Source organism: Bufo bufo, chromosome 9 (genome assembly GCF_905171765.1).
Source record: "Bufo bufo chromosome 9, aBufBuf1.1, whole genome shotgun sequence".
NCBI lineage: Eukaryota > Metazoa > Chordata > Amphibia > Anura > Bufonidae > Bufo > Bufo bufo.
Window position 1 is genome coordinate 13,760,519 of NC_053397.1, and position 72,089 is coordinate 13,832,607.

Genomic DNA, 72,089 nt, shown 5'->3' on the forward strand with positions numbered 1-72,089 from the left:
CTGAATCCATGGCTGGCAAATTGAGATTACGTAGTGTCCTGGAGCAAAGGTACTTTGGACTATGGACGTTTGTGAATATTTGCCCATCGCTACATTGTAAAGCCGTCAACTCCATACTTTACTGCACTTGCAGGGGTTAATTAGCACTGTGATTTATGCCATTGTTTACACTTATACTGTATAACTGCATTTAATATGTTTATTGTATGTTTTTTGTTATTCCCAACTTTTTGGACGGTCAAACAGGGACACTTATATGTTTTTATTGTATGAAAGATACATTTTTCCAGCATATCTATACACTTCAATAGTTTCCTTTTACACAATAGCACAAAAATGATCAGAATATATACAGGTGAAACTCGAAAAATTTGAATATCGTGCCAAGTTCATTTGTTTCAGTAATACAACTTAAAAGGTGAAACCAATATATGAGACTCATTACAGGCAAAGCGAGATATTTCAAGCCTTTATTTGTTATAATTTGGATGATTATGGCTTACAGCTTATAAAACCCCAAAGTCACAATCTCAGGTCCCCTTTGCTCAGGGGGTATGGATTAATTAGCTGACTAGAGGGTGACACTTTGAGCCGAGAATATTGAACCTTTTCACAACATTCTAATTTTAAGTTGCATTACTGAAATAAATAAACTTTTGCACGATATTATAATTTTTTGAGTTTCACCTGTAATTATCTCAGATCCAAATTGCACCAAATAAAATAAAAAAAAAATATAACATTCAAGGCGAGCTCTAATATACAGATAGGAATCACTTTCTGGATCAATATTGTAACTGTAACAATGCAAATCTATACTTCAGATCAAAAATTGGGACATTTAAGGAGGAAAGAGGGAATTGGATCTGTCCCTTTCAATGAAAGACTTAGGAGGTCTGCACTATAGCTGCACTGCGCTGTGGAAAGGGTTAATGCGCAGCCAACTGAAACTGAGATAAGTTACTATAAGGGGCTATGCAAAGTTTTGGAGTGAAAAAGACACACGGACCTTCTGAAAAAAACTGCTTAGTCATTCCCATAGACATGAAGCTCTATACAAGTCTATGACTAAATGGCAACATTGTTTCTGGTTAGGTTGTGATTCTCCACTCCACCCCCACCACTAGAATTTTCTAGTTCAGCTATAAACTGTATGAAAGAAAGCAGTCAGAGCTCCTGGTTGTCTGCAGATGGGAACCAGTATTTAGGAGAAGAGACTTCCAGACTGCACGACTGACCAGAAGAAGCCGCTGAGATGGGGATACTCTACCCCAGACCCTGGGTCATTAGTCATTTGACCAGAGCTCCAGCCAGACCATTGAGCCACAGACCCTTGGCCACCAGCCATTTGGCCATTGTATCAGCCTCCTGACAGACAGAGGGACAGCTAGCTCAGGCCTTCTTCAGCAAAGACACTTCTTCTACCAGTGAGGAGACTGGAGAAGCCAGCTCAATGCCTTGCATAGTTTTGCCTTTGAGTTCCTCCAGTAAAGAAGCAGCCTGATTACTGCAAACCCAGACTCTCTGGACTTATTTCCATTGGAGTGCATCCACTCTGGAGAGCAGCAACACTTGGTGACACCTTGACAGTGGCCTGGGGACCCAGCGTAGCATTGGGGCCACCCTAAACCCAGCCACTGTGGGTACATATTGCAGGGAGTAAACTTGTCCTTTGCATGTTCGTCCCCTTCTTTCTGCAATGAGAACATCCAGGGGAATGTTGCATCCCATGGCTGCCTAAGATACAGCACGGAAGCTTCCCCTGTTGGACAGTGATGTTAAAGGGGGGTCCATTCTGAGACATTTCTGGCATATCGATAGAATATGCCATAAATATCAGATAGGTGCGGGTCCTATTTCTGGGACTCCAGAATGGCGCCGCAAAAGTGAATGGAAAGTACAGCTCATATGCACTGCATAATCTCCATTCACTGCTTTGGGACTTTCAGAACTCTTATAGCATTTAATGCAAAGCAAGCCGCACAAGTGCAACCACCCCTCCATTTACGTACCACTATGGGACAGCTCTTATCTATTTTCGGAAGTCCCGTAGCTGTGGATAGAGGGTAGCCATGAATGCGTAGCTTGCTCTCCATTCACTCTGGGCCCCATTCTGGAGATAGGAGTGGGTCCTGCAGCTATCAGACATTCATGGCATATCCTAGCAGACACTATATGAAGGAGCACACTACTCCATGTGCAAAAGGCCACATGCAAACACTGGAAACGTGGATAAATCTGAATAGCATTGTTGCTGTAGTTACTGTGTAAAAATTAGAAGCTCTTTGTGCACATTGTGCTTGGTCCGTCTACCAGCAACAAGGTGGCTTCCAGCAGATGGACCTACGTTATCAGACTTGCCTCACCTGGGCCGAAGCTTAAAAAAATTTATCTGCTCTGGGCAGATGGTCCAGGGTCCGGGCAACACGCTACCACAGCAAACACTATATGCAGCAGCACACTGCTACACATGCAAAAACGCATGCAGACACTGGAAATCCTAGCAATATGCAATGAGCATCCCAAATGGGAGTACCCTCTTAATGTTAAAGTTACAGGTTGACGCCTTCTGGATACATCTGAATCATGTTCCCAGAGAACTCTGGTTCCAATATTCCCTCTACAGAAAAGTCTGTTTATCTCTCCCACTTTGCCGCAGCAGCCCTTTAACATAAAGCTTCCATGTGATACAATGTCAGTGCGTCGTCAGCTAAAGTAAAGCATTTTCTCCTATGATTTGAAAGCTGCATATTTGCACATAATCAGCATCGAGCCTTTCTCGGCGATCATTATAGCAGCAAGTCTATTCCCCGTTGCTCATTCACCAGCATTACAGCTAACAGGGCATTTTGCTGCTTATTATTCAACAGTTATTTAAAAACTATGCAAAAGGAAATTCATGTTTTATGTATCCATTATGAGTTGTGATAGGAGCAATTATCGGGAGAATGGGGTGCAGCAGCTGCGGACCCAGATAATAGAGGTTCTGAACTGATACCAAAACAGCAGTCTATTAGGAAACAGTGGGTTTCATTTCCTTGTATTGTGCTGCAAGGAAATCTATGGATTGATATGGAGAACATATTGTTACAATGTATTATTGTACATACTTTCGGGTTGACTGCACCGAGACATTATCTGTGTGGAATCGGCAATGCAAGGATCAAGCGGCACAATACGGCGTCAATAAAAAAATAATTGGTTTGCAAAATGGATGTATAGACGGAAAAGTAAAGAACCTTTCGTACCCCGTGAGGTTGAATTCTGTATCCAGACAATGTCAACCTCAACATTGAAGGGTTTCATTCAAATCCTAAATTCGCCGATTGAAAAGAAAAATTATAGGCTTTGCAAAAGTAAAATTGTTCCTGTACAGCCAATATAAATCCATAGTATAGACTTCTTGCCCCATCCCTACTGGTGCATGCAAACTCCAACCAGTCCCACTAGTAACACTTCTTCCCAAGCTCTTCTAGGTGGTTGCTGTCCCATAAACAATGCTGCCATTAATTACTAGGGTGGCCGTGTTCTTCAGTGGTCATCACTCTCTGAATCACTGGACCTATAGATTCTATAGAAGTTTCTCTAGGACATTCTGGTGTCTTCCAGTGGAATCACCAATTAAAAAGGATTTGGAAAACCATTGAAATGAATAGCTGAGGGGAAGTTACTAGTAGTAAGATCTGATCACTGTGCCTTAATAACCTCAAATGCAAATTACATAATTACAGGGATCTACCACTAGACTCATCATTTTCTGAAAATAGTGATCCGCTCCACTGGAAGCTTTAACATCTACCACTGAACTCATGATTTCTAAGGGAGTAGTAATCCAATCTCAAACAGCTTCAGACAGAGGTCTGCCTCTGTACTCATCATCTCCAAAAGAGTAGTAATCCGCTTCACTGACGGCTTCAGAAAAGGATCTACCACTGGGATGGACTCATCACCTCTGAGAGAGTAGCAATTTGCTCCACTGGCAGCTACAAATAGAGGTCTACTACTAACTGGACTCATCATCTCCATTACAATGGCAGCTACATTCAAGGATCTACCACTGGACTCATCATCTCCCCTACAATGGCCGCTACATTCAAGGATCTACCAATGGACTCATCATCTCCCCTACAATGGCCGCTACATTCAAGGATCTACCACTGGACTCATCACCTCTGAGAGAGTAGTAATTTGCTCCACTGGCAGCTACAAATAGAGGTCTACTACTAACTGGACTCATCATCTCCCCTACAATGGCCGCTACATTCAAGGATCTACCAATGGACTCATCACCTCTGGCAGCTACAAATAGAGGTCTACTACTAACTGGACTCATCATATCCATTACAATGGCCGCTACATTCAAGGATCTACCACTGGACTCATCATCTCCATTACAATGGCCGCTACATTCAAGGATCTACAACTGGAATTTTCACCTCCAAGAGTGTAGTAATCCGGTCCACTGGCAGCTTCAGACATAGGTCTACCACTGGGCTCATCATCTCCAAAAGGTAGTAATCTGCACCATTGTCAGCTTTGCAAAGGTATCTACCACCACACTCATCATCTCCACGGAGTGGTAGTCCACAATACTTGAATCTTCTCTCAGTGATTCATCATTCTCAAAGAGTAATAATACTCTCTATTAACAACTTTAGATAGAAATCCACCACTGGACTCATCTCCAAGACAGTTTTAGTCTGCTTTAGGCTACATGCACACGACCGTATGTGTTTTGCGGTCTGCAAATTGCGGATCCGCAAAAAAAACTGATGACGTTCAGTATGGCATCCGTTTTTTTTGCAGATCCATTGTAATAATGCCTATCCTTCTCCGCAAACTAGAAAAAAATAGGACATGCACTATTTTTTTTGCGGAGCAATGGAACGGACATACTGATGCGGACAGCACATGGTGTGCTGTCCGCGTTTTTTGCGGACCCATTGAAATTAAAGGGACCACATCCTATCCGCAAAAAAAAACGGATCGGACACGGAAACAAAATACGCTCGTGTGCATGAGGCCTTACTGCAAGCTTAACAATATAACAAAATAATAGCAAAGACAGGTGCACTCTGCGGTCTTACTAAACCCTCAAACTGATTTTAAAAGAGAGAGATTAGCCAACATATCCTATGGTGTAGGACATGTCGGAGCCCGAGCACCGTGCCAAGGTTTCTCAAGTAGCTCGGGGACCTAACACTCACCTACCTGAGTCGTATGGGCTATACCAGGAGCCAGTGGGCAAATTACAGGAGCATGAGGCCGACTCACAAACAACTCACCAGTTACCTCCAGCATGTAACCATGCTTGCAATGGGAGGAGGGAGGAGTCTGCGAGTCCCACTCAAGACTGGCTGATATGGCCCAGGCCTCACAGGTGCACCTAAATGTAGACTGTAGATGGAAAGCAGGCACATTTAAATTGGAGTTTATACACCTCCAGGAATCTCTATATATACAAACTGAAAAGAATGGCGTGGTATTAAACAAGCAGGCAGTGCTCAAACCCACATGCAGTTGTTCATATATATCGGGGAGCAGTGGCCCGCACTTGTGGCCCGTTGCTAATGACGATCCCCAGCAAAAATGCATACAGTGGAGGATGACCGCAGCGAACCACAAGTACCACAATAGACATCCTACACCCGATAGCAATTATGTGGATGTGTGAAGCTTCATGCAGGAATCCACCTCTAAATCCTATTATCTATACATACATAGTAATGAGATCTCACTCTATCATCTGCAAGAAGAAAGGAACGTAATCTTATAGTTAAGACAGAAATTAAACATTAAACCCCATCTTCTGCACTGAAAAAAAGGGCCTAAGGACTCCTGGATCCTTCTGTTTTGTCCAACTGCCCGACCACTCAATCTGCCTCTTGACCTGTGAACTCTTGATCGCTGAACCAATATAATAAAGCTGCAATAATAAGCCCAGATCTCAATGTGCATATAACCAAACCTTGAAGCCGTCACATTGTAAGCACGGCAGGTTAGATTTGCTTCTCCTTCATTTTTATATTTTTCAAGAACTGTAACAAACTTCATTGTCTGACACTTCAGAGGATTCACATTCCCCCCATGGAAGTGTCGGGTGATCTGCAAGTAAAGCAATTTATAAGACTAACAAGAATTCCCGGCTGCAAACAACACAAGAACAGAGCTGAGAAAATCCAACAAGTTCTCATACTGTAAATCCCAGGGAAACAAGAAAAAGTTCAAAACATTGTATCATTATGTCTTATAATGTTACAGCTGATATAGGAGCGAAGACTGAGAGAAAGCTATGAGGTTTCTACAACAGAGCAATCTTCTTCTAGACAGGAGCAGTATTATAGTATTTATATTCTTATACATAGGGGCAGTATTATAGTAGTTATATTCTTGTACATAGCAGGCAGTATTATAGTAGTTATATTCTTGTACATAGGAGCAGTATTATAGTAGTTATATTCTTGTACATAGGAGCAGTATTATAGTAGTTATATTCTTGTACATAGGAGCAGTATTATAGTAGATATATTCTTGTACATAGGAGGCAGTATTATAGTAGTTATGTTCTTGTACATAGGAGCAGTATTATAGTAGTTATATTCTTGTACATAGGAGCAGTATTATTGTAGTTATATTCTTGTACATAGGAGCAGTATTATAGTAGTTATATTCTTGTACATAGGAGCAGTATTAAAGTAGTTATATTCTTGTACATAGGGGGCAGTATTATAGTATTTATATTCTTGTACATAGTAGCAGTATTATAGTAGTTATATTCTTGTACATAGGAGCAGTATTATAGTAGTTATATTTTTGTACATAGGAGCAGTATTATAGTAGTTATATTCCTGTACATAGGAGCAGTATTATAGTAGTTATATTCTTATACATAGGGGACAGTAATATAGTAGTTATATTCTTGTACATAGGAGGCAGTATTATAGTAGTTATATTCCTGTACATAGGAGCAGTATTATAGTAGTTATATTCTTATACATAGGGGACAGTAATATAGTAGTTATATTCTTGTAAATAGGAGCAGTATTATTGTAGCTATGTTCTTATACATAAGAGCAGTATTATAGTAGTTATATTCTTGCACATAGGAGCAGTACTATAGTAGTTATATTCCTGTACATAGGAGCAGTATTATAGTAGTTATATTCTTGTACATAGGAGCAGTATTATAGTAGTTATATTCTTGTACATAGGAGGCAGTATTATAGTATTTATATTCTTGTACATAGGAGCAGTATTATAGTATTTATATTCTTGTACATAGGAGCAGTATTATAGTATTTATATTCTTGTACATAGGAGAAGTATTATAGTAGTTATATTTTTGTACAAAGGAGCAGTATTATAGTAGTTATATTTTTGTACATAGGAGCAGTATTATAGTAGTTATATTCTTGTACATAGGAGCAGTATTATAGTAGTTGTATTCTTGTACATAGGAGCAGTATTATAGTAGTTATATTCTTGTACATAGGAGGCAGTATTATAGTAGTTATATTCTTGTACATAGGAGCAGTAATATAGTAGTTATATTCTTGTAAATAGGAGCAGTATTATTGTAGCTATGTTCTTATACATAAGAGCAGTATTATAGTAGTTATATACTTGTACATAGGAGGCAGTATTATAGTAGTTATATTCTTGTACATAGGAGCAGTATTATAGTAGTTATATTTTTGTACATAGAAGGCAGTATTATAGTAGTTATATTCTTGTACATAGGAGCAGTATTATAGTAGTTATATTTTTATACATAGGAGCAGTATTATAGTAGTTATATTCTTGTACATAGGAGCAGTATTATAGTAGTTATATTCTTGTACATAGGAGCAGTATTATAGTAGTTATATTCTTGTACATAGGAGGCAGTATTATAGTAGTTATATTCTTGTACATAGGAGCAGTATTATAGTAGTTATATTCTTGTACATAGGAGCAGTATTATAGTAGTTATAATCTTGTACATAGGAGGCAGTATTATAGTAGTTATATTCTTGTACATAGGAGGCAGTATTATAGTAGTTATATTCTTGCACATATGAGCAGTATTATAGTAGTTATATTCTTGTACATAGGAGCAATATTATAGTAGTTATATTCTTGCACATAGACGGTATTATTATAGTAATTATAACCACTAATCCTAGATACTGTATGTGGCGAAACCAACCTCGCCACTGGGTTTTGGAGAGGACTGGCTGCTGGCCTCTTGCCCTTGGATTATGGGCCATATACTAACTTTTAAACCCCTGAACCTATTCAAGTGAATTTTGGATAGGTTTGTCCCCAAGTTATACTGTTTAAATTGATGTTAGTTATATGTATGGCCAATGTAAACTCACAAAGTTGTAACAATTTATAATAAGTGTAACTTGTCAGCTTGGGAGGAAATGCTGGGTGTGTGTCTATTGTGCCATTGTCCCATTGTGTGTTTAAAGGGTGATGTCTGTCCTATTGTCTGCACATGTGTATTGGTGACTTCTCTTTGTCTTGAGAGATAATTGGATTACGCCTCGGGTGTCTCGAGGGCAGAGAGGAGGAAACCATGATGCATTGTGGGGATGTGTTGTGTCTGTGTGTCCTATGTGCTGTTTATCTGTCCTATGTCACAGTCTTCATTCTGGTCCCCTAGGGGCGTGTACACCAGATGGGCTGTACTTACATTGTATGTGTTGTAAATTACTGATTGGTTGCATTTCAAACCCCTGTGGGCAGTACTATGTTTGTGGTTTATGAATAAAAGAGGCTGTACGTGAAGTACAGTCAGACCACTGTTTGACCCTCAACACGGAGCCTTGTCTCGTTATTGGGGGGATTCGCTGTATGCTGTTAGAAGACCGATTGCCAGGATTGTATGCTTTTCCTGTTCGTCTGCTAGCAGCTATTCGTGAGGTTCCAGTTTGGAGTGCTACTTTGTATCCAGTTCGGTCGTTTGGTGTTCTGCAGTAGCTGTGCCTGTCTCTCAGAAAGGGGCTTATCGCCTAAACGGATTTTAACCCCTTGTCTGCTGAAACGTGCCGTTACATTGGTGGCAAGCAGCGGGATCGTTCCTACAGCCAGAAGGACAGCTACAAAGAAACATCATTCCCTGGAATTACAATTTGAGGGCAACGCATGTCCCAGTACAGCGACCCTGACAGCACCAGAATGGAAACAGCAGTGGAGTACGATGAGGGTGTCATGGATGACCGAGATGCAGTCCGCAAAGGCATCTGGTACCAGGTACTGGGTATTGTGGAGTATATGCAGGACGAGAGACTCCCCACGGAAGACCAGCGGTTGCAGAAGCGAGTAGCCCTGCGGATGCCCTTCCTGGGAGAGCAGCCCCGGGAGGAATGGGTAAAGGAATTGGAACTCCTAGCATGGCGGGAGCTGTGGCTGGAAGATGCCTACCAGGCGCTCTGGTGGTATGGGGCACAGTACCTACCCAGGACAGCTGAGCATGACAAGCCGGAGGGAGAGGAGTTTGATGGTCCTGGCTTGTTATGGGAGACCTTTTCAGAGCTGGAGTTTGGGAGCCCTACACAAGCCCGGTTCCATGATCTCTTGGAATGGAGGGAGAGCAGGTATGACTGGGACGACACTCATGAGATTGAGCAGGACCTGGTCCACCTGGTGACCCGGGAGATGGAGCTGGAACAGGGCTACCAGCAGCTGTTCCACGCCAGTGAGAAGGCTCAGCAGGACAGTAAGGTGACAGACCCAGTCTCCATTCCCCAGCGGCAGTGTGAATTGCAGGGAATTGGGAGCCCAGTCTCCATTCCCCAGCGGCAGTGTGAAGTGCAGGGAGAGGAGAGCAGCGTCCTCCCTCCCCAGTGGCAGGCTGAGTTACAGGGGGCAGAGGTAGTAGTTCCTGCCCCCCAGCAGCAGAGTGATATGCCGGGATGGCAGTGTGAAATGCAGGGAGAGGAGAGCAGCATCCTCCCTCGTCAGCGGCAGGCGGAGTTACAGGGGGCAGAGGTAGTTGTTCCTGCCCCCCAGCAGCAGCATGATTTTTTGGGAATTGGGAGCCCAGTCTCCATTCCCCAGCGGCAGGCGGAGTTACAGGGGGCAGAGACAGTCGGTCCTGTCCCCCAGCGGCAGAGTGTCCAGCAGGGAATAGAGAGCCCAGTCTCCTTTCCCCAGCAGCAGGACACTGTATTGGGAGCGGAGACGGTCGGTCGCCCTCCCCAGCGGCTGGAAGTATGTATGGGAGAGGAGCTCATTACCCCCTCTCCCCAGTGGCAGCTTAACGCACCAGGGGGACAAAGTAAGCCCCACAACAGTGCAGATGGGACCGTGGTCTCTGCACTTACAGCACAGGGGGTAGAGACAGTCGGTCTCCCCCTCCAACAACCAGGCTCCAACCAGGCTTCTTCCGTGGTAGCGCTGGCACCAGGGCAGAGTACCGCTGATACCTGCCCACAAAGCAACCTCCACTCCAAGCCAGGGAGCAACACAGAGACCGAGAGTACCAGCTTCCAACATAACCTTGGTGGACTCACTGGACAGAGACAGGCTACCAAATGCAACAGGTCCAGTATTGGGTTGTGGGTGGGCTGCCAGACTAACTCAGGTACCGACCGGCGTGAGGTCAGGTACCTGGTTAGTCTTCCCTGGGGGGGGGGGGAGATGTGTGGCGAAACCAACCTCGCCACTGGGTTTTGGAGAGGACTGGCTGCTGGCCTCTTGCCCCTGGATTATGGGCCATATACTAACTTTTAAACCCCTGAACCTATTCAAGTGAATTTTGGATAGGTTTGTCCCCAAGTTATACTGTTTAAATTGATGTTAGTTATATGTATGGCCAATGTAAACTCACAAAGTTGTAACAATTTATAATAAGTGTAACTTGTCAGCTTGGGAGGAAATGCTGGGTGTGTGTCTATTGTGCCATTGTCCCATTGTGTGTTTAAAGGGTGATGTCTGTCCTATTGTCTGCACATGTGTATTGGTGACTTCTCTTTGTCTTGAGAGATAATTGGATTACGCCTCGGGTGTCTCGAGGGCAGAGAGGAGGAAACCATGATGCATTGTGGGGATGTGTTGTGTCTGTGTGTCCTAAGTGCTGTTTATCTGTCCTATGTCACAGTCTTCATTCTGGTCCCCTAGGGGCGTGTACACCAGATGGGCTGTACTTACATTGTATGTGTTGTAAATTACTGATTGGTTGCATTTCAAACCCCTGTGGGCAGTACTATGTTTGTGGTTTATGAATAAAAGAGGCTGTACGTGAAGTACAGTCAGACCACTGTTTGACCCTCAACACGAAGCCTTGTCTCGTTATTGGGGGGATTCGCTGTATGCTGTTAGAAGACCGATTGCCAGGATTGTATGCTTTTCCTGTTCGTCTGCTAGCAGCTATTCGTGAGGTTCCAGTTTGGAGTGCTACTTTGTATCCAGTTCGGGAATTTGGTGTCCTGCAGTAGCTGTGCCTGTCTCTCAGAAAGGGGCTTATCGCCTAAACGGATTTTAACCCCTTGTCTGCTGAAACGGTCCGTTACACTGTACCTAAAGATTTGCCTAATATTGCTCTATATAGTAAACAAGGCAAGACTGTATTAAGGTTTCCCAGTTTACAGTTATACCAGACTAGCCTTCAATACAAATTCTGATGACGTTGTTGCTTAGTCTTTCCTAGAATGCAAATATCTTGTGAAAAGTTCATACCACATAATCTCCCCGGACTAATTATACAAAGCCTCAGAAGAAAAAGTGTTCATGGTGCAAATAAACAGTAATGAAAATCTATGTGATGAAAACCTCTCCCCAACTCTCTTCCCGTCTAAATGATAATTAATCATCCTTCCAACTGCACTGACAGGGGTGAGATGAGGTGAGATTGGTGAAGTTCACAATTGCCTCCAGAGTATCCAATAATATTACTATATAGCACCGATGAGAGGTTCAATGGGTCCACTTGGCATCCGCCATAATTATAAAGGCTGCTTTTTTCATGGCCCCAAGATATTGAATACTCCCAGTAGCCTGTAAATTGCTGATTGGATAAGGCCAAGTTATTCTTGAGCATTGAATGGCGCTCCACTCATAGGGATCACATTAGGCAAATAACAAGCTCCATCTGAATGACATATACAATTATTTTCTTAGCGTGAATTTGAATAGCGCCGTCCTCCAGGGCCAAGGTTCATCCCCCATTAACGTGGCTGACAGATGAATATGCTATCTAGGGTTCAGCGATACATCATTATATTTTCCTGATAATTGTCAACGGTTGTAACCATGACGACGTATCGGCGGGAAAAGATTCTGATAAACAGCACTGTATCCCGCGTGGTATGAACAGGTTAATGTCAGCGAGAAATGTTAGCAGGACCGTCTCAAGGTACAGTCAGCCCTGCAACACTAATGAGGGAAATGGATTGCTAAGGCTGTTAATTAAGATCGTTAAGCACTCGGTGGAAATTACTGATGATTGGACTCCTGCTTTTTTATCTCTCTTCTTTATTAATAAACAGTTGTTTGTTAGACAGAAAGAAAACATTGTGGGCGCTGATTGCACTGTACAGATCCAGGGGTTTCTTCTATCATGTATTTGGGGTATGGGGGACATATGCAAATGCAACTGGGCACGTGAGGTGTCATAGCTAGGACTAGCCTCCTCATAGGCTTCCGAGGGCTAACATATGACTGCTTACAGGGGAGTCCAGGTGTCCTTGAGGCACCTAGGCAAATGTTGGAATGGGGCCCCTTCTTACCAGAGCCATGAACAAGGGCTTACTGGGATAATACACACAGTGATGTCACAGTACAGGAATAATAAACACAGTGATGTCACAGTACAGGGATAATAAACACAGTGATGTCACAGTACAGAGATAATAAACACAGTGATGTCACAGTACAGGGATAATAAACACAGTGATGTCACAGTACAGGGATAATAAACACAGTGATGTCACAGTACAGGGATAATAAACACAGTGATGTCACAGTACAGAGATAATACACACAGTGATGTCACAGTGCAGGGATAATAAACACAGTGATGTCACAGTACAGAGATAATAAACACAGTGATGTCACAGTGCAGAGATAATAAACACAGTGATGTCACAGTACAGGAATAATAAACACAGTGATGTCACAGTACAGGGATAATAAACACAGTGATGTCACAGTACAGAGATAATAAACACAGTGATGTCACAGTACAGGGATAATAAACACAGTGATGTCACAGTACAGGGATAATAAACACAGTGATGTCACAGTACAGGGATAATAAACACAGTGATGTCACAGTACAGAGATAATACACACAGTGATGTCACAGTGCAGGGATAATAAACACAGTGATGTCACAGTACAGGGATAATAAACACAGTGATGTCACAGTACAGGGATAATAAACACAGTGATGTCACAGTACAGAGATAATAAACACAGTGATGTCACAGTACAGGGATAATAAACACAGTGATGTCACAGTACAGGGATAATAAACACAGTGATGTCACAGTACAGAGATAATAAACACAGTGATGTCACAGTACAGAGATAATAAACACAGTGATGTCACAGTACAGGGATAATACACACAGTGATGTCACAGTACAGAGATAATAAACACAGTGATGTCACAGTACTGGGATAATAAAAACAGTGATGTCACAGTACTGGGATAATAAACACAGTGATGTCACAGTACTGGGATAATAAACACAGTGATGTCACAGTACAGGGATAATAAACACAGTGATGTCACAGTACAGGGATAATAAACACAGTGATGTCACAGTACAGGGATAATAAACGCAGTGATGTCACAGTACAGGGATAATACACACAGTGATGTCACAGTACAGGGATAATACACACAGTGATGTCACAGTACAGGGATCATGTAAAAGATAATGCCACAGAGAATAAATAATGCATTCAGTTGGGTTCCATCTCTTTTTATAATCATTAATAACTGCACCTACTGTACTGTCTAATTGAGAATGGGTTCTTTTAGCTGTCAGGCCCCATAGTAAGTTAGTGTACAGTATTTCTGCTACCCTGGTAGTTATAACCATGACTGGGAACGAGATTGGAGGGGACATTTTTAGTTAAATACAAAAAATTGTGCACAGCCGTCAGTAAGCACCTCCTATATCTTATACCAGTGATGGCGAACCTTTTACAGACCGAGTGCCCAAACTGTAGCCCAAAACCCACTTATTTCTCACAAAGTGCCAACACAGCAATTTACCCTGAATACTACAGTCCAGTCTAGTATATCTTCCATGTACTTTATCACTTAGCTATAATAGCTGCCTGCATGCAGTGCGCTGCCTGCGCTGTTCATAGTGCGCTTCCTGCGCTGTTCATAGTGCGCTTCCTGCGCTGTTCATAGTGTGCTGCCTGCGCTGTTCATAGTGCGCCCTGCACTAATGAATGGCAGGAGAAGTCTAAGGCATATTGGTACACAGTAGACATTTTCCAGGGTGCGGGTGCCCACAGAGATGGCTCTGAGTGCCGCCTCTGGCACCCGTGACATAGGTTCGCCACCACTGTCTTATACCCATGATTACACCATTGTATTGAGATCTAACCTGTGGCCCTTCAGATGTTGAGAAGCTACAACCCCTATCATGCACTGACAGCCGCAGGCAATTACCTGCGCACCATTTGCTAAATGGTTGTTTGCAGATCTTACTGTTAATAACCTTTTGTTCCGTATAAAAATCTGCAGGTGCTTTAAACTTTGTAAAATGAAATAAAAAGTATACTTACCTTCTCCCCAGACGCAGTCCCAAAAATCACATCAAATTCAGCCAAATTGGTGAAAAATTTCTGCCGTATTTTGCCAGCGGCTATTGGGGCAGCTTTGCTGCAGATTATTCTGCAGCATGTCCAACCTGTGTGAACATAACCTACATATACAGATGCAGGGGCGGACTGGGAAATTATAGTGGCCCTGGAAACAAATACTAAAAGTGGCCCTATTTTGTAGTTGGGTCCAAATTGATGGAAGGCAGGACCAACACAAGTAGTCAGGGCCAGCAAAACCATATTGCGGCACATTATACCACCCCAACAGAGCTAAACACCGCCACACAGCACAAAATACATCCCCAAAAACTTCCACTGGTCGGCCGTGAGGAGAGCTCAGACGGCCCCCTGGGCATTGGCCCACTGGGAAATTTCCCTGAAAGGTCTATGGCCAATCCGCCCCTGTGTAGATATTTGATTCCTTTGTAAGAACTGTAGTGTTTCTCATGGATGCTCATCCGTTTTTTTCTTCGTTTGCAAGTTCTTTATAATTTGACGGTGTTGTAATAAAACTGCAGAGAAGATAAGAAGCAATAATTAGTGCTTTATAATATGGCCTGACAACCGACAGCAGACAGGTCTCTCTGACCAGTCAAGCAGGAACATAAAATGGAGACTCTTCAGCATGATGCACATCCACCATGATATCATTCCTCCTCCTTATCCCCGGCTCACAGGTTACATGTTTCTGTAGGTCATTGTATACAATGCAGATGCAATCATAAATCCAAATTGACTACGATGTGACAAGGACTGACACAATGAATGTCTGGTTATCGTTAAAGGGGATGACACCTAAAATCCTCCTCCACTGGGAGGACATCATATGTGTTGTAAGAAGGTATCTGGAATCATCGTGGATGGAAGGTATGTGTCACCGAGGTTCCTGGCCTCAGTGAAGTAAGAGCCGGTATTTTATGTGTCAGCAGCAGCTGTTGCTAATTGACACCTTGAAAGTTAGCATGGCTGTTATAGCTGATCCGGGACGGCTCTTACTGGGAGTAGTCAAAGTGCTGGGTGGGTGACTACTCCCCATATTCCAGGCCGGGTTTTGCCAGGCATAAAAACCAGCCAGCAACGCCAGGTGTGGAGGATTTAACTCCCTCTGACAGTGGAGCTCAGGAGTCTGTGTGCTGTGAACTGAGGGCTGTGCTGTGCTGGGCTGGAGGTCTCAGGCCCCTCTAAAGGTGAACAGGCCGCCTATGGACTTGATGAGGCTGAACTGCTAACAGGGTGTGAATTAACACCCAGGAGAAAAGGTGACTTTTATTGTTTATGGACTTTCCTTGTGTGTGACCAAACACCAAGCCACCTGCGTTTTGTGAAACACCTTATCTGCACTTTGTTGTACACCAATGTGTGAATAAACACCGCTGTTTGATTCAAGAACTGTCTACTTTGCCTCTATACTGCATCCGCTAGTCCTAACTACCAGATCGAATCCCCACAGTGTCAAGAGCAGTCTTGAAGAGTTTGGCTGCTCTATATAGTGCCTCTACCCAGTGGCATAACTAGAGTGCTATGGGCCCCATGGCAAACGTTGGATCGGGGCCCCTCCCCCACGCCGTGCCCGGTCGCACCTTCTGTGTCCGCACTTGTCACACCCCTGGTCCCTGATCGCCCAGTAATGCCCCCAGTAATGTCTCTCACTAGTGTCCCCCACTGCCCTCAGTAATGTCCCCAGTAGTGCCCCCCACAGCCCCTAGTAGTGTTCACCACTGCCCCCAATAATGTCCCCAGTAGTGCCCCTCACAGCCACTAGTAGTGTCCCCCACAGCCCCCAGTAGTGCACCCCACTAGTGCCCCCCACAGCCCCTAGTAGTGTCCCCCACTTCCTCCAGTAATGGCCCCAGTAGTGCTCCCCACTGTCCCAAGAAGTGCCCCCCACAGCCCCTAGTAGTTTCCTCACTGCCCCAGTAATGTCCCCAGTAGTGTCCCCCACTGCCCCCAGTAATGTCCCCAGTAGTGTCCCCCACTGCTCCCAGTAATGTCCCCAGTAGTGTCCCCCACTGCCCCAGTAGTGTCTCCCACTGCCCCAGTAATGTCCCCAGTAGTGTCTCCCACAGACCCTTGTAGTGTCCCTGACTGCCCACAATCTTCATGTAATGGGACCTAGCATTTTCACTGTACTTAATGCCGGGCCCCGTCAGAGCCTAGAGACTGGAGAAGTGCATATCATGCAGATGAGATGAGCACTCTGACGGGGCCCGGCATTAAGTACATGATGAATTTTAGATGTTTTAAATGAATTGTCCTAAAAAAAAGAGATAAATATACTGGAACCAACAATGCTCCTTGCTCTACAGGCCACCAAGACCAAGCATGGTAAAAATAGAGTGGTCGAGGTCAATAGATGGGTCAACTGACTCTTCAGATCCAGCCTTCCAACGAGATTAGGTAGGAATGGAGCTTCTGTAACCATCTGAAGATACTGGGAGTCTTCTCCTCATCTGATGTTGCTTCCTTCCTTCAGCCCAGGTTGTCTTCTTCACAAGACTTTTTCATCTTATCAACAGAGATCAAGGCTTAAAACGTCAAGTCACGGCGAGGCATATTAACCTGTTAAGTCCCAGGCTTTTTAATAACGTACTTAAGAGATTTTTTGCTGAAAAAAAGCAAAGAAAAGTTAAAAGAGCTGGAAAGCATCCAATAAATCTTTCTTCCCAGTGAAAAGCATAATCTGCAATTAGGATAATTCTGTGATATTTGTGTCTCGGCAGCTTTGTTTCCCTGTTGTATGTATAACTCTTGATTGGAACATTCTCTTTTCTTTTGTGAGAGTCTAAATCCAATCAAGGATGCACCAATTAAGAAATAATGAACATGAATTATTTTGGTTTGTAAACCAGCGAAGTCGCATTCTTCATTCTGATTGGACGGAACAGTGTGAAATCCCCCCAAATCCTTCAGTGTTACAGGTGAGAGCTGGAGAGGCATCTGTGATACATTGTATCATGGACGTGTTACCTCCGGCTGCTTTTATACCGTCCCCACCGCGGCACTCCCCTGATTGTGGCAAATAAATGCAGAGAAGAAACACTTCAGACTATTAGAAGAAAGTGGCAGATAGAAAATAATGTAATGCAAATATATACCTGTGTTTTTATGCTGAAAAAAATAAAAACATTACTGACCTCATCCACTGGCAGAGCATGGTGATGTCATCACGCTGGGAGTACAGTTCCTTCTGCATCAAGCAAAGAACAACTGTCCCTGCGCATGCAAGAGGATGAGGAGGTGAGTAATTTACTTACTTTTTCAGCATAAAAAAAGCTGCACATTATAACTGCTGGGGGCCACTGTGGGGGACATTATTACTGCTGGGGGCAAGTATGGGGGGGTATTATTACTTCTGGGGGGGTGGTATGGGGGACATTATTACTCATGGGGGCCACTGTGGGAGATATTATTACTGCTTGAGGTTAGTATGGGGGACATTATTACTGCTGGGGGCTAGAATGAGGGGCATTATTACTTCTGGGGGGGTAGTATGGGGGACATTATTACTGCTGGGGGCTAGTACGAGGGGCATTATTACTTCTGGGGGGTAGTATGGGGGACATTATTACTGCTGGGGGCCACTCTGGGAGATATTATTACTGCTGGGGGATAGTATGGGGGACATTATTACTGATGGTGTCCAATATAGGAGACGTTATTACTGCTGGAGGCCACTATGGAGGGCATTGTTACTGCTGGGGGCTAGTATGGGAAACATTAGTACTGCTGGGGGCTAGTATAGGGGACATTATTACTTCTGGGGGCCACTATGGAGGACATTATTACTGCTGGGGGCCACTCTGGGAGATATTATTACTGCTGGGGGCTAGTATGGGGGACATTATTACTGATGGTGTCCAATATAGGGGATGTTATTACTGCTGGGGGCCACTATGAAGGGCATTGTTACTGCTGGGGGCTAGTATGGGAAACATTAGTACTGCTGGGGGCCACTTTGGGGGACATTATTACCACTGGGGGACATTCTAGGGGACATTATTACTGCTGGGGGAAGTATGGTGGGTATTATTACTTCTGGGGGGGGGAATATGGGGGTCATTATTACTCCTGGGGGCCACTGTGGGAGATATTATTACTGCTTGAGGTTAATATGGGGGACATTATTACTTCTGGGGGGTAGTATGGGGGACATTATTACTGCTGGGGGACACTCTGGGAGATATTATTACTGCTGGGGGCTAGTATGGGGGACATTATTACTGATGGTGTCCAATATAGGGGACATTATTACTGCTGGGGGCCACTATGGAGGGCATTGTTACTGCTGGGGGCCAGTATGGGGTCATTGATACTGCGGTGGAAGGGGGGTTGGATGGGGGACATTATTACTGCTAGGGGCCACTATGGAGGACATTATTCTTGCTGGGAGCCAGTATGGGGGGCATAATTGGGGGGCATTATTACTGCTGGGGGCCAGTATGGGGGCATTATTACTGCTAGGGGGCACTATGGAGGACATTATTATTGTTAAGGGCCAGTATGGGGGGCATAATTACTGCTGGGGGACAGTATGGGGGGCATTATTACTGCTGGGGGCCACTCTGGGGGACATTATGTAAACTCGATGGGTTGGGATTTAAATTAAAGAATCCAATGAATATCATCAAATTTTAATGGTTGAAAAAGTTTTTCACTGTTGTGTAAATGTAGCCTTAACCTGTGCATTTTGTAGGCTTAACTGCCAGACCCGTCTATGTAAAGTGCTGTCAGCGGCCGCTCCAGTTGTGACACATTGTAAACACGTCTAATATTATACTGTCAGTAATATCCTCCTTGGCTCTGAGCTGATGTGTTGATCAATACAATCACAGAGCCTCAGTTTCCTTCTATTATTTATTGCAATGCAGCCCCTGGGTGCAGCACCGGACTCAAGGATGAAAGTGATTCCTGGATATAAACGTATAATGAGAGATGTGTCAATTATCTGAGTAATGTGCCATCTTCGGTGCTGCAGGCCAGCGTGTATAGCTATAGAACTTCCCCAATGCATTGATCTGCATGAATTAGACACAAGCTCAATCAATGACTGTCGGGAGTAGCACTGTGTGTTTCAGTCACTTTTGGATTAATTACGGTGCATGTATTGATGTTGAGTCTACGGGAACAATAATGGGTTCAACATAACACCAAGATGGGTTTATCATACTACCTTGATAGTTCAGACAGAAGATACAGTAGGTTCCACAAGGTGTAGTAAACCTGAGACATGCCAACACAGTAACAGATGCATCTTTCTTAAGATTCCCTTTTGGTTCAAAATATCCCAATATGAGTAAAATGAGATTGCCAGCTGAGAAAAAAAATACGTGGTAGAGTAATTAAAAAGTTTTTCTTTTCTAAAGCTGGTCATCTTTCCGAAACTCATCTCAGAATACCTTGAGCCAAGAGAAAAGGAAAGAAAATAGTATTTATGGGAACATGTAAAGTTGGAAAAAATGTTGCAATGGTGGACCTTTATAGATCTACCATAAGGGCAAGATGGGTTCAGTGTAACACCAAAAAAGTAAGAACTTGATAGATTCAACATAAGCTCAACACAGGCATAATGCTTAAAACAATAACTTGATGGATCCACCATAAAACCAAGATGGGTTTAAGATAAGGACTCTGCTGATCTACCATAAGGACAATATTGTTTCAATATAGGAGCAAATAGGTTCAACTTAAGACCAAGGTGGGTTTTAAATAAGACCTTACTTAATTCACTATCAAGCCAAGATGGGTTATCCTGAGAACCCTGTAGACTTAACTTCAGATCAAGCTAGGTATGGCATAAGAACTTAAGAAATCCAGGACTGGTTCATTGCAAGACGTTAATTGTTCCAGCATAAGACATGATATGTTCAACATAGTACCGGGATGTGTTTAACATCCAACAAAAGATCAAGATAGGTGACAGGAGTACTTGATGGATCCACCATATGATCAAGAATAGTATAATGTATAGCCAAAATGAGTTCATTTTAAGATCTTAATTAATCCACTATAAAGCTAAGACCTTGATTGTTCTACCATAAGATCAAGATATTTTCAACATAAAATCAATATCTTAATGCATTCATTATACATTCAAGATGGGCTTAATTGAGGTCCAACATAAGATCAAGATAGGTGTAACATAGCAAAGGTATAGATCCACCTTAAATCCAAGATGGTTTTAACATACAACTAAAATGAATTAATTGTAAGCCTTAATCTACTATAAAGCCAAGACCTGGATTGCTTCACCATAAGATCAAGATAGGTCCAAATTAATACGTAGATGGGTTCAAGACCTCAATCAATTCACCAATAAGCTAAGATGGATTCAATATGTGACCGAGATGGGTTCGTTTCAAGACTAAGTGAAAAATGGGTTTAACCCAAGACTTTGACTGTCCCACCATAAGATCAAGATAGGTTTGATATAATAGAGAAAAAGGTTCAACATTTTTATAAAATTCTTTATCAAGTCAAGAAAGATTTATAGATCCAGCATAAGATCAAGGTAGGTTTGACATAAAAACTTGATAGATTCATCATATATCCGAGGCAAAACCAAAATGAGTTCATCATAATTCTAAAAGCCAAGACCTTGATTGATAACCTCAAGATAGGTCCAGACTCCAATAAAATACCAAGATGAGTTACATTTTTTTATTCACTATAAAGCTTATGGGTTTAACATATTAGCAAAATGGGTTGATTCCAAGACATTTATTGATCCACCATTACCCTAAGATCTTGACTGTTCCATTATAAGAGCAAGATACAGTAGGTCCAACATCATAACAAGACATAGGTAAGAATCCAAGCAGTACATTAGTATAATTATATAGATGTAACATACATTGCTGATACACCTGTGGAGAGCAGAATCTAGTTCTTCTAGGGAAAAACATGACCAAAACCCATTTCTCATTTGAGCAGTTAATGACATGGTTGCATGATGAGTGATGTTAGTATTAGTCGTTTCAGGAATGATTAGGTATGGGTAGAATTTTTGGATCACTCATATCAGACAATGCAACCTTCGCAGGCAGCATTGTATTGTCAGGTGTTATTTACAGATCCTTCCTTCCTCAGTTGTCACTTACAGACAATTTGCTCCAAACTAACGTTCCACAATTCCTACAAGCCGAAAAATAAACTCAACAACAAGCTGTAATTTTCAGTTCATTTACCATTTAAGGTCACGGGGCAGAAGACATCTAGACTAGTTTCTGTTTTCCCATTTTTACCTGAAAGCTTAGACTTTACAATATTAGATAATACTTATTTTCCCATCAAGTCAGCCAGTCCCTCAGGGACTCGGCTACGATTCCATAGATCGTTGCCATTTTAATTAGACAAACATACTGTAAACACTAAGTGCGCGCCTTTCTTCTCTTTACACGAAGACCTTGACATCGGTGGTATAAATTATGCAGTGGAGAGGTTGTTAAATTGAAATGATCTCAGAGCTGGCTGATTGCAGACGAAGGAGGAAAACTGATGGTTCGATTGTATTGATCAACATAGAAAGTAGAATGTTACACACTGTTACGATGTGTCAAAAGCTGAGTGATCACATGGATGAAATATTTGAGGCGTCCACCCAGTGCCTCTGAGGGGACTTAAAACACAAACGTGTGGAAAAGCTTTACATAATATGATATTTTGTATCTCTCATAATCCTTGAGTTGAAATTAGTCCCTAGGGGTGGAAGACACTTCCTTAACCCCATAGGGACACAGCCTTATTTCACCTTAAGGACCAGGCCATTTTTTGCAAATCTGACCAGTGTCACTTTAAGTGGTGATAACTTTAAAACGCTTTGACTTATGCAGGCCGTTCTGAGATTGTTTTTTCGTCACATATTGTACTTCATGACACTTGAAAAATGAAGTCAAAATTATAATTTTTTTTGCATAAAAAAATACCAAATTTACCAAAAATTTGGAAATATTTGCAAATTTCAAAGTTTCAGTTTCTCTACTTCTGTAATACATAGTAATACCCCCAAAAATTGTGATGACTTTACATTCCCCTTATGTCTACTTCATGTTTGAATTATTTTGGGAATGATATTTTATTTTTTGGGGATGTTACAAGGCTTAGAAGTTTAGAAGCAAATCTTGAAATTTTTCAGAAATCCAATTTTAGGGACCACTACAGCTCTGAAGTCTCTTTGCAAGGCTTACATAATAGAAACCACCCAAAAATGACCCCATTCTATAAACTACACCCCTCAAGGTATTCAAAACTGATTTTACAAACTTGGTTAACCCTTTAGCTGTTGCACAAGAGTTATTGGCAAATGGGGATGAAATTTGAGAATTTCATTTTTTTGCCTAATTTTCCATTTTAACCCATTTTTTCCACTAACAAAGCAAGGGTTAACAGCCAAACAAGACTGTATCTTTATTTCCCTGACTCTGCCGTTTACAGAAACACCCCATATGTAGCCGTAAACTACTGTACGGCCACACAGCGGGGCGTAGAGTGAAAGGTGCGCCGTTTGGTTTTTGGAAGACAGATTTTGCTGGACTGGTTTTTTTGACACCATGTCTCATTTGAAGCCCCCCTGATGCACCCCTAGAGTAGAAACTCCATAAAAGTGACCCCATCTAAGAAACTACACCCCTCAAGGTATTCAAAACTGATTTTACAAACTTTGTTAACCCTTTAGGTGTTGCACAAGATTTAATGGAAAATAGAGATACAATTTCAAAATTTCACTTTTTTGGCAGATTTTCTATTTTAATATTTTTTTTCCAGTTACAAAGCAAGGGTTAACAGCCAAACAAAACTCATTATTTATGGCCCTGATTCTGTAGTTTACAGAAACACCCCATATGTGGTCGTAAACTGCTGTACGGGCACACGGCAGGGCGCAGAAGGAAAGGAATTCCATACGGTTTTTGGAAGGCAGATTTTGCTGGACTGGTTTTTTTGACACAATGTCCCATTTGAAGCCCCCCTGATGCACCCCTAGAGTAGAAACTCCAAAAAAGTGACCCCATTTTAGAAACTACAGGATAGGGTGGCAGTTTTGTTGGTAGTTTAGGGTACATATGATTTTTGGTCGCTCTATATTACACTTTTTGTGAGGCAATGTAACAAAAAATAGCTTTTTTGGCACGTTTTTTTTTTTTGTTATTTACAACATTCATCTGACAGGTTAGATCATGTTGTAATTTTATAGAGCAGGTTGTCACGGATGCAGCGATACCTAATATGTTTACTTTTTTTTTATTTATGTAAGTTTTACACAATGATTTCATTTTGAAAACAAAGAAAATGTTTTAGTGTCTCTATAGTCTAAGAGCCATAGTTTTTTCAGTTTTTGGGAGATTTTTTTAAGTAGGGTCTCATGTTTTGTGGGAGGAGATGACAGTTTGATTGGCACTATTTTGGGGTGCATATGACTTTTTGATCGCTTGCTATTACACTTTTTGTGACGTAAGATGACAAAAAATGGCTTTTTTTACACCGTTTTTATTTTAAATTTTTTACGGTGGTCATCTGAGGGGTTAGATCATGTGATATTATTATAGAGCCGGTCGATACGGACGCGGAGATACCTAATATGTATACTTTTTTTTAATTTATGTAAGTTTTACACAATGATTTCATTTTTGAAACAAAAAAAATCATGTTTTAGTGTTTCCATTGTCTAAGAGCCATAGTTTTTTCAGTTTTGGGGCGATTATCTTGGGTAGGGTATGATTTTTGTGGGATGAGATGACGGTTTGATTGTTACAATTTTGGCGTACATGCAACTTTTTTGATCACTTTTATTACCTTTTTTTAGGAAGTAAGGTGGGCAAAATTTCAATTTCATCATAGTTTTTTATTTTTTATTTTTATGGCGTTCACCGTTCGGGTAAAGTAACATGACCGTTTTATAGATCAGGTCGTTACGGACGCGGCGATACCAAACATGTGTAGGGAATTATTTTTTTTTTCATTTTTAATCAGTGATAAATGTGTTTTTTGATTTTTACTTTTTTTCACTTTTTTTTTTTTTACCCAGACCCACTTGGTTCTTGAAGATCCAGTGGGTCTGATGTCTGTATAATACAGTACAGTACAATATATATTGTACTGTACTGTATTTTACTTACACTTTGTCAGAACAGATCTCTGCCTTTAGCACAGATCTGTTCAGCACCATGGACAGCAGGATGCCTGAGACGGCGTCCTGTGGCCACAACTGCGCAGACGGGGAAGGGTAAGGACGGGGCTGTCGGGGGGCTGTCTGGGAGCTCTCTCCCTCTCCCATCGGGGGGCTGCAAAGGCACAGCAGCCCCCCGATCGGAGAGGGAGGGAGCTCCCCGAGCTGTTAACCTTTTTCATACAGCGGTCCGTACGGACCGCGGTATGTAAAGGGTTAAACGGCTGACATCGCATCACCGATGTCAGCCGTTTATACCAGGGTGTCAGCAATGTGCTGGCACCCTGGTATACCCACTAACCACCAACGATCATTCAAGGGGAGGCGGGCGGGGGATCGCGATCCCGCCTGCCGCACCGCCCGCCTCCCGCACCGCCCGCACCGCCCGAAACCCTCCCCCTGCACCTCCCACCGGGCTAAAATCACTCAGGGGTGCAGGGGGGGATACAGATATATTTTGGGCATTATAAAGTTTCTGATCCTCGCGGTCAGGGACCGCGGGGATCAGAAACTGCAAAAAGCGCATCAAACGGTTTGTTGCGATCGCCGACATGGGGGGGTCACGGGACCCCCCCGCGCATTTAGCCTAGGTGCCTGCTCAATGATTTGAGCATGCACCTTGTTCCGATCACTGCCGGCCGGGCGGCGGTGATCGGAACCACACATGACGTACCGGTACGTCATGTGTCCATAAGTACCAGGACATCATGACGTACCAGGACATCATGACGTACCGGTACGTCATGTGTCCTTAAGAGGTTAAAGTGAATTCCCATCTTTCAAGACAATGTCAGTTTTACATCTAATAGTCTGTGCTGACTAATTTCATAATTTATCTTTTTTGCAGATGAAGCTTAGTTTTCTTTACATAGAGCTCCAAATGCTCAGGATAGTCTTAGCGGTAAAAGCTTCAATTCATGCTGCTTATAGCCACCAGCCTATATTGTTTATACATTGAGGTCAGTAGTCAAGCAGTATGCAGTTAGCTCGGAATTTCACCCTAGGGGTGGCTAAAGATACACAGAAATTTTTAATGGCAATTCTGGGGTTGTGGAGCTCAGTATCAGAAAGACTGAGCACTGAAACCAATAAAGATGTTTCATTTCAGAGGTTTTCCAGAGCTGGACTTCCAAGGACCGTTGGTGGTGGTTGATGGTCTTCATTTGACTAGCATGACAGTGGGTTGTGTCACGTCTGTAGAGCCAACTGCAAGTAAATGAAAGGATGGCAACAGCATAGAAAGCTCAACCCAAGGAATAGGTGACATGTCTTGATATAAGCTGATGTATAAATGATCCGTATAAGAGGTTATTATGGAACTTTGTCTGCACCCACGGACACAGCTACAAAAGTTGCAGACAGAGGTAAGAGTGCAACTGAGCATCTAAGTCTGAAGGGGCAAAAAGTGCACAGTAATGAAATTTTGCTGTACAAAATTATCTCACTGTACAAAAGAATACGTTATACTGTATATAGATAATTTACTCAAATACAGCTCAATGTCAAGCTAATGCCAGTAAGCTCAGTGGTTCAGAAAAAAAACTTTCTTATTGGAGTCCAAGAGCTTTAATGCTTCTTAATTCTAAAGTGAACCGGAATCAGTTCAGGCTAAACCGAAGTTGCTCCAATTGCCCTGAAAGTTGGTATATAACCCCCTCTAGCCTCGGACTCATAATTGTTAGGAAAACTTGTTATCTCTTTTTGTTTATTTTTTATGAATTTTTTTGAGAAAAAAATAAATAAATAAAAAAGTGTCTTTGGGGAACGTGATGGTTGGCAAGTGGCATTACTGGCATGGCCGCGGCAGCAGCCATACAGGACATGACGGTAGGTAGGCAGACAGACAGAAAGAGTGGCAAGATGGGGCACCGGCAGCAAGGAGCAGTTTATTGATCGCATTCAGCCTGCCTACAGTAATCACATATATATATATATATGCCACCTCATTAAATGTAATACCCCCACACACAAAAAAAGTTTACATTTCAACCATGTTAACCCCCCTAAAAAAATATATATAAATAATTTCAACTATGTGGAAAGTGAGTACCCAGAAACTAACTCTCAGGTAGTATCAGTGGCATGATGCAGGTTGCAGACTGTGAGAAAATGTCGGTATTGAGGCAGTAATAGTATACATTTATGCTGCGCCCTAAAGAAATTTAACCCCTCCACAAAATATTTTTTACATTTCAACCGTGTTTACACAGAATTCACAGAAACAGACAATTTAGGCCTGACACTCAATTATCACTCACAGGTACATTGCTGCCCTACTTTGTCTCTTGTAGTAATCACATATATATGCACTGCTCAAAAAAATAAAGGGAACACAAAAATAACACATCCTAGATCTGAATTAATTAAATATTCTTCTGAAATACTTTGTTCTTTACATAGTTAAATGTGCTGACAACAAAATCACACAAAAATAAAAAAATGGAAATCAAATTTTTTAACCCATGGAGGTCTGGATTTGGAGTCACACTCAAAATTAAAGTGGAAAAACACACTACAGGCTGATCCAACTTTGATGTAATGTCCTTAAAACAAGTCAAAATGAGGCTCAGTAGTGTGTGTGGCCTCCACGTGCCTGTATGACCTCCCTACAACGCCTGTGCATGCTTCTGATGAGGTGGTGGACGGTCTCCTGAGGGATCTCCTCCCAGACCTGGACTAAAGCATCTGCCAACTCCTGGACAGTCTGTGGTGCAACGTGACGTTGGTGGATAGAGCGAGAATGATGTCCCAGATGTGCTCAATTGGATTCAGGTCTGGGGAACGGGCGGGCCAGTCCATAGCATCAATGCCTTCGTCTTGCAGGAACTGCTGACACACTCCAGCCACATGAGGTCTAGCATTGTCTTGCATTAGGAGGAACCCAGGGCCAACCGCACCAGCATATGGTCTCACAAGGGGTCTGAGGATCTCATCTCGGTACCTAATGGCAGTCAGGCTACCTCTGGCGAGCACATGGAGGGCTGTGTGGCCCTCCAAAGAAATGCCACCCCACACCATTAATGACCCAATGCCAAACTGGTCATGCTGGAGGATCTTGCAGGCAGCAGAACGTTCTCCACGGCGTCTCCAGACTCTGTCACGTTTGTCACGTGCTCAGTGTGAACCTGCTTTCATCTGTGAAGAGCACAGGGCGCCAGTGGCGAATTTGCCAATCTTGATGTTCTCTGGCAAATGCCAAACGTCCTGCACGGTGTTGGGCTGTAAGCACAACCCCCACCTGTGGACGTCGGGCCCTCATATCACCCTCATGGAGTCTGTTTCTGACCGTTTGAGCAGACACATGCACATTTGTGGCCTGCTGGAGGTCATTTTACAGGGCTCTGGCAGTGCTCCTCCTGTTCCTCCTTGCACAAAGGCGGAGGTAGCGGTCCTGCTGCTGGGTTGTTGCCCTCCTACGGCCTCCTCCACGTCTCCTGATGTACTGGCCTGTCTCCTGGTAGCGCCTCCATGCTCTGGACACTACGCTGACAGACACAGCAAACCTTCTTGCCACAGCTCGCATTGATGTGCCATCCTGGATAAGCTGCACTACCTGAGCCACTTGTGTGGGTTGTAGACTCTGTCACATGCTACCACTAGAGTGAAAGCACCGCCAGCATTCAAAAGTGACCAAAACATCAGCCAGGAAGCATAGGAAATGAGAAGTGTCTGTGGTCACCACCTGAAGAACCACTCCTTTATTGGGGGTGTCTTGCTAATTGCCTATAATTTCCACCTGTTGTCTATCCCATTTGCACAACAGCATGTGAAATTGATTGTCACTCAGTGTTGCTTCCTAAGTGGACAGTTTGATTTCACAGAAGTGTGATTGACTTGGAGTTACATTGTGTTGTTTAAGTGTTCCCTTTATTTTTTTGAGCAGTGTATATGCTGATTTAATTACATTTCACAATTCCCCAAAAAATGAAAATTACAACTGTGACAGGAGAACTGGCATGTGAGGCACCCATCCTGTCACGGAACCATGAACCAGACGTACAACAAGAGATAAGTGAAAATAAGAAGGCTTTATTGAAAATAAAGCTGTAAAGCAAAAGTCCAAACGGATGGTGAAACCGAGCAGAGTCTTTGCGAAGCCAGAGGTCAGGAACCAGAAGGGTAGTCAGACGAAGCCAGGATCAGGAACCAGCAGGGTAGTCAGACGAAGCCAGGATCAGGAACCAGCAGGGTAGTCAGACGAAGCCAGGATCAGGAACCAGCAGGGTAGTCAGACGAAGCCAGGATCAGGAACCAGCAGGGTAGTCAGACGAAGCCAGGATCAGGAACCAGAAGCAGCAGCAGTCTAGAAGCATGTGAACACAGGAGGACCAAGCAAGGAACTGAAGCCACAGACCTCCTATATATATGAGCTAGGCATCCAGCTCCTCCCAGGGGAAGGAGGAGCCGCAGGGTGGAAGGCTACAAGAAACCCAGAACCCAAGATGGCCGCCAGCACATGTCAAACGAAGGAGAGCAGCAAGCAGGTAAGACCATGACAGTACCTCCCCCTCAAGGGCCCCTCCTCCGCGGAGCACAAAACGGTTTCTGAGGGAAGCGTGCGTGGAAGGCTTGGAGCAAGGCAGGAGCATGGACATCTGCGGAGGGAACCCAGGAACGCTCCTCTGGACCATAACCACGCCAATGGACCAAAAACTGCAACCGACCGCGGACCAGGCGTGAGTCCAGGATATTGCTCACCTCATATTCCTCACGATTGCCCACTTGGACCGGACGAGGCCGAGGAACCGAGGAAGTGAAACGATTACACACCAGTGGCTTCAACAGGGAGACATGAAACACGTTGGAGATCCGCATGCCAGGAGGAAGCGCAAGGGCATAGGCTACCGGGTTTACCCTGCGAAGCACTCGGAAGGGACCAACAAAGCGAGGCGCCAGCTTGGGAGTGGGCACTCGAAGGTTGAGGTTGCGGGTGGACAACCATACACGGTCTCCGACCTGGTAGGAAGGAGCAGGCGCTCGTCTGCGATCAGCCTGGAGTCTCTGGCGCTGCGCAGAGACCTCAAGGGACTTCTGGATCTGTACCCAAGAAGCACGTAGGACGGAAAGGTGATCCTCCACAGCCGGAATATCCTGGGGAGAGAATACCTCCGGTAACACGGCAGGTTGGAACCCATAATTGGCCATGAAGGGAGACGTCCCAGAGGAAGAGTTCACCGCCGTGTTTCTGGCAAACTCAGCCCAAGGCAGGAGGTCAACCCAATTGTCTTGGTGATCGGAGACATAGCAACGAAGGAATTGCTCCAAGGCCTGATTGGATCGTTCTGCGGCCCCATTGGACTGAGGGTGGTAGGCCGAGGAGAAGGAGAGATGAATCCCCAACTGGGAGCAAAAGGCGCGCCAGAACCTGGACACAAACTGACTCCCCCGATCCGACACAATCTCCTTAGGCAAACCGTGCAACCGGAAGACCTCCCTGGCAAAAATCGTGGCCAACTCTTGTGCAGAGGGTAACTTCTTGAGAGGAACACAGTGGCACATTTTGGAAAACCGATCCACAATCATGAGAATGACCGTATGGCCTCGGGATGCAGGGAGGTCCACAATGAAATCCATCCCCAGGTGTGACCATGGGCGCTCCCCGGTGGCTATGGGTTGCAGAAGGCCCAACGGAAGGTGCCGAGGGGACTTACTCTGGGCACAAACGGAGCATGCCGCTACATATGCGGCGATGTCGGAACGTAGGGAAGGCCACCAGAACAGACGTGAAACAGCCCAGGACAGCTGATTCTTTCCAGGATGCCCCGCTGTCTTGGAGTTATGGTAGGTTCGCAACAACCGAGTGCGCAACTCCTCAGGCACAAAACATCTGCCGTTGGGTCTCCCAGAGGGAGCACCAGATTGAGCCGCCAAAATCTGCTCACCCAGGGGAGAGGTCAGGCTGGTGCGAATGGCGGCCAGGATCTGATTCGGAGGTATGACCGAAGTCGGAATCGACTCCTCCCTGGACAGCTCGGAGTACTGCCGTGATAAGGCATCCGCCCTGATGTTCTTGGAACCGGGTAGGTAGGAGACCACGTAATTAAAACGTGACAAGAACAGAGCCCATCTGGCCTGACGTGGTGTCAATCTCTTGGCCTCAGAAAGGTAGGTCAGATTCTTGTGGTCCGTCAGGATGAGAACCGGAACCACCGAACCCTCGAGCAAGTGCCTCCATTCTTTAAGGGCCTGCACGATGGCCAATAACTCCCTGTCACCAATCTGATAGTTGCACTCCGCGGAAGACAGTTTCCGGGCGTAAAACCCACAAGGAAGCAGAGGACCCTCTGGTGTTCTACGCTGAGACAGAAGGGCGCCTACTCCCGTCTCAGACGCGTCCACCTCGAGGACAAAGGGCAACCCAGGGTTGGGATGCGACAGAATCGGAGCCGACACAAAGGCGGACTTTAGGGCCTCAAAAGCTCGGATGGCCTCGAGCGGCCAGACCTGGGAATTACTGCCCTTCCTGGTCAGATCCGTGAGAGGCTTGGCCAGCATGGAAAAGTCCCTGATGAACTTCCGATAATAATTGGCGAAGCCCAAAAAGCGCTGCAGGGAACGAAGACCACTGGGCTGGGGCCACTGTAAGACAGCCGAAACCTTCTCAGGATCCATGGAGAACCCCTCAGCGGAAATGATGTAACCTAAGAAGGTTACCTGGGATCGGTGAAATTCGCATTTCTCAAGCTTACCGAACAGCTTGTTCTCTCGTAACCGTTGCAACACTCGTCTGACATCCAGAATGTGGGCCTCCATGGATTCAGAATATACCAAGATGTCATCCAAATAGACTACCACACACTGCTGCAACAGGTCACGGAAAACATCGTTGATGAATTCCTGAAAGACTGCGGGCGCATTGCACAACCCAAAGGGCATAACCAAGGATTCGTAATGACCGGTCCTGGTGTTAAACGCGGTCTTCCACTCATCGCCCGCCTTGATCCTTACCAGGTTATATGCCGCCCTCAGGTCGAGTTTGGTAAAGACCGTGGCCCCTTTAAGGCGATCGAACAGCTCGGAAATCAAGGGTATCGGGTAAGCGTTCTTGATCGTGATGCGATTGAGACCCCTGAAATCGATGCAAGGCCTCAACTCACCGCCCTTCTTTTTCACAAAGAAAAATCCAGCCCCTGCCGGGGACGAAGACTTGCGAATGTGTCCGCGTGAAAGCGCCTCCCTCACGTACTCCTCCATGGCCTCATTCTCTGCTACCGACAGTGGATAGACTTTGCCACGAGGAGGAACGGCACCAGATTGTAACTCTATGGCACAATCGTATGGGCGGTGCGGAGGTAGGGCAACCGCGTGCACCTTATCGAATACATCCCGGTACTCCTCGTATTCAGGAGGCAACAGAGAGTCCGAGGAAGTACACAGCAACTTGACAGACCCATGGATGCAACTAGCCCCACACTGCGGTGACCACGAGAGGATCTCGACCGATCTCCAATCGAAAGTCGGATTATGCTTCTGGAGCCAGGGGTACCCCAAGACCACCGAGTAGTGTGGAGACGAAATAACCTGGAGGCAGACCGACTCTCTGTGAACGGCACCAATGGCTATCCCCACTGGAAGGGTCTCATGAGTCACGTGTGGCGGCAGAAGGGGTCTGCCGTCTATCGCCTCAAGAGCCAGTGGGGAACCTCGAGCCTGCAGAGGAATGGAATTGGCGGCAGCGAACACACTATCAATGAACAAACCACCAGCACCAGAGTCCACCAACGCCTGGGTCGTCACCGAGCCCCCGACCCAGGAGAGGACAACAGTGATCAGTGGTTTGTCAACACGGGAAACCGGGGACGAGGAGACTCCACCCAAGATCTGCCCCCGACAGGATCTCAGGGTACGAGCGTTTCCCGGACGGTTCGGACATGCCAACCGAAAATGCCCACCGAGACCACAGTACATGCATCGGCCCTCGCGTCTCCGGAGTGCCCTCTCCCCCTCGGACAGGCGAGCAAACCCCAGCTGCATGGGTTCACCCCCAGACAAGTCATCCCCAGGAGGCGTGGGAGGAGAGGGAGGCACGGGTGGGACAGCAAACGTAGGCACCAATCTGTTAGAAGACCTCCGCAGGTTCTCCTTAAAGGAAGGTCTCTCCCTGAGTCTGGTGTCAATCAAAATCAGGAAAGAAATAAGAGACTCGAGCTCAACTGGTAGGTCCTTAGCTGCAACCTCATCCTTCAAGGCATCCGAGAGACCATGAGAGAAAGCAGCGACCAGAGCCTCATTATTCCAGCCCACCTCTGCTGCCAGGGTACGAAACTCAATGGCGTATTCAGCTACGGATCGTGAACCCTGTCTGATGGACATAAGGAGCTTCGCAGCAGAGGCAGCACGAGCCGGCACATCGAATACCTTCCGAAGAGAAGCAACAAAACCGGAAAACTCGGCAACCACCGGATTGTTGTTCTCCCATAAAGGGCTGGCCCAGGCCAAGGCCTTGTCCGAGAGCAGCGAGATCAAGAAGCCCACCTTTGATCTCTCAGTAGGAAAGGCATGTGGCAGCAACTCAAAATAAATGCCCACCTGGTTAAGGAAACCTCGGCACTGAGTTGGCTCTCCCCCAAAGCGCTGTGGAAGAGGGGCAGAACCGGTCATACCCCGAAACACCGCAGGCGCAACAACAGGTGTCGGGGTAGACTCTGGCGCAACAACCGGAGCGGCAGTAGGAGCGAGCCCAGGAGCGACAACCGACCCATCGGCAACGGGAGCGAAATGAGCCGTGCGTTCAAGCAGGGTTTGCAACGCCACAGCGAACCGACCCAACAGGTGATCCTGCTGATCAAGTCTGGCAACCAGCGTGGGTAGCGAGGATGGCCCTGTACCGTCAGAATTCATGGCTTGGTCCTAATGTCACGGAACCATGAACCAGACGTACAACAAGAGATAAGTGAAAATAAGAAGGCTTTATTGAAAATAAAGCTGTAAAGCAAAAGTCCAAACGGATGGTGAAACCGAGCAGAGTCTTTGCGAAGCCAGAGGTCAGGAACCAGAAGGGTAGTCAGACGAAGCCAGGATCAGGAACCAGCAGGGTAGTCAGACGAAGCCAGGATCAGGAACCAGCAGGGTAGTCAGACGAAGCCAGGATCAGGAACCAGCAGGGTAGTCAGACGAAGCCAGGATCAGGAACCAGCAGGGTAGTCAGACGAAGCCAGGATCAGGAACCAGAAGCAGCAGCAGTCTAGAAGCATGTGAACACAGGAGGACCAAGCAAGGAACTGAAGCCACAGACCTCCTATATATATGAGCTAGGCATCCAGCTCCTCCCAGGGGAAGGAGGAGCCGCAGGGTGGAAGGCTACAAGAAACCCAGAACCCAAGATGGCCGCCAGCACATGTCAAACGAAGGAGAGCAGCAAGCAGGTAAGACCATGACACATCCACACACCATCCCCCAAGTCAGAAAAAAAAATATATGACACCTTCGGTTGACCACAATATAATACCATAAACTAGATAAAAATATCAGAGAATACCAAACACAGAGCAAATGGCTGTAATAAACCTGCAATGTAAGACCTCAGTGACCCAGGCTTGGGGGGTTGAAAGACCTGACGCGAATCACCAGTTATTCTGGCTTCTGGCTTGATGCTCAATTTCAACTTAACACACACAGGTAGAATGCTGCCACACCATGGGTATTGCTGTAGTAATCACATATATATACAGGGAGTGCAGAATTATTAGGCAAGTTGTATTTTTGAGGATTAATTTTATTATTGAACAACAACCATGTTCTCAATGAACCCAAAAAACTCATTAATATCAAAGCTGAATATTTTTGGAAGTAGTTTTTAGTTTGTTTTTAGTTTTAGCTATTTTAGGGGGATATCTGTGTGTGCAGGTGACTATTACTGTGCATAATTATTAGGCAACTTAACAAAAAACAAATATATACCCATTTCAATTATTTATTTTTACCAGTGAAACCAATATAACATCTCAACATTCACAAATATACATTTCTGACATTCAAAAACAAAACAAAAACAAATCAGTAACCAATATAGCCACCTCTTTGCAAGGACACTCAAAAGCCTGCCATCCATGGATTCTGTCAGTGTTTTGAGCTGTTCATCATCAACATTGCGTGCAGCAGCAACCACAGCCTCCCAGACACTGTTCAGAGAGGTGTACTGTTTTCCCTCCTTGTAAATCTCACATTTGATGATGGACCACAGGTTCTCAATGGGGTTCAGATCAGGTGAACAAGGAGGCCATGTCATTAGATTTTCTTCTTTTATACCCTTTCTTGCCAGCCACGCTGTGGAGTACTTGGACGCGTGTGATGGAGCATTGTCCTGCATGAAAATCATGTTTTTCTTGAAGGATGCAGACTTCTTCCTGCACCACTGCTTGAAGAAGGTGTCTTCCAGAAACTGGCAGTAGGACTGGGAGTTGAGCTTGACTCCATCCTCAACCCGAAAAGGCCCCACAAGCTCATCTTTGATGATACCAGCCCAAACCAGTACTCCACCTCCACCTTGCTGGCGTCTGAGTCGGACTGGAGCTCTCTGCCCTTTACCAATCCAGCCACGGGCCCATCCATCTGGCCCATCAAGACTCACTCTCATTTCATCAGTCCATAAAACCTTAGAAAAATCAGTCTTGAGATATTTCTTGGCCCAGTCTTGACGTTTCAGCTTGTGTGTCTTGTTCAGTGGTGGTCGTCTTTCAGCCTTTCTTACCTTGGCCATGTCTCTGAGTATTGCACACCTTGTGCTTTTGGGCACTCCAGTGATGTTGCAGCTCTGAAATATGGCCAAACTGGTGGCAAGTGGCATCTTGGCAGCTGCACGCTTGACTTTTCTCAGTTCATGGGCAGTTATTTTGCGCCTTGGTTTTTCCACACGCTTCTTGCGACCCTGTTGACTATTTTGAATGAAACGCTTGATTGTTCGATGATCACGCTTCAGAAGCTTTGCAATTTTAAGAGTGCTGCATCCCTCTGCAAGATATCTCACTATTTTTGACTTTTCTGAGCCTGTCAAGTCCTTCTTTTGACCCATTTTGCCAAAGGAAAGGAAGTTGCCTAATAATTATGCACACCTAATATAGGGTGTTGATGTCATTAGACCACACCCCTTCTCATTACAGAGATGCACATCACCTAATATGCTTAATTGGTAGTAGGCTTTTGAGCCTATACAGCTTGGAGTAAGACAACATGCATAAAGAGGATGATGTGGTCAAAATACTCATTTGCCTAATAATTCTGCACGCAGTGTATATATATATATATATATATATATATATATATGTATGCTGCTTAATTAAATTGAAAGACCCCCCCCCCCCCCCAAAAAAAAAAAATTTTTAAATTACAACTGTGTGGAAACTGTATAAATGTAAATAGCTGATTGAGGCTTGACGTTAAATTTCAACTTAACACACACAGGTAGATTGCTGCCACACCGTGGGTTTTGCTGCAGTAATCATGTATATACTGTATATATATATATATATATATATATATTCTGCTTAATTATATTGAACACCACAAAACTGTAAAAATGGGGAAACAAAATGAAAGTATTTACTTGCAGGTAGCTGCATTTGAGGTGCACCTGCACTACTGATAGCAGGCACAGCCACAGGTCCTGTCTACTCTCTCCCTCTCTGTCAGATGCCCTGCTTCTCTCTATTATACACAACACACACAATTCTTCTTTGGAATTCTAGCCTTTTCCTTCACTGTCCCTGGCAATAAGCTTGCTAAAGAGTCCTGAAGGAGGTGCATTGTTGTGAGGACCATATTTCCTATACATGCTAAAGAGTCTTGAAAGAGTTGATTAATGGTGAGGAACATATTTCATATACAGTTGCAAGAAAAAGTATGTGAACCCTTTGGAATGATATGGATTTCTGCACAAATTGGTCATAAAATGTGATCTGATCTTCATCTAAGTCACAGCAATAGATAATCACAGTCTGCTTAAACTAATAACACACAAATAATTAAATGTTACCATGTTTTTATTGAACACACCATGTAAACATTCACAGTGCAGGTGGAAAAAGTATGTGAACCTCTAGACTAATGACATCTCCAAGAGCTAATTGGAGTGAGGTGTCAGCCAACTGGAGTCCAATCAATGAGATGAGATTGGAGGTGTTTGTTACAGCTGCCCTATAAAAAACATACACCAGTTCTGGGTTTGCTTTTCACAAGAAGCATTGCCTGATGTGAATGATGCCTCGCACAAAGAGTTCCCAGAAGACCTACGATTAAGAATTGTTGACTTGCATAAAGCTGGAAAGGGTTATAAAAGAATCTCCAAAAGCCTTGTTGTTCATCAGTCCACGGTAAGGCTACTTTCACACTAGCGTTCGGAGCGGATCCGTCTGATGTTTCATCAGACGGATCTGCTCCGATAATGCAGACGTTCGCATCCGTTCAGAACGGATCCGTCTGCATTAAAACTTAGAAAATTTTCTAAGTATGAAAGTAGCCTGAGCGGATCCATTCAGACTTTACATTGTAAGTCAATGGGGAACGGATCCGCTTGAAGATTGAGCCATATAGTGTCATCTTCAAGCAGATCCGTCCCCATTGACTTACATTATAAGTCTGGACGGATCCGCTCGCCTCCGCACGGCCAGGCGGATACCCGAACGCTGCAAGCAGCGTTCAGGTGTCCGCTCACTGAGCGGAGCGGAGGCTGAACGCTGGCAGGCGGATGCATTCTCAGTGGATCCGCCTCCACTGAGAATGCATTGGGGCCAGACGGATGCGTTCGGGGCCGCTCGTGAGCCCCTTCAAACGGAGCGCACGAGCGGACACCCGAACGCTAGTGTGAAAGTAGCCTAAGACAAATTGTCTTTAAATGGAGAAAGTTCAGCACTGCTACTACTCTCCCTAGGAGTGGCCGTCCTGTAAAGATGATTGCAAGAGCACAGCGCAGACTGCTCAATGAGGTGAAGAAGAATCCTAGAGTGTCAGCTAAAGACTTACAAAAGGCTCTGGCATATGTTAACATCCCTGTTAGCGAATCTACGATACGTAAAACACTAAACAAGAATGGATTTCATGGGAGGATACCACGGAGGAAGCCACTGCTGTCCAAAAATAACATTGCTGCACGTTTACAGTTTGCACAAGAGCACCTGGATGTTCCACAGCAGTACTGGCAAAATATTCTGTGGACAGATGAAACCAAAAGTTGAGTTGTTTGGAAGAAACACACAACACTATGTGTGGAGAAAAAGAGGCACAGCACACCAACATCAAAACCTCATCCCAACTGTGAAGTATGGTGGTGGGGGCTGCTTTGCTGCGTCAGGGCCTGGACGGATTGCTATCATCAAAGGAAAAATGAATTCCCAAGTTTATCAAGACATTTTGCAGGAGAACTTAAGGCCATCTGTCCACCAGCTGAAGCTCAACATAAGATGGGTGTTGCAACAGGACAACGACCCAAAGCATAGAAGTAAATCAACAACAGAATGACTTAAACAGAAGAAAATATGCCTTCTGGAGTGGCCCAGTCAGAGTCCTGACCTCAACCCGATTGAAATGCTGTGGCATGACCTCAAGAAAGCGATTCACACCAGACATCCCAAGAATATTGCTGAACTGAAACAGTTCTGTAAAGAGGAATGGTCAAGAATTACTCCTGACCATTGTGCACGTCTGATCTGCAACTACAGGAAACGTTTGGTTGAAGTTATTGCTGCCAAAGGAGGTTCAACCAGTTATTAAATCCAAGGGTTCACATACTTTTTCCACCTGCACTGTGAATGTTTACATGGCGTGTTCAATAAAAACATGGTAACATTTAATTCTTTGTGTGTTATTAGTTTAATCAGACTGTGATTGTCTATTGTTGTGACTCAGATGAAGATCAGATCACATTTTATGACCAATTTGTGCAGAAATCCATATCATTCCAAAGGGTTCACATACTTTTTCTTGCAACTGTATATGCTAGAGACAAGTCCCAAAGAAGGTGCTCTATGGTAATGACCATATTTCCTATACATTCTAGAGACTACTGACTCCTGAAGAAGGAGGTGCATGCTGAGGACCATATTTCCTATATGTGATAGAGAGTCCTGAAAGTGGTGGTCCACGTTGAGGAACATATTTCCTATATATGCTAGAAAGTCCCGAAGGAGGTGATCCATGGTGAGGACCATATTTCCTATATATGCTACAGAGTCCTGAAAGAGGTGGTCCATGGAGAGCGCCATATTTCCTATACATTCTAGAGAGTACCAAAGGAGGTGGTCCATGGCGAGGACCTCATTTTCTACAAATCAGTTCCTTGGGTCTTCTGCTTGCTACTTCCTTTCAGATAACGAACCTACGCTTCTACACTGTCCTTATAGAACACATCAACCATTCATTCTACCTGTCCCATCATTAGATGCTTCGAGATGTCTCATGCTTCTTGCTGATTAACACTGCCAGCATAAAACTGCCGGAGACGTCCTCTATTTATTAAGTGTCTGCAGCAGCCTCAATAAATAGCGCTGTTACATAGATTGGACGTTCCCTTTGATGAATAACCCCCCCATGTATTCCTCTGTTTAACTCATTAACGGGGTATTCTCAGCCAGAAGAGCTCGAGACGTCTACAAGAAAGCACAAGACAAATCTCTTATTCCTGGGCTCGTTGAACGAGAGGCATTAGACGCCTTTCATCCTTAATTCTGAGGAGTCAGCTCTTTAGCTGCCCATTGCTAAGAGTTTTGTACTTCTTGTAGTCTTTTGTAATTCCTGCTTCTGCTGATACATCTGGGGGTCCCGGGTGAGGCGGCAGCAGCTTAGCAAAAATAATAAAGGAATTACAATAGACTTTAGCTGATGTGAGAACAAGCGACGCCGCTGCCTCCAGGTGCTAAGCTGAATCACTGATAACTTATTAACTTATTAATGGCTCGAGAGAGGATGAGCTAATTTTTGTTAGCGAATCCCAAGGGTCCGCCGGTGTCCTGCGCGTCTTGATCTTCTGTCTCATTTTCTCTCAGCACAATGCTGGCATACTGAGAATGTTCTGCAAAGAAACTGTCATCATGGAAGATCTCAGCGGGTCACTGTAAGTCAGCGTATTAGAAACTGAGTAGCTGGAAGTGGATGAAAGGATTTCAGTGATAAAGGAAACATAAGGATGGTATTAAATATGCAAGAGAAGAAAATGCTAAAGTCCTTTCAGTATATAACTATGGCTTCATCAGGAGAAAAGTTCATCTAGTTCACTCAGGTGCAAAAAAAGTCCTCACCTGTACAGGTCCATATCATATCCATAGGGGCGGTATCATAGTAGTTATATTCTTGTACATGGGAGCAGTATTATAGTAGTTATATTCTTGTACATAGGAGGCAGTATTATAGTAGTTATATTCTTGTACATAGGAGCAGTATTATAGTAGTTATATTCTTGTACATAGGAAGCAGTATTATAGTAGTTATATTCTTGTACATAGGAGGCAGTATTATAGTAGTTATATTCTTGTACATAGGAGCAGTATTATAGTACTTATATTCTTGTACATAGGAGCAGTATTATAGTAGTTATATTCTTGTACATAGAAGCAGTATTATAGTAGTTATATTCTTGTACATAGGAAGCAGTATTATAGTAGTTATATTCTTGTACATAGGAGCAGTATTATAGTACTTATATTCTTGTACATAGGAGCAGTATTATAGTAGTTATATTCTTGTACATAGAAGCAGTATTATAGTAGTTATATTCTTGTACATAGGAGGCAGTATTATAGTAGCTATATTCTTGTACATAGGAGCCAGTATTATAGTAGTTATATCCTTGTATACAGGAGCAGTATTATAGTAGTTATATTCTTGTACATAGCAGTATTATAGTAGTTATATTCTTGTACATAGGAGCAGTATTATAGTAGTTATATTCTTGTACATAGGAAGCAGTATTATAGTAGTTATATTCTTGTACATAGAAGCAGTATTATAGTAGTTATATTCTTGTACATAGGAGGCAGTATTATAGTAGCTATATTCTTGTACATAGGAGCAGTATTATAGTAGTTATATTCTTGTACATAGGAGCAGTATTATAGTAGTTATATTCTTGTACATAGGAGCAGTATTATAGTAGTTATATTCTTGTACATAGGAAGCAGTATTATAGTAGTTATATTCTTGCACATAGGAGCAGTATTATAGTAGTTATATTCTTGTACATAGGAGCAGTATTATAGTAGTTATATTCTTCTACATAGGAGGCAGTACTATAGTAGTTATATTCTTGTACATAGGAGCAGTATTATAGTAGTTATATTCTTGTACATAGGAGCAGTATTATAGTAGTTATATTCTTGTACATAGGAGCAGTATTATAGTAGTTATATTCTTGTACATAGGAGCAATATTATAGTAGTTATATTATTGTACATAGGAGCAGTATTATAGTAGTTATATTCTTGTACATAGGAGCAGTATTATAGTAGTTATATTCTTGTACATAGGAGCAGTATTATAGTAGTTATATTCTTGTACATAGGAGCAATATTATAGTAGTTATATTATTGTACATAGGAGCAGTATTATAGTAGTTATATTCTTGTACATAGGAGCAGTATTATAGTAGTTATATTCTTGTACATAGGAGCAATATTATAGTAGTTATATTATTGTACATAGGAGCAGTATTATAGTAGTTATATTCTTGTACATAGGAGCAGTATTATAGTAGTTATATTCTTGTACATAGAAGCAGTATTATAGTAGTTATATTCTTGTACATAGGAGGCAGTATTATAGTAGCTATATTCTTGTACATAGGAGCAGTATTATAGTAGTTATATTCTTGTACATAGGAGCAGTATTATAGTAGTTATATTCTTGTACATAGGAGCAGTATTATAGTAGTTATATTCTTGTACATAGGAAGCAGTATTATAGTAGTTATATTCTTGTACATAGGAGACAGTATTATAGTAGTTATATTCTTGCACATAGGAGCAGTATTATAGTAGTTATATTCTTGTACATAGGAGCAGTATTATAGTAGTTATATTCTTCTACATAGGAGGCAGTACTATAGTAGTTATATTCTTGTACATAGGAGCAGTATTATAGTAGTTATATTCTTGTACATAGGAGCAGTATTATAGTAGTTATATTCTTGTACATAGGAGCAGTATTATAGTAGTTATATTCCTGTACATAGGAGCAGTATTATAGTAGTTATATTCTTGTACATAGGAGCAGTATTATAGTAGTTATATTCTTGTACATAGGAGCAATATTATAGTAGTTATATTATTGTACATAGGAGCAGTATTATAGTAGTTATATTCTTGTACATAGGAGCAGTATTATAGTAGTTATATTCTTGTACATAGGAGCAATATTATAGTAGTTATATTCTTGTACATAGGAGCAGTATTATAGTAGTTATATTCTTGTACATAGGAGGCAGTATTATAGTAGTTATATTATTGTACATAGGAGCAGTATTATAGTAGTTATATTCTTGTACATAGGAGGCAGTATTATAGTAGTTGTATTCATGTACATAGGAGCAGTATTATAGTGGTTATATTCCTGTACATAGGAGGCAGTATTATAGTAGTTATATTATTGTACATAGGAGCAGTATTATAGTAGTTATATTCTTGTATATAGGAGGCAGTATTATAGTAGTTATATTCATGTACATAGGAGCAGTATTATAGTAGTTATATTCTTGTACATAGGAGCAGTATTATAGTAGTTATATTCTTGTACATAGGAGCAGTATTATAGTAGTTCTATTCTTGTACATAGGAGCAGTATTATAGTAGTTATATTCTTGTACATAGAAGCAGTATTATAGTAGTTATATTCTTGTACATAGGAGACAGTATTATAGCAGTTATATTCTTGTACATAGGAGCAGTATTATAGTAGTTATATTATTATACATAGGAGGAGTATTATAGTAGTTATATTATTATACATAGGAGGAGTATTACAGTAATGTTATTCCTGTATATAGGGGAAAGTATTGTAGTAGTTATATATGATATGTTGTATATTTTTGGTGCAAATGGTTTTTATTTCATAGTTAGACATGATGGATGTACAGTACTGAGCATTTTCTTCATCTCATGTGGCAGTAATGTCACATTTGTACTCTGATGGCAGGGAGCAGTATAAGCAGTGACACCTTCAGGTCATTAACTGTAAGACAAAAAAAATTTACAAAAGTAATCACTTGATGTAGTAAAGCACCGCACGCTTTAGCATTTTTTGTGCAATGTTATAACCCCTTTAAGACTCATTATCTCTGTGCTAACTTCATTGACCACTGATGTAGAATAAGATAAATGACTGTACGCCACAAATAATCAGGAGAATAAATCAATGTCTTGATTAATGTTTCTGCCATTTTTGGCAACTTTATGCCCCTAAAAAACAATAACTGTATTTACACGCATTTGAGCCTCCGGACAGAGGCGCGATGTGTGAGACCGGATTCACCCAGCCGTGTCCACCTGTTCATTATCAGCTGATTCACGTGGATTGTGATCGACTCGTAATCCTTGCAAAACAGAATGACTGCAAGCTGAGGTCAGAACACAGCAAAGATATGGTGGTGGTGTTAAAAAAAAGCACTTTATTAAAGGGATATTACCTATATCCTGGCACGCACCTTCATTAAGCGAGCAGTTCTCTTAGTCATGGGCATAGTGTGATTCCACATTATATAACCTACTCTTATACTGCTATACCATGGTTGCTAAAGGTCCTGAATTCATGACATCTAAGACAGGGCTGGCAAATCTGGGCTGTCCCGGGCTGAAAACGACTGGGTTTATAAGTCCCGGCAGTCCCAGTTGAAATTGGGGGGCATTCCCACGGGTGGGGCTTCCTGTCAAGGATGAAGTTGCAGATAGCTGGAACTTATAAATAAACGACCGACTGGCTTGATCCCAAACTAAGGAGCATATAGGTGAGCACTATAAAACCATAAGAGCTCTCCCTGACTGCTATGCACATGCAAGGGTCTCAATGGTAGACGATTGCATGCCCACATACCTAAGACTGTGTGACACCTGAAAACCCTATAATAGTGAGGGGACACGACCACTGGCTCCCTGCACTTAATACGGACGGAGTCAGGGTCACCTAGAATCAAGCCAGCAAGGAAACACAATAAAGGAAAATACTTATCTTGAGCAAACAGCAGCAGCAGCCTCCAGCAGTGAACACTTCATCCAGAAGGTAGTATAAACCGCAAAGTGAGGCAGTATGGGAGGGAATATAAAGGAAGACGATTAGTCTAAATAAGTGACACCTGGCAGAAAGAAAGGAGATGACAAAGTGAAACCAAAACAAAGAACGTCATACAAGAGGTAGAGAAGAACGTATGCCAGACCTTCGCACAGAACTGGCGGTGACACTTCCATGCCCCAAATTTATCCCCTACAATTTTAATTTGCTATATAGGAACAGATGTTATCCTGGAAATGCAACAGGTAGGTGTAGGACCCTCTAAAGGCGTTATCCGCCCTGTTTTATTCAGAGGGGGGACTCTCCTATGTCCATGCCTTAGACTAGGGCAACATGGAGACTTTACAAGGCCTCATAGTCACATCATAAATATTTAGAGGCGGTTCATAAAACTGAAAGTGAAACTGTCTTTTGTGCCCATAGCAAACAATAACAGCGCGGCTTTCATTTTTGAAGAGCACTGTAAGAAATAAAAGCTGAGCTGTGATTGGTTGCTGTGGGCAACAAAGCCGATTTCTCTTTTAGACAGTTTCTGGACGTTTTCTTCTGATCTGTTTGGCTTGTTGTCCCCCCTCTTGTCATACTGTTCAGGAGCTTTACTGTTCCTGCGCCATTTTGAACTGCATTCACCTGCATCGGCACTGAACTTGGCTTCAGAGTGTTGCCCCAATTACTTAGACAATCGGTACGCCTAGAATTGACAACAGGGGAAGCAGCGAGGGAGGAAGGACAGTTTCTAGTGCAGCTGCGGTAACTTAGTTGCTATGGCAACTGTCAGATGCCAAGGCCTCAACCATGTAGGCTCTTTAAAGGTGAGGCTTTGGTGTCCAGCAGTTGCCATAGCAACTAGGTTACCAAGACTGCTCTTTTATGTAACGCTACCAATTTCTCACTGGTTTCCTTTTTTTTTTCAAAAGTATTCAACTGTCAAAACTTTATTGTTAACAGTAATCAGGTATCACACATTGTTTTCAACAGGCCTACTGGCCCATAAGGCATCTTTTAGCCAGTCAGTACAGTCCAAAACACTGGACGAAACCAGGAAAACGGGTTGAGTATTAAGAGTGTTAGGGCAAATGACTCTCAAAATTTTTGAGGGGAGCCCCTGCACTTGGACTTTGACGGAGGGCCCTTTAAAAAGGATCTGTCCCCTCTCCTGACTTGTCTGTTTTAGTAACTACTCACATTTCCCATCTAATGACAATTCTGGAGCATCTATTTTTACATCTCTACAATAGTCTATTCCTCCATTATTCCTACTAGATGTCATGAATAATTTGCCAGCAGTCTGCAATCAAGGTCCAGATGGGTGTCACCAATTAGGGGGTTGGTGTCCCTGCACAGTACGACACTATCCAATCAATGCACACCCACAACTGGTGACAACCAACTGGACCCTGGTTGCAGACTGCTGGCAATTCATTCATAAGTTCCAGCAGGATTAATAGAGGAATGGCACAACATAGAGCCATAAGGCCCCTTTCACACGGGCGAGTAGTCCGTGCGGATGTGATGCGTGAGTTGAACGCATTGCACCCGCACTGAATCCTGAGCCATTCATTTCGATGGGGCTGTGCACACGAGCAGTGATTTTCACGCATCACTTGTGCGTTGCGTGAAAATCGCAGCATGCTCCTCTTTGTGCGTTTTTCACGTAACGCAGGCCCCATAGAAATGAATAGGGTTGCGTGAAAATTGCAAGCAAGTGTAAACGCGGTGCGATTTTCATGCATGGTTGCTAGGAGACGATCGGGATGGGGACCCGATCATTATTATTTTTCCTTATAACATGGTTATAAGGGAAAATAATAGCATTCTGAATACAGAATGCAAGTAAAATAGGGCTGGAGGGGTTAAAAAAAATAAAAATAAATTAAACTCACCTTAATCCACTTGCTCGCGCAGCCGACATCTCTTCTGTCTTCTTTTTTGCTGTGTGCAGGAAAAGGACCTGTGGTGACTTCACTCCGGTTATCACATGGTCCGTCACATGATCTTTTACCATGGTGATGGATCATGTGATGGACCATGTGATGACCGGAATGACGTCACCACAGGTCCTTTTCCTGCAATCAGCAAAGAAGGAGACAGAAGAGATGCCGGATGCGCGAGCAAGTGGATTAAGGTGAGTTTAATAATTTTATTTTTTTTTTAACCCCTCCAGCCCTAGTTTACTATGCATTCTGTATTCAGAATGCTATTATTTTCCCTTATAACCATGTTATAAGGGAAAATAATACAATCTACAGAACACCGATCCCAAGCCCGAACTTCTGTGAAGAAGTTCGGGTTTGGGTGCCAAACATGCGCGATTTTTCTCACGCGAGTGCAAAACGCATTACAATGTTTTGCACTCGCGTGGAAAAATCGCGCATGTTCCCGCAACGCACCCGCACCTTTTCCCGCAACGCCCGTGTGAAAGAGGCCTTACAATGGATGCTGCAGAATTGTTATTACTTGGGGAATGCAAGTGGTTACTAAAACAGACCTTTCAGGAGAGGTGACGAGTCCTCAATGGACTAAGGAGGGCTATGTTACAAAAAAGTAAAACCACATTGTATGAAACCCTTCCCTTTAAGGCTCCATTCACACATACGTAATAATGGGTCCGCATCCGTTCCGCAAATTGCGGACCCATTCATTCTCATTTCCGGAGCGCGCCGCCGATTTCCCGGTCCGCAGCTCCGGAAAAAAATAGAACATGTCCTATTCTTGTCCGCAATTGCGGACAAGAATAGTCATTTCTATGGGGGTGCTGGCCGGGTGCATTGCGGATCCGCAATGCACTACGGACGTGTGAATGGACCCTAAATGAGACCTCTAACCTCCACTGACAGGCAGGCCTGTTACAGTAACTACTTGTATTCCCGTATAATAATAATTCTGGAGCATCTATTCTTATGACTTTATGCTGTGCCGGTCCTCTATCATTTCTACTACAAGTTTATTAATAAAGGTCCATCTGGGTGTTACCCATGGGGGGGGGGGGTCCCTTAATATGTGTCAGTATCCAATTCAGTGCTGCCAATGTCAGACTGTGCAGGGACCCCCCTTCCCCTACCCCAGTTGGTAACACCCAGTTTGATATTTATTCATAAACTTCTACTAGGAATAACAGAGGAACAGAACAATTTAGCATCATATGAAAAGATGCCCCAGAATTGTTAGTTACTAATTACTAAAACAGACAAGTTACAAGAGGTAACAGGGCGTGTTTAAAGCATACTCTCCTGAAATATTTGGGAGGCTCCCGGAAAAAAAGACTTACCTTCCGGACTCCCAGAAGAGTTGCCAAATCTCCCAGAAAGCAGCCTTCATTGTTCTTTAACTGTAAGCAGTGCCCAAAGTACCCCAAGGGGGAAGGCACTGCCCCATAGGGGGTGGGGCACCGCTAAAACATGGGGTGGTGTGCTTCTTTAAAAGGGGTGGTGCTTGAAAAGGAGCGTGGCTGTGACCTTGCTCCTCCAAGAGGCCGACCTGTAAATGTTGGAAACAATACTTTAAAGTATGCTATGCACAGGAATTGGAAGGACCGTGAGACCTGGGGACGTCCAAAATAGTGCAAACTCCGTAGTATATGCCCCGCTCATAGTCTTACCCCGACGCTGTAGTAAAACGTTATAAATGGTGGCGTCTTCTTTAAGACTTTTCACTTATCCTCTCAGTGCCATATTATAATGTTATTAAGCTCAGCCGGATCTTCAGACGTCTCCTGCTAACACGATGATAAATATTCCAATTGAAATGATCGCCTGTCCGCCGAGCAGATTACACTATTGCGCTAATATTATTTGCTTGTGTTGACATTGCGGTTTTTATTATCTCATTGATTGACAAATGGGAAATGAGAGGGAGAGATGTTATTTTCCCACCTTATATCTCTCGCAGATGTTCCCTCTTCTTCTTGCAGGCCACAATGCAGCGGAGCAAAACTGGGGCTCTGGGGTATAAGAAGACTGAATTATAGCAAAAGACGGGGTGACGTCCTGCGAATGTTCAGTGCGGCCATTTTTGCCGGAAGTGAGTTTTTGAAGTGTTAAAAAATTTATATTCTTACATAGTAAATGAAGGAATCAGAAGGAAATATAATGAAAAGGAATATATATCATATCATATACTGTATATACAGTAAGGTCCATAAATATTGGGACATCGACACAATTCTAACATGTTTGGCTCTATACACCACCACAATGGATTTGAAATGAAACAAACAAGATGTGCTTTACCTGCAGACTGTCAGCTGTAATCTGAGGGTATTTACATCCAAATCAGGTGAACGGTGCAGGAATTACAACAGTTTACATCTGTGCCTCCCACTTGTTAAGGGACCAAAAGTAATGGGACAGAATAATAATCATAAATCAAACTTTCACTTTTTAATACTTGGTTGCAAATCCTTTGCAGTCAATTACAGCCTGAAGTCTGGAACGCATAGACATCACCAGACGCTGGGTTCCATCCCTGGTGATGCTCTGCCAGGCCTCTACTGCAACTGTCTTCAGTTCCTGCTTGTTCTTGGGGCATTTTCCCTTCAGTTTTGTCTTCAGCAAGTGAAATGCATGCTCAATCGGATTCAGGTCCGGGGATTGACTCGGCCATTGCATAACATTCCACTTCTTTCCCCTAGAAAACTCTTTGGTTGCTTTTGCAGTATGCTTTGGGTCATTGTCCATCTCCACTGTGAAGCGCCGTCCAATGAGTTCTGAAGCATTTGGCTGAATATGAGCAGATAATTTTGCCCGAAACACTTCAGAATTCATCCTGCTGCTTTTGTCAGCAGTCACATCATCAATAAATACAAGAGAAGCAGCTCCATTGGCAGCCATACATGCCCACGCCATGACACTACCACCACCATGCTTCACTGATGAGGTGGTATGCTTAGGATCATGAGCAGCTCCTTTCCTTCTCCATACTCTTCTCTTCCCATCACTCTGGTACAAGTTGATCTTGGTCTCATCTGTCCATAGGATGTTGTTCCAGAACTGTGAAGGATTTTTTAGATGTCGTTTAGCAAACTCTAATCTGGCCTTCCTGTTTTTGAGGCTCACCAATGGTTTCCATCATGTGGTGAACCCTCTGTATTCACTCTGGTGAAGTCTTCTCCTGATTGTTGACTTTGACACACATACACCTACCTCCTGGAGAGTGGTCTTGATCTGGCCAACTGTTGTGAAGGGGGTTTTCTTCACCAGGGAAATAATTCTTCGGTCATCCACCATAGTTGTTTTCCGTGGTCTTCCGGGTCTTTTGGTGTTGCTGAGCTCACCGGTGCGTTCCTTCTTTTTAAGAATGTTCCAAACAGTTGTTTTGGCCGCGCCTAATGTTTTTGCTATCTCTCTGATGGGTTTGTTGTGTTTTTTCAGCCTAATGACGGCTTGCTTCACTGATAGTGACCGCTCTTTGGATCTCATCTTGAGAGTTGACAGCAACAGATTCCAAATGCAAATAGCAGACTGGAAATGACCTCTGGACCTTTTATCTGCTCATTGTAATTGGGATAATGAGGGAATAACACACACCTGGCCATGGAACAGCCGAGAAGCCAATTGTCCCATTACTTTTGGTCCCTTAACAAGTGGGAGGCACATATGCAAACTGCTGTAATTCCTGCACCGTTCACCTGATTTGGATGTAAATACCCTCAAATTACAGCTGACAGTCTGCAGGTAAAGCACATCTTGTCCGTTTCATTTCAAATCCATTTTGGTGGTGTATAGAGCCAAAAATGGTAGACTTGTGTCGATGTCTCAATATTTATGGACCTGACTGTATATGTATATATATATTTTTTAATTTTTTTTATTCTGTAAAAAAGTATTTGCCCCCTGCCCTTCAGATTTCCCCTATTCCAAAAATTTTAGATTGGTGAGAGTCCCAGAGGTTGGACCTGGCGGTTTAGACATCCATGGCATATTTGACTGATGCTCAAAGATAAGAACGTAAGAGAAGGGATAAGGATCCTTAACCAAACTCTGACACACATAAATTCTGGGGACTCCACCTGAAACTTCATCCTCAGTAGGATGTAAGTATTGATTTGCCCTATCTTTTATACACCCTGGGGTGTCGGTCATGTGTTAAAACGTGGTAGACAGCCATGTGTTATAGCATAATCAATGGAGTCTCACACCATTTAGGCTAGTGATGTATTTATGTAGGATATATCGGAATGGCTCACCCTCCAAGTTGCTATGAAAAAGGGTGCTCCTCCTAAAAAGGTTACCCCAAACCTTAAAAGGAGATAAAATATTAAATAGAATAAGAGGGGCACACCTACATCTAGTTCACATCGACCACTACACAGTATTATGTTAAAACAATTTATTAAATATACATACGGTACCTGATAAATTAATAATACACCTAAAATACGTAAATCTATACTGTGAATAAATAAATGAATAAATATATATCAATGAATAAATATATATCAATACAGATAGAATGTGATAATACTAAGGGTTATTGATGTCATGCATCAGATGGTTAATAGTGAATGTCTCTAGTAGGATCGCTGAAGTACAGGGTAAGAAAACAGTCACTATATTGGTCCGCAATATGCGATTCTTCCAAGCAGGAAAAAATAAATGAATGCGTTAGTCCTTCAATATAGGAACAATGGACTGTCCTTAGCGTATAAGTACAAGCATTCCTTTTTGTAGAGGTAACTTCGTCTCACAGTTATAGCTCCACTATTGCACTGTGATACAATATGGCAAGTACTCACTGTTTGTAGAGGTGGTAAAGTGTTCGGATAGTTGCGCTTAGCGTGGCGTCCCACGAGTTGTCAGCGCAGATGATTATAACTCCAATCTACTTTATCGTGAGTTGTACACTTGCATTGAAATAAGCTTGCACAAAAGGGGAGAAACAGTCCGTTTGGTGAACTAGGGTCAATGTGAATATGGCCCTACTTGAGATTCGCCTTTGCTTTGTGTCTTTTTCGCACGGCAGGACTTTCGTTTCTTTCCAAATTGGCTGCAAACTTGTAGTTAAGCTGCGCAAATAATATTCCGGTTTCCTTTCTTATGTTGCGGTTTCTTTCCTTTTGTTGAGACTTGTCTACACCATACGCGTTTCGGAGTTAGCACGACTCCTTCCTCACATTGACCCTAGTTCACCAAACGGACTGTTTCTCCCCTTTTGTGCAAGCTTATTTCAATGCAAGTGTACAACTCACGATAAAGTAGATTGGAGTTATAATCATCTGCGCTGACAACTCGTGGGACGCCACGCTAAGCGCAACTATCCGAACACTTTACCACCTCTACAAACAGTGAGTACTTGCCATATTGTATCACAGTGCAATAGTGGAGCTATAACTGTGAGACGAAGTTACCTCTACAAAAAGGAATGCTTGTACTTATACGCTAAGGACAGTCCATTGTTCCTATATTGAAGGACTAACGCATTCATTTATTTTTTCCTGCTTGGAAGAATCGCATATTGCGGACCAATATAGTGACTGTTTTCTTATCCTGTACTTCAGCGATCCTACTAGAGACATTCACTATTAACCATCTGATGCATGACATCAATAACCCTTAGTATTATTACATTCTATCTGTATTGATATATATTTATTCATTGATATATATTTATTCATTTATTTATTCACAGTATAGATTTACGTATTTTAGGTGTATTATTAATTTATCAGGTACCGTATGTATATTTAATAAATTGTTTTAACATAATACTGTGTAGTGGTCGATGTGAACTAGATGTAGGTGTGCCCCTCTTATTCTATTTAATAGTGATGTATTTACTTTTCATTATTCAGTATGTGATTTGTTTGTGTTATCGTATATTTAATCACACTTAGTAAATATATTTATTCACTTAGCCTACGTAGCGTTAATCAATCTCAAATCTTTTGAATTCACGTTACGATACACCTGCATAAGGGGGCAGTTACTTTTGTACATGGGTGCTTTGGGTGCTAGATAGAAAATATGCAAAAACAAGAAAAACAGTTTTCTCACAACTGGGGCAAGTGGGAGATCGCAGAACAAGAGATAAGGGGTGACACATGGTTTCATAGAAGCACAGAGGATTTCAGCAATGGAGAGAGCTGATTTTTGTAACTGAAAAGATGGCTGCATCTGAACAGGGCAGTATCATAATGTGAGGAGGGGAATGAAGTGGTAGTTCAATCTGAGAGTTGCATGGAGCAAGGAGCTAGGTGCCCAGCAGCACAGAGTATTTCAGGACATGAGTATGTAGATCTTATTGTGAGCAGTGGCCTGTCCAATCATGTTATTGCATAACCGAAGCAGCCATAGTGGTCATCTCATCTCATCACAATGTTGCTATGTAGATGACTACCTTTAAACCATAGACTGCAACCTGCAGATCCCTGGCAGTTGTCTGAAAATGCTGGGAGTTGTAGTCTCGCATCAGCCAAGGTAAAAAGCTGTGAAAAGCAAATATAATTGGTTGTCCCCTTGTGTAGAAACGTATACTGACACATGAGGCGATGCTGTCGAGGTGATTGATAATGTGTAAGATAAAAGATGTCACGGCTTTAAGACAAGACTCTGCGTTAATTCCGCCATCAGACGCTACTGTTAACACTTTATTTTTTCTACCGAAGAGGAATCTCCAAGAGTTTAGAGAAACACCTTTCTGGAATGGAAACCAACTAATGTAACATGAACACAACAGGCAGCTCTTAATGAGCCAAAATTCAGCAAGGAAATTACACCTATCCCTCTAATGAAGAGGGGAGGACGAGCGATCTCAGACACAGCCAGGATGTCAATGATAGACTCAATTAAATGATTGTAGTGTTATCAGAGGGTAAACCTGCTGCTTCTGCCACCACTTACCAACATACATCATGCTGCAAGTTACTGCCCCCTGCACCGGTCACCTATAGCAGGTAAATATAATGCAATCAAAACAGGAGTTTCATGAGAAGACAAAAAAGGTGATTTTTTTAATTAATTTTTTTACAAATTTCTGTTTTCAGAGGATGAAATTAAGATACACTCAGAAGCAGTGCAAATCAAACTCCCAACATATGTAGAAGAATGCTACAAATTTAATATTGCCCATACCAGCTATAATACTGTATATACAAAAGAAGAGAAAGCAGCTGATATCTGTGGTGCTGGGGCTGTTAGTACATCCAGTAGTATATTCAACTGGATAACTGTAGATATGGTCCATGCTAAGTTAACTAAGGTAAATGTGAACAGGGCTCCGGGTCCAGATGGATTACACCCAAGTGTTCTCAAATAACTCAGTTCAGTCATTGCTGTGCGCCTGTTTATAATTTTTAGAGATTCTCTAGGGACTGCTACAGTCAAGTCTTGTGCCCATATTCAAAAAACACTCTAGGTCCTCCACAGGTAATTATAGACCCAGTAAGTTTAACTTCTGTTGTGCAAAAAATGTTTCAACAACTCTTAAGGGACTATATACAGGGGTATGTGACAGTAAATATTATCATAAATGACAACCAGCATGGCTTTACCAAAGACAGAAATTGTCAGACCAACCTGATTGGTTTTTTAAGGAGGTGAGTAGAACCCTGGACAGAGGGGTGGCTTTGGATGTAGTGAGGTGAGTAGAAGCCTGGACAGAGGGGCGGCTGTGGATGTAGTGAAGTAAATAGAAGCCTGGACAAAGGGGCGGCTGTGGATGTAGTGAAGTAAATAGAAGCCTGGACAAAGGGGCGGCTGTGGATGTAGTGAAGTAAATAGAAGCCTGGACAAAGGGGCGGCTGTGGATGTAGTGAAGTAAATAGAGGCCTGGACAGAGGGGCGGCTGTGGATGTAGTGAGGTGAGTAGAAGCCTGGACAGAGGGGCAGCTGTGGATATAGTGAGGTAAATAGAGGCCTGGACAAAGGGGCAGCTGTGGATATAGTGAGGTGAGTAGAAGCCTGGACAGAGGAACGGTTGTGGATGTAGTGAAGTAAGTAGAAGCCTGAACAGAGGGGTGGCTTTGGATATAGTGAGGTAAGGTCCATAATGAAGTCCATGGACAGATGCGTCCAAGGACGGGAAGGAATGGGTAACAGGAGGAAAAAACCCGATGGCCGTGAATGAGGGACCTTGGCATGAGCGCCACAAAACCCTCAACCGTCTTAAGAAGAGCCGGCCACCAGAATCTCCGAGCAATGAGATCCACTGTGGCTCTACTCCCCGGGTGCCCAGCAAGGACAGTATTGTGGTGCTCCTTAAAAACCTTGTGTCGTAAAGCGAGAGGCACAAACAACCTCTCAGGAGGACAAAGATCAGGAGCCTCTGCCTGGGCTGCCTGAACCTCTGCCTCCAAATCAGGATAAAGAGCAGAGACGACCACCCCTTCAGCCAAAATGGGACCCAGGTCTTCAAAGTTCCCCCCTCCCGGAAAACAACGTGACAGGGCATCCGCCTTCACATTTTTAACCCCAGGGCGGAACGAAACAACAAAATTAAACCTAGAAAAGAACAAAGACCATCTGGCCTGTCTCGGGTTCAGACGCTTGGCCGTTTCCAAGTAGATTCTTATGGTCGGTAAACACAGTAATAGGGTTTCTGGCTCCCTCTAACCAATGGCGCCATTCCTCAAAAGCTAATTTGATGGCCAACAACTCCCTATCTCCCACATCGTAATTTCTCTCTGCAGAGGAGAGTTTCCTTGAGAAAAAGGCACACGGTCGCCATTTGGCAGGAGAGGGACCCTGAGATAAGACCGCACCCACACCCACCTCAGAAGCATCCACCTCAACAATAAAAGGTAGAGAGACATCAGGTTGTACCAAAATGGGAGCGGAAGCAAAACTCTCTTTAATACTAGAAAAGGCTTTAAGCACATCTACCGACCACGAGGAAAAATCCACCCCCTTTTTAGTCATATCAGTGAGTGGCTTAACAACAGAGGAATAATTCTAAAATTAACTTTCTGTAATAATTGGCAAAACCCAAAAACCGCATCAGCGCCTTCTGATTCTCAGGAAGCTCCCAATCAAGCACAGCGCGGACCTTCTCAGGATCCATCCGAAAACCAGAAGCGGAGAGAAGAGAACCAAGAAATTGAATCTCCAGAACCGCAAACACACATTTTTCCAGTTTAGCGTACAAATTATTCTCCCACAGGATGAGCAAGACCTGACGTAGGTGGTCGGTAGATTCCCCATTAAATGATAAAAAATGCTGTTCACAAAATGTTGGAAGACGGCCGGAGCATTCATCAAACCAAAGGGCATAACCAAATTCTCGAAATGACCCTCAGGGGTATTGAAGGTCGTCTTCCATTCGTCCCCTTCCCTGACCCTGACTAGGTTGTATGCCCCTCTTAAATCCAACTTAGAAAAAACTTTAGCCCCAACAATCTGGTCAAACAGGTCTGGGATCAGAGGAAGCGGATATGGGTCACGAATCGAGATACGGTTCAGCTCCCTGAAATCCAGACATGGTCTTAGAGAAGCATCTTTTTTCTTTAAAAAAAAAAAACAGCGGCAACAGGTGACTTCGAGGGTCGGATGTGTCCCTTTCTCAGGCTCTCAGAGATATAAGCCCGCATAGCGACCCTTTCAGGTTGGGAGAGATTGTATAGTCGTGATTTTGGCAACTCCTGGACATCACTCTCGGAAAACACATCAGAAAATTCAGAGAGAAAAGATGGCACAGTCTTGGTAGAAACCTCTGAAAGAGACGCCGTGAGGCAATTCTCTCTGCAAAACTCACTCCAACCATTTATTTGCCTTGCTTGCCAATCAATGGTGGGATTATGTTTAGTGAGCCAGGGTAGCCCCAACACTAGAGGAGTAGGTAATCCGCTTAAGACGAAACATGACATATCCTCAACGTGAGCGTCACCCACAGTCAAACGGATATTGTGAACTATGCCCTTTAACGATCTTTGAGAAAGTGCAGCGGAATCGATAGCAAAAACAGGTATATCCTTTTCCAAAGTGCATACCTGGAAACCATGCGTTGTTGCAAATTGATTATCAATGAGATTGATAGCTGCTCCACTATCTACAAAAATCTCACAAACAATGTTCTTGCTGTCTAGCGCCACCCTGGCCAATAGTAGCAAATGGAAAGTTTTTAGAAGGTTTTTTTTGTTTTGTTTTGTTTTTATTACCCTCAGAAAAGTTCATTAATCTCCTAGAGGGGCAAACATTAGCTAAATGATTTATACCCCCACAACAGAAACAAACCCTCCTCTGAGAGCTGAATCCTCTACTATCAGAGGCAAGCAAACCCAGCTGCATGGCCTCCTCCTCAGAGGGGATTGAGACAGACTGAGACCCCTGCACACTGAATGAGACAGCCCCACTGTCCTTGGACTGAATATGACAGGAAAGAGTAGTCCCCTCTCTCTCTCTAAGACGCCTGTCAATACGAACAGCTAGAGACATGGCTGACTCTAACGACGCTGGTCTCTCATGAAAAGCGAATGCATCTTTTAATCTTTCCGAAAGACCATGGCAAAATTGACTTCGGAGTGCAGCATCATTCCAAACAGTATCAGCTGCCCATCTCCGAAATTCAGAACAATATATCTCTGCGGACTGTTTACCCTGGCATAAAATACGCAGTTTAGATTCAGCCAGAGCAATACGATCCGGGTCATCATATATCTGCCCCAGGGCTACAAAAAATTAATCCACCGATCGGAGGGGCCGTGCCCCCACCGGCAGTGAAAAGGCCCAAGACTGAACGATATCCCTGAGCAGCGAGATGATGATCCCCACCCTCTACTCCTCATTACCAGAGGAATGGGGAAGTAGGCGAAAATGCAGTTTGCAAGCCTCTCTAAAGCGAACAAAATTCTCACTACCCCCGGAGAACGTATCCGGAAGCGAGATCTTAGGCTCGGAACAAACTCCATGAACGCCAGCAGAACTGGTCACCTGAAACTGAGACACAGTTTTACGGAGATCTGCTACCTCCAGTGAAAGACCTTGCATGCCGTCAATCAAGGCTGAAACCGGATCCATGCTTAAAACGGTTAAGGTGGTTTATAATGTCACGGATGAAGTTTGCAGATAGCTGGAACTTATAAATAAATGACCGACTAGCTTGATCCCAAACTAAGGAGTTTATAGGTGAGCCCTATAAAACCCTTAGAGCTCTCCCTGACTGCTATGCACATGCAAGGGTCTCGATGGTAGACGATTGCATGCCCTCGTACCTAAGCCTGTGTGACACCTGAAAACCCTATAATAGTGAGGGGACACGACCACCGGCTCCCTGCACTTAATACGGACAGAGTCAGGGTCACCTAGAATCAAGCCAGCAAGGAAACACAATAAAGTAAAGAACTTATCTGAGCAAACAGCAGAAGCAGCCTCCAGCAGTGAACACTTCATCCAGGAAGTAGTATAAACCGCAAAGTGAGGCAGTATGGGAGGGAATATAAAGGAAGACGATTAGTCTAAATAAGTGACACCTGGCAGAAGGAAAAGAGATGAGAAAGCGAAACCAAAACAAAGAACATCAAACAAGAGGTAGAGAAGAACGTCTGCCAGACCTTCTCACAGAACTGGCGGTGACACTACTATAATACTGCTCCTATGTACAAGAATATAACTACTATAATACTGCTCCTATGTACAAGAATATAACTACTATAATACTGCTCCTATGTACAAGAATATAACTACTATAATACTGCTCCTATGTACAAGAATATAACTACTATAATACTGCCTCCTATGTACAAGAATATAACTACTATAATACTGCTCCTATGTACAAGAATATAACTACTATAATACTGCTCCTATGTACAAGAATATAACTACTATAATACTGCTCCTATGTACAAGAATATAACTACTATAATACTGCTCCTATGTACAAGAATATAACTACTATAATACTGCTCCTATGTACATGTGCAGATTCAGTTTTCCCCAGAATAAATCGGTACAGGATCAGTAATGTAATGTATGTACACAGTGACTCCACTAGCAGAATAGTGAGTGCAGCTTTGGAGTATAATACAGGATATAACTAATTACACAGTGACTTCGCCAGCAAAATAGTAAGTGCAGCTCTGGAGTATAATACAGGATGTAACTCAGGATCAGTACAGGATAAGTAATGTAATGTATGTAAACAGTGGCTTCAAAAGCAGAATAGTGAGTGCTGCTCTGGGGTATAATACATGATGTAACTCAGGATCAGTACAGGATAAGTAATATATGTACACAGTGACTCCACCAGCAGAATAGTGAGTGCAGCTCTGGAGTATAATACAGGATGTAACTCAGGTTCATTACAGGATAAGTAATGTAATGTATGTACACAGTGGCTTCAAAAGCAGAATAGTGAGTGCAGCTCTGGAGTATAATACAGGATGTAACTCAGGATCAGTACAGGATAAGTAATGTGCACAGTGACCAGCAGAATAGTGAGTGCAGCTCTGGAGTATAATACAGTATGTAACTCGGGATCAGTACAGGATAAGTAATGTAATGTATGTACACAGTGGCTTCAAAAGCAGAATAGTGAGTGCAGCTCTGGAGTATAATACAGGATATAACTCAGAATCAGTACAGGATTAGCAATGTATGTACACAGTTACTCCGCCAGCAGAATAGTGAGTGCAGCTCTGGAGTATAATACAGGATATAACTAATTACACAGTGACTTCGCCAGCAAAATAGTAAGTGCAGCTCTGGAGTATAATGCAGGATGTAACTCATTATCAGTACAGGATAAGTAATGTAATGTATGTACACAGTGACTGCACCAGTAGAATAGTGAGTGCAGCTCTGGAGTATAATACAGGCTGTAATTCAGAATCAGTACAAGATAAGTAATGTAATGTATGTACACAGTGACTGCACCAGCACAATAGTGAGTGTAGCTCTGGAGTATAATACAGGATGTAACTCAGGATCAATACAGGATGAGTAATGTATGTACACAGTGACTGCACCAGCAGAATAGTGAGTGCAGCTCTGGAGTATAATACAGGATGTAACTCCGGATCAGTACAGGATAAGTAATGTAATGTATGTACACAGTGACTGCACCAGCAGAATAGTGAGTGCAGCTCTGGAGTATAATACAGGATGTAACTCAGGATCAGTACAGGATAAGTAATGTGTGTACACAGTGACTCCACCAGCAGAATAGTGAGTGCAGCTCTGGAGTATAATACAGGATGTAACTCAGGATCAGTACAGGATAAGTAATGTATGTACACAGTGACTGCACCAGCAGAATAGTGAGTGCAGCTGTGGAGTATAATACAGGATGTAACTCAGGATCAGTACAGGATAAGTAATGTATGTACACAGTGACTGCACCAGCAGAATAGTGAGTGCAGCTCTGGAGTATAATACAGGATGTAACTCAGGATCAGTACAGGATAAGTAATGTATGTATGTACACAGTGACTGCACCAGCAGAATAGTGAGTGCAGCTCTGGAGTATAATACAGGATGTAACTCAGGATCAGTACAGGATAAGTAATGTATGTACACAGTGACTCCACCAGCAGAATAGTGAGTGCAGCTCTGGAGTATAATACAGGATGTAACTCAGAACTGTTTATGAAGATTCATTCTGAACCGTCATTTTCCTGGGTACATTTTTAGGTTTTATTTTCTTACTACTTTGCACGAGAAGAAAAAAACTTCTGTCCAATGTAAGTCCAGGGGGCGGATAAAGCAGAATTCTTTTCTCGAAGCTGTGGTGGATACGCGCAGAGCCAAAAATAAAGCTACAAAATTGATGTTTTCAATAAATAAGCCATGTTGGAAGTCAAATATATGGCATCGGAGCGCAGGGAATCCAGCAACGTGTGCAAAATTCATGAAGCAGAGAAGCAGGGTGAGGCAGAGGTCACGCAGCATATAGATCACTGGAGCACTTATCATTTATAACCTGGATGATCGGGAGGATCGCACACTCCTAGTGATCAGCCCATCACATGAAGGGCTCCAGGAATAGGAGTCTTAACCCTTTATGATCAGGTATGAATGGTATGGCCCGTCGCGAGCAAATGGAAGAGGTAACTTTATATTTTGTATTTTTTTATACTACTTCAGGTTAAATCGATTCGCTAACACGAAGTACGAGGAAATTCATCTTCTGGGCGAATCAAATTTGTCCTGAAATTTGGATCGAATTCCACTTCGTGGGATTCGATTCGCTCATCTCTACTTATTTTCTTTGATATTCTCTCACGTTTCATCTGCTGTTACTAATGTCATCTCTCACGCAGGAATCTCCCTCCTGGAAGGTCTGATCAAGTAACTAAGACAGAACAATTAAGTATCTCAAAGGGAAGCTGCTTAATTATACAGTAAGGAAGAAACCGTAATAAGTGGAGGCCAAAGAGTGATTACCGCATATCCCCTCCCCTCCTCTGAGATCCTGCAGCTGGAGGCAGATATATGCGGAATTAAAATGCTTCTGATTTGTATACATGCAGAGCAAGAAAATCTAATTGTCATCACTGCGGCGAGGACGCGCGCTCTGCGGACACTGGATATTGGATGCCTTTTTTTGTTTTATATTCTCTTTTTTTCTTTTTTTTTTTACTCCACCTGATTTGTACTCTCTTCTTCCAGGAAAATCACAGCAAGGAGCAGAGGCGATCGATTCTCTTAAATATGCCTGCGGTTTGTATTTTATGTCATTCAGCTACCAACTTGTATATTGCAGATTTGAACGACACTCGGCAAAGTGACAAGATCATCGCCAAATAACGCTGAACACAGAAAACGCCTCCGACTGTTTACACTGCAGAATACTAACACTGCACCAGAGGGTTACCTCACCAAATATAGGAGGTAGATAGATAGATAGTGTGACACAGCGACGGGTTTGGTCTGGGAAAACAGGTATTTTCCTCCCAACATGTGCAGCTAGGCTGGTGAGGTCAAATACCGGAATGGAGTTTAAGTGTCGGTATGGGTTTTGGCAGCACATGGCTGTCCTTAAATAGGCAGCTGGGCTCAGCAGCTGAGTCTCTGTGTTGGGATCTCAGGTTTTCTGCCAGATTGGAGGGCTGAGACCCATGTGCAGGGGGAACAGGCCCCCCAAAGCCTGCTGTGGACTACTGGAGGCAGAACTGCCAACAAGGTGACATGTTGTTCTGTGCAAATTGAACTTTCCATTTGTGTGTGAATTAACACCAAAGACTGCAAAGTGACGTGTTGTTTTATGCAACTGCCGTAAGTGTGAATAGTAAGTAAGAACTTGTATTTTGCCTCTGTACTGCGTCCGCTTACCCTTAGGGATGAGCGTACCGAATTTTGGGGTGTCCGTGACACGGACCCGAACATTTTCGTAAAAGTCCGTGTTCGGGTTCGGTGTTCGGCGCTTTCTTGGTGCTTTTTGAAAGGCTGCAAAGCAGCCAATCAACAAGCATCGTACTACTTGCCCCAAGAGGCCATCACAGCCTTGCCTACTATTGGCATGGCTGTGATTGGCCAGTGCAGCATGTGACCCAGCCTCTATATAAGCTTGGGTCACGTAGCGCTGCACGTCACTCTGCTGATACAAGCGTAGGGAGAGGTTGCAGCTGCGACGTTAGGGCGAGATTAGGCAGATTAACTCCTCCAAAAGACTTCATTCAGTGATCGATCTGCAGCTGTGGATCATTGAACTGCTGCTATTCAATTGCTCAGTGTTTTTAGGCTGCCCAGAGCGTTTTTCAGTCATTTTTTTCTGGGGTGATCGGCGGCCATTTTGTGGCTTGTGGTGCGCCAGCACAAGCTACCACCAAGTGCATTTAACCATCAATAGTGTGGTTATTTTTTGCTATATCCTACATCAGGGTCAAGCTTTCATCAAGTGCATTTAACCATCAATAGTGTGGTTATTTTTTGGCCATATACTACATCAGGGGCAAGTTGAGCCTGTCACCCAGCGCCTAAAAAATAGGCCTGACATTTATATTCATCCAAATCAGTACTGTTTTAGCTGGTCAAGTTATTTTTAGTGACCGTAAAAGCACAGTTTTTGTTCTGGGTTGAAAAACAATTCCCAAATTTGCAATTAGTGGTTTCTGCTATATCAGGCCTACTTTAAATCTATCCCTAAAAGGGTATATTAGATTCAAGGTGCTGATAGGGTCATTCTGAAAAACTTAACACACACGCTACAGTGCAGATACAAGTCTAATTCTGTGATTAAACGTATACCTGTCACACAGAGCAAAAAAAAATAGGCCTCACATTTATATTCCTCCAAATCAGTACTGTTTAGCTGGTTTTGTCTGAACGTGTATTCAGCACGGCAGGGGGCGTCATTACAGACAAATGCAGCCGCCTGTCTACAGTCAATGTGGACAAGCTGACGTTCATAAAAATAAACCAGGCATGGATCCCACAGGACTTGTCCATCCCTTGTGCAGATTAGACATTAACTACCTCCCCTTAACCATATATTATTGTACTCCAGGGCACTTCCTCATTCAATCCTATTTTTATTTTTATTTTACCATTATATTGCGGGGCAACCCAAAGTTGAATGAACCTCTCCTCTGTCTGGGTGACGGGGCCTAAAAATATCTGACAGTGGCCTGTTCCAGTGGTGGGTGACATGAAGCCTGATTCTCTGCTATGACATGAAGACTGATTCTCTGCTGACATGAAGCCAGATTCTCTGTTACGGGACCTCTCTCCTCTGTCTGGGTGCCGGGGCCTAAATATGTGACAGTGGCCTCTTCCAGTGGTGGGTGACGTGAAGCCTGATTCTCTGCTATGACATGAAGACTGATTCTCTGCTGACATGAAGCCAGATTCTCTGTTACGGGACCTCTCTCCTCTGCCTGGGTGCCTGGGCCTAAATATGTGACAGTGGCCTGTTCCAGTGGTGGGTGACGTGAAGCCTGATTCTCTGCTATAACATGAAGACTGATTCTGTGCTGACATGAAGCCAGATTCTCTGTTACGGGACCTCTCTCCTCTGCCTGGGTGCCTGGGCCTAAATATGTGACAGTGGCCTGTTCCAGTGGTGGGTGACGTGAAGCCTGATTCTCTGCTATGACATGAAGACTGATTCTCTGCTGACATGAAGCCAGATTCTCTGTTACGGGACCTCTCTCCTCTGCCTGGGTGCCTGGGCCTAAATATGTGACAGTGGCCTGTTCCAGTGGTGGGTGACGTGAAGCCTGATTCTCTGCTATGACATGAAGACTGATTCTGTGCTGACATGAAGCCAGATTCTCTGTTACGGGACCTCTCTCCTCTGTCTGGGTGCCGGGGTCTAAATATGTGACAATGGACTGTTCCAGTGGTGGGTGACGTGAAGCCTGATTCTCTGCTATGACATGAAGACTGATTCTCTGCTGACATGAAGCCTGAATCTCTGTTATGGGACCTCTCTCCTCTGTCTGGGTGCCGGGGCCTAAAAATATCTGACAGTGGCCTGTTCCAGTGGTGGGTGACATGAAGCCTGATTCTCTGCTATGACATGAAGACTGATTCTCTGCTGAGTCGCTGACATGAAGCCTGAATCTCTGTTATGGGACCTCTCTCCTCTGTCTGGGTGCCGGGGCCTAAAAATATCTGACAGTGGCCTGTTCCAGTGGTGAGTGACATGAAGCCTGATTCTCTGCTATGACATGAAGACTGATTCTCTGTTACGGGACCTCTCTCCTCTGTCTGGGTGCCGGGGCCTATATATGTGACAGTGGCCTGTTCCAGTGGTGGGTGACGTGAAGCCTGATTCTCTGCTATGACATGAAGACTGATTCTCTGCTGACATGAAGCCAGATTCTCTGTTACGGGACCTCTCTCCTCTGTCTGGGTGCCGGGGCCTAAATATGTGACAGTGGCCTCTTCCAGTGGTGGGTGACGTGAAGCCTGATTCTCTGCTATGACATGAAGACTGATTCTCTGCTGACATAAGGCCAGATTCTCTGTTACGGGACCTCTCTCCTCTGCCTGGGTGCCTGGGCCTAAATATGTGACAGTGGCCTGTTCCAGTGGTGGGTGACGTGAAGCCTGATTCTCTGCTATGACATGAAGACTGATTCTCTGCTGACATGAAGCCAGATTCTCTGTTACGGGACCTCTCTCCTCTGTCTGGGTGCCGGGGCCTAAATATGTGACAGTGGCCTCTTCCAGTGGTGGGTGACGTGAAGCCTGATTCTCTGCTATGACATGAAGACTGATTCTCTGCTGACATGAAGCCAGATTCTCTGTTACGGGACCTCTCTCCTCTGCCTGGGTGCCTGGGCCTAAATATGTGACAGTGGCCTGTTCCAGTGGTGGGTGACGTGAAGCCTGATTCTCTGCTATGACATGAAGACTGATTCTCTGCTAACATGAAGCCAGATTCTCTGTTACGGGACCTCTCTCCTCTGTCTGGGTGCCGGGGCCTAAATATGTGACAGTGGCCTGTTCCAGTGGTGGGTGACGTGAAGCCTGATTCTCTGCTATGACATGAAGACTGATTCTCTGCTGACATGAAGCCAGATTCTCTGTTACGGGACCTCTCTCCTCTCCCTGGGTGCCTGGGCCTAAATATGTGACAGTGGCCTGTTCCAGTGGTGGGTGACGTGAAGCCTGATTCTCTGCTATGACATGAAGACTGATTCTCTGCTGACATGAAGCCAGATTCTCTGCTATGGCATGAAGAGACTGATTCTCTGCTGACGTGAATCCAGATTCTCTGCTATGGGACCTCTGTCCAATTAATATTGGTTAATTTTTTTTTATTTTTTTTTTATTTTAATTCATTTCCCTATCCACATTTATTTGCAGGGGATTTACCTACATGTTGCTGCCTTTTGCAGCCCTCTAGCTCTTTCCTGGGCTGTTTTACAGCCTTTTTAGTGCCGAAAAGTTCGGGTCCCCATTGACTTCAATGGGGTTCAGGACGAAGTTCGGGTCGGGTTCGGATCCCGAACCCGAACATTTCCGGGAAGTTCGGCCGAACTTCTCGAACCCGAACATCCAGGTGTTCGCTCAACTCTACTTACCCTATCTACCAGAGCGAAAACCCCACAATTGGTGGAGGATGCGGGCAAACGCAGTGAGGGTGGCGTGATGGCCGAAATATTTTAGTTTTTTTTCCGGGCACGGTTGTATGTGTTACATCAAACCAGCAAGATTACAACCCTTGTCCCTCGACAAAATGGAAGCTGTCGTGAAAGCCCTCGTGGAGGCTAACCTGCAGCAGCGGCAGGCTAATAAGCAGCAGCAAGAAACAAACCAGCTGCTGTTACATGTGATGGCTTTACAGTTGGCAGGAGCATCCCAGAGTGTCCACGATGCCCGGAAAGCGGTCCGTGCAGCAATCCCCAAGATGACCCCCTCGGATGACGTCGAAACCTATCTGGTGGTGTTTGAAAAGGTGGCCGTGAGGGAGAAGCTACTCCAAGATCAATGGGCTGAGGTCGTCGCTCCGTTTCTGGCATCTGGACCCCAGCAGGTGTATTTCGACTTACCGGACGATCATGCGGCCGATTACTCGACAGTAAAGGGTGAGATTCTGGCAAGACTGGGGGTGAATGTGTTGGTCCGGGCCCAGCGGGTGCATCAGTGGGAGTTTAACCCAGGTGAACCTCAGTATTATGATCTATTACACCTGCTGCAAAAATGGCTGCAGCCTCACGTGCTGAGTTTCACTGCTATGCTGGACCATCTGTTGGCTGATGTATTCTGGAGGGCTTTGCTATACCCTCTCCAGCACTGGATTGGCCAGGTATCTCCTGGTAATGCCCTTGAGATGGTGGACCTGGTGGAACGCTGAGGCTACTAGGAATCTACAGAAGGGTTATTTTGGGAGGGGGGCAGTCAAACCCCAGAAATCTCCACACCAGGCCCGGCGACGTGTGCTAACAAAACCCGCCCGGGATGTACCCCCTACGGACCTGGCTCTGATAGTCTGCTGGGCGGTGCCAGGAGCCTGGCCACGTAAGGGCTGACTGTCCCCGTCGGGCTGAGCCCATGGACACTAACTATGACTACTCATTATATGCCAGGAAGCTGTGTGCCTCCAGACCCCAGAGACTATTGACAACAACCACTTGTGCCAGGTGGAAGTAGGAAACACTCTGGCGGTGGCATTGCTGGACTCAGGGAGTCTGGTGTCTCTGGTAAGGGCTACACTGATACGGCCCGCTGAGTATACTGGCCGGAAAGTCGGGGTAATGTGTATTCATGGAGACTTAAAACACTACCCCACCACTATGATGTCTCTATCCACGGTTGCCAGCAGGTGGACCCACCAGGTGGACGTCGCCACCAATCTACACTATGAACTAATATTAGGGAGATACTTCCCAGCACTGTGGCCTGCTACGAGAATTACCGATACCCATGAGACAGGGTTAACCCTAGCAGAATGGCCTTACTCAGGGGGGAGACCAGAACCCTGGGAACCTGAAACCAAAGGGCCAGCGGTAGGGGTGACCGCACCTTTGGTGGAAGAGGGGTAGACAACCCCGCTAAGTGTGATGGTGGGAGACGTGGAGGACTTGCCGCCGGGTCCTGAATTGGCAGACCTCAATGTTTCCGGGGATAATTTTGCCACCGCCCAACGTCTGGACCCAACCCTATCCCAAGTTTGGGAAAATGTGTTAATAGTAGGTGGTGAACCACAACAACCTGGGGCAGAGTCAGTGTTTCCTTTTTTGTGATTCATCAGGATATGTTGTATCGGGTAAACCAACTATGGGGTGAGTTTGAACAGTTGGTGGACCCAAGGCTTATTGCAAACTCGTGTTAGAGCTGGCCCACCAACACGTTCTCGGGGGTCACTTGGGGCTGCAGAAAACTCAGGATCCTATTCTACAGCGATTTTACTGGCCCAGCATATTCAGAGAGGTGGAAGAGTTTTGTAAATCTTGTCCGACCTGCCAGATAACTAGCCCCCAGCCACATTTCCGTAGTCCCCTAGTACCTCTCCCGATTACCGAGGTACCGTTTTACCGAATACCTATGGCTCTCATAGGCCCAGTACCGAAGTCCGCCAGAGGGCATCAACACATCTTAGTCATTCTAGACTACGCCACTGCGACATACTTCAGCTAAACTCATAGCTAAGGAGTTAATGAAAATGTTTTACCGAGTAGGACTACCTAAAGAGGTTCTGACAGACCAGGGGACCCCTTTTATGTCCAAGGTGATGAGGGAACTCTGTAAGTTGCTGCACATAAAACAACTACGGACGTCCGTTTACCATCCACAAACGGACGGTCTGGTAGAAAGGTTTAACCAAACATTAAAAAATATGTTGAAAAGGGTAGTGTCTAAAGATGGGAAGGACTGGGACCTCCTTCTGCCCTATCTCATGTTCGCAGTGCGAGAGGTACCCCAGGCCTCTACTGGGTTCTCGCCCTTCGAACTGCTATATGGCAGACACCCTCACGGTCTCTTAGACGTGTCCAAAGAGGCGTGGGAACAACAACCCACTCCACATAAAAGTATTGTACGTTCAGGGCCGTCTTTAATATTGATTGGACCCGGGGCAAGAATTTACTTGGGCCCCCTGGATCCCGACTTCCCACACCCTAGCATGAAATCATGCCCTCCATCACAACACACACAAAAAAATACACACACCTCGTAGAGTAGTAAACTTTAATAATGATGAGTGGCCAGTAGAGGTGTTCCTAGGCAGTAATGTAAATACTGCCTTTTTTTTTTGAAAAGGCAGTGTTTACATTAAGAAGCTTGCAGAGACATGCTATAGACACCAGAACTACTACGTTTAGCTGTTGTGGTTCTGGTGACTATAGTGTCCCTTAATATGGAGAAAAAAAGAATCAGCACAAAAGTATCAAAAACATGTCTGTACCATTATTCTAAAAATTAAAAAAGCACAACTTCTGACACAAATATATAGTATTTTGCAGATTATTATTTTTTTTTTACAATGTACAGATAGTACTGTACTACTAACCCCTCCATCCACCCCTACATACAGGGTAATACAGCGCCACATGCCTCTTACATCCAGTGACGTCTATTTGATGTACAGTAGATGTTCTCTTTCCTCATCTTCTCCTTTCAGACCTTCAGACCCGCTGTGCTCCCCAATACAATACTGCAGAAACAGATAAACCCCCTGATAATACTAGTACCATGCATAGAGTGCCCTTCAATAATTATTGGCACACAGTGCCCTAAAATAACTGAGCACAGCAGATAGTGCCCCTGACACTAATAGTGTAAACATAACGCCCCCAAAAAATAATTGTGGTAAGCTGATACTGTGCCAAGGTGCCCGCACAGTAATAGTGCTCCCGAAAGTCCCACTAATAGGAATAATTCTCTGCTAGAGCACACATGGTAGTAATAGTGCTCCTACAGTGCCCCAACATGTCCCCGCTGTGCCCCAGAAGTAATAATGTTCCCATAGTGCCCATACTAGTAATCATGTTCCCCCTAGACCCCCAGTAGTAATAAAGCCTATCATAATGCCCCCCACTAGTAATAATTCTCCTTGTAATGTGCCAGTGCAAAAAATACCCCTTTTAATGCCCTCAGTTGAGCTAATGTCCCCATAGTGCCCCCATAATGTGGCAGTATAAAATACCCCTATATAGTACCCCCAGTAAATGCCCCATAGTGCTCCTCTTCCCCCTTCTTCCTAGTGCCCCCATAATGTACCAGTATAAAATGCCCCATGTATAGTGCCCCAGTAGATGCCCTCAGTGTCCCCCATAATTTGCAAGTTTTAAAAAAAAAAACTTTCTTAGTGCCGCCCAAAGATGAGCCCATAGTACTCCTCTCTCCTCTTCCCCATAGTACCCACAATAATGTGCCCCAGTATAAAATACCCCTATACAGAGCCCCCCATATAAAATACCTCTTCTTTGTGGCCTCAGTAGAAGCCCCATAGTGTCCTCTCCCCCCTTACCCCATATAAAATACCCCTTCTTTGTGGTGTCAGTAGATGCCCCCATAGTGCCCCCAATAATGTGCCAGTAAGAAGTGCCCCCATAGATGCCCCCATAGTGCCACCCTATAATGTGCCAGTAAAAAGTGCCACCAAAAGGGGCGTTGCTAAGTCAAAATATTCTGGGCCTGGGCCCCTGATGTTTTGTCCCAGTCCCCGAATGTCCTGCCTGCCAGCTAGATACAATTGAATCTAATGCAGTGGAAGATCTGAAGGACCTGTGGTGACATCACAGGTCATATGACCAGTAAAACAGGCAGTAGTTGAGAAGGACCTGCCATGATGTCACCATCATGTGACCAGTGCAGGGGAGGACGGCAGTAAATAGGAGAAGACTTGGGGAAAAAGCTGTGGTAATGTCTGCTACAGGAGTAGAGGTAAGTGAAGGGAGAGGCAGAGCAATGCTGGGAGTTGTGGTTAAGTAACTGGGACTGTATGTTAGGGCTGAAGGGAGGGATGTTATATACTGTGTCTTGGAGGTGGCTGGGGAGGGGGTCATGTTATTTACATGGGACTGTATGTTAATGGTGGCGTAGGAGGAAGTGATGTTATTTACATGGGACTGTATGTTGCAGGGGGCTGGGGAAGGGTGGGATGTTATTTACATGGGACTGTATGTTGATGGGGCCTGTGGGAGGGAGTGACGTTATTTACATGGGACTGAATATTGAGGAGGTAATGTTATTTACATGGGACTGTACAGTCATGTGAAAAAATTAGGACACCCTTTGAAAGCATGTGGTTTTTTGTAACATTTTTAATAAATGGTTATTTCATCTCCGTTTCAACAATACAGAGAGATTAAAGTAATCCAACTAAACAAAGAAAACTGAAGAAAAGTCTTTTCAAGATCTTCTGTAAATGTCATTCTACAAAAATGCCTATTCTAACTGAGGAAAAAGATAGGACACCCTCACATGTATTCCCTCTTAAATTGGCTCAGATCTCACACAGGTATATCACACCAGGTGCACATAATTAGTAGATCGTTACTCTGCATGTTGAATGAGGCTTGCCCTATTTAAACCTCAGACATTTAGTTTGGTGTGCTCCTGACTGTTGAAGTGAGAGTGAGCACCATGGTGAGAGCAAAAGAGCTGTCAGAGGACTTCAGAAAAAAGATTGTAGCAGCCTATGAGTCTGGGAAGGGATTTAAAAAGATCTCAAAAGATTTTGAAATCAGCCATTCCACTGTCCGGAAGATAGTCTACAAGTGGAGGGCTTTCAAAACAACTGCCAACATGCCCAGGACTGGTCGCCCCAGCAAGTTCACCCCAAGAGCAGACCGCAAGATGCTAAAAGAGGTATCCAAAAACCCTAAAGTGTCATCTCGAGAACTACAGCAGGCTCTGGCTACTGTTGATGTAGAAGTACATGCCTCTACAATCAGAAAGAGACTGTACAAGTTTAACTTGCATGGGAGGTGTGCAAGGAGGAAACCTTTGCTTTCCAAGAGAAACATCGAGGCCAGACTGACATTTGCCAGCGATAAAGTTGACAAAGACCAGGACTTCTGGAATAATGTTCTTTGGACAGATGAGTCCAAAATTGAATTATTTGGACACAACAGCAGAGGACATGTTTGGCGTAAACCAAACACAGCATTCCAAGAAAAGAACCTCATACCAACTGTGAAGCATGGAGGTGGAAGTGTCATGGTTTGGGGCTGCTTTGCTGCAGCAGGACCTGGTCAGCTCACCATCATAGAATCCACGATGAATTCTACTGTGTATCAGAAGGTGCTTGAAGAACATGTGAGACCATCAGTTAGAAAATTAAAGCTGAAGCGGAACTGGACCATGCAACATGACAATGACCCAAAACATACTAGTAAATCAACCAAAGATTGGCTGAAAAAGAAGAAATGGAGAGTCCTGGAATGGCCAAGTCAAAGTCCAGATTTGAATCCCATTGAGATGCTGTGGGGTGACTTGAAAAGGGCTGTACGTGCAAGAAACCCCTCAAACATCTCACAGCTGAAAAAGTTCTGCATTGAGGAGTGGGGTAAAATTTCCTCAGACCGATGTCGAAGACTGGTAGATGGCTAAAAGAACCGTCTCACTGCAGTTATTTCAGCCAAAGGAGGTAACACTCGCTATTAGGGGCAAGGGTGTCCTATCTTTTTCCTCAGTTAGAATAGGCATTTTTGTAGAATGACATTTACAGAAGATCTTGAAAAGACTTTTCTTCAGTTTTCTTTGTTTAGTCGGATTACTTTAATCTCTCTGTATTGTTGAAACGGAGATGAAATAACCATTTATTAAAAATGTTACAAAAAACCACATGCTTTCAAAGGGTGTCCTAATTTTTTCACAAGACTGTATGTTGAAGGTAGCTGGTGGGGGGGAATGATGTTATTTACATGGGACTGAATGTTGAGGGGGTGATGTTTACATGGGATTGCATGTTGGAGGTGGCTAGGGAGGGGGTGATATTATTTACTTGGGACTGTATGTTGAAGGGGGCTGGGGAGGGGGTGATGCTATTTACATAGGATTGTAAATTGGAGGGGGCTGGGGAGATGATGTGATGTTATTTACATGGGACTCTATGGCGGAGGGAGGGAAATAGTGTAATTTACATGGGACTGTATGTTGGAGGGGCTGAAGGGAGGGTAGTGATGTTCTTTACATAGGACTGTATTGTGGAAAAGGGCAGGAGAGATGGTGTGATGTTATTTACATGGGACTGTGTGGTGGAGGGAGGAATATAACTACAGGAGGTACTGCAAATCCAAGGGACATTATAGGTGTTCTTATTACTACTGGGGGCTCTATAGGAGGGACTTATAGATCCTCCTTATTTTACTAAGAGCACTATGGGGGCCTTATTACTACTGAGGGGTATGTAGGGAGCTTTATTACCACTGGGGAAGAATAGGGGGGCCTTATTTGTACTGGGGGCTTTGTGAGGGTATTATTAATAATGGAGGGCTGTTGGGGGCACGGTAGGGGGCAGTATTACTAATGGGTGCATTCTGTAAAGGAATTACTATTGGTGGGACTTGAAGGAGCACTATTACTATGGGGGGCACTCATATTTCTTCAGGATAGTATTTGGGGTTATTTGGGGTCTCCAGGTTGGGGGATGATGATAGAAAAGTGAGGAAGCTAAGATGTCT